This window comes from Lutra lutra, chromosome 3, assembly GCF_902655055.1.
Source record: "Lutra lutra chromosome 3, mLutLut1.2, whole genome shotgun sequence".
NCBI classification, from domain to species: domain Eukaryota; kingdom Metazoa; phylum Chordata; class Mammalia; order Carnivora; family Mustelidae; genus Lutra; species Lutra lutra.
The window spans coordinates 194,503,053-194,575,141 of record NC_062280.1 but is presented as its reverse complement, the minus strand read 5'-3'; the positions used below and the strand labels follow the sequence as shown (position 1 = coordinate 194,575,141).

Genomic DNA, 72,089 nt, shown 5'->3' with positions numbered 1-72,089 from the left:
TGGTGGTAATGTGTGTCCCCCAGCAGTGGAATCATCATTGGAAGAGCCATCACGTGGTTGACTACGCTTGTGGCGAGCATAGCATAACATACAGACTTTCGCATCACTATACTGTACACCTGAAACTAATGTAAACATGGTGCGTTAACTAGATGACAGTTAAAAAAACAGCTTAAAAAAAAATCACTGAAAGAGACCATCTAGGAATACAGTGGTTACAGTCCAAGGAGCTCCAGAGAGACATGGTTGGAAGATTTGCTGTCCTATATTTCTATCATGGAATGTGAAATGTTAACATGTAAATGTAATACTACCAGAAAAAAGAAATATTGATCACATGTGCTAAGTACTCTGGGAGCATTGTCAACGTTGAGTGAGTCACTGAACCACCATACCATACAGCTGAGGCTAACATAACACTGTATGTTAACTAAGTGGAATTAAAATAAAACCTTAAAAATTTTCTCATTTCTAATTCTCTTTTTATGATCTCTCCATTTGTCTAGGTGACCAGTTTTATAAGGTTTTGATATATCCTTCTGTTGTTTCTTTTTGAGAAAATAAACATGTATATAGTTGTATATTTCCCCTTTGTCATAAAGTTGTTTCATTTCAGTATGTTCTACTGGATTTTGTCTCCAACAGATTAGATAATCTAGGGATAGAGATAATTTCCTATCAGTTTATGCAGATTTTCTTCATTCCATCTCTAGATTTACACACTCTATGGCATGGATCGACCATGGTTTGTTCAACTAACTCTTCATTGCTGGACATTAGGTTATGCTTGGCCTTTTGCTGTTACAAATGATTGCACAACTACAGCTTTCTTCTGATACCATTTCTTCTTTTGTCAGCATATCTTGGGATAGAAAGACAATGTATAATTGACTTCTGGACCAGAAAGTGTGTGTGTGTGTGTGTGTGTGTGTGTGTGTGTGTGTGTGTGTGTGTGAGAGAGAGAGAGAGAAGAGAGAGAGAGAATGTGTGTAATATTACCATTTATAAGAGTTGTGCTGTGTCGAATTCCCCATTAACAAGGTATAAAGTACCTGTTTCATGACACATTGGCAACGAGAATAAGTTGTACTTTTGAATATTTGACAGTATATGTGAGAAATGGTAACTCAGTCTATTTTAAGTAAATTCTCTATGTATGAGTGAATTTGCGCATGTTTTTCTATGGCTAAGTGTCAGTCACATTTTATTCATAAACTATCCTATTGTGTCTATTGGCTTCCTACTGTTTTTCATCTCAGTGTTTAGAAGCTCTTTATAACTCTTTGTGGGTAAGTTGCAAAACATTTTTGTCACTATTGCACTTTAACTTATTTATGTTGATATTTCTTTAACCACGCAAAGTTTTAATTTATAATATTTATGTAATCCAATTTTTAAATTTGAGTCACAGCCAAAAATTGGATTTTTTTTTTTAGTCTTAGTGCAGGAAGTTCTCCTTACTCTTAGCTTTTATATAAGGAATTCATCCATTTTTGCCCCTAGGACTTATAGAGTTTTAGGTTTTACATTTTGGATATCTGATACATTCGGAATTTTATATTTATATTTAAATTGCATACTAAAAAGCAATTTGTTGCACTCTTATTTTTAAGAGTGACATGTTAAAATTTTCTGGTGCTTATTGTGGATTGATCAATATTTCCTAGTGTTCCTATTGATTCCTGTTTTGCTTATTTCGTGGTTGTTAGATACATACAGATCAAGAGTGTTTATACTACTTGTTTAAAAATGTGTTATGAGGGGCGCCAGGGTGGCTCAGTGGTTAAAGCCTCTGCCTTCGCTCAGGTCATGATCCCGGGGTCCTGAATCGAGCCCTGCATCGGGCTCTCTGCTCGGCAGGAAGCCTGCTTCCCCCCTCTCTCTCTGCCTGCCTCTCTGCCTACTTGTGATCTCTGTCTGTCGAATAAATAAATAAAATCTTTAAAAAAATGTGTTATGATTATGTGTGTTCCTCTTCATTACACTGAAGTCCTTCGGTATGTAGCAAAGACAAGCAAGAAGGAGAAGTGAGTGAATCACCGAAAGCTGGTATTCACAGGTAGCATGGTGGGCAAAGCAGCATTGTGAGGAGGGATCAAACCCAGCCAGGCACTGGCTTGTCCTTGACAGTAAGAACATTAAATGGTGGTTCAGACAGGGAAGATAATGTGGTTGGATAATAAGCAAATACATAATTCCCTCTTTTCTACCTGTTGCTATAAATGTCCATATTGAGCCACCATGTTTCATGTGGCCCACGCATTTTCAATTTTATTTTTTTAATTATGGCAAAGTGTATGTAGCATAAAATTTACCATTTTAACTTAATGGGTCATCAGGTCCATCTACACACTGGGGCTGCCACCACCACCATTCATCTTTAGAGATTTGTATATTTTCAACCAGAAACTCTGTTTCCATCAAATACTAAGTCTTGATTTTCCCCTCCCTCCGGCCCTGGCAGCCCCCGTTCTACTCTCTGCTTCTGTGAATTTGACAGTAATTGTGTACTCTTCCTCCTTTTGTGACTGGTTTATTTTACGTAGCATCCTGTCTTCAAGTTTTATGCATGTTGCCCCATGTTTCTGAATCCCCTTCCTTTTTGAGGATGAACACATTCCATTGTATCATAGATCACATTTTTCTTTATCTGTTCAGCTGTCAGGGGGGCATTCGGGCTGCTTTCACCTTTTGGCTGTTGTAAATGATGCTGCTGTGAACCGGAGCATACAAGTACCTATTCAAGTCTCTGCTTTCTCTTCTTTAGGACATTTACCTGAAAGTGGATCATTTGATGATTCTCATTTTAATTTTTTGAGGAACGCCCACACTGTGTTCTCTAGTGGCTGCAGTATTTTACCTCCCCAATAACTATGTAAAAGTTTGCCAATTTCTCCATATCCTCACCAACACTGGTTCTTTTCAGTTTTTGGTGTTTTTTTGTTTTCTTTTTATTTATTTATTTATTTATTTTCTTTTTATATTAGCCACCTTAATGGGTCAAAATGATATCTCATTGTGGTTTTTATTGTATTTCCCTAACAATTAGTGATGTTCAATATCTTTTCATTACACACACACACACACACACACACACACACACACATATATATATATATATATATATATTTTTTTTTTTTTTAAATCAGGTGTATATAGGCAGGGACTACAAAGAATATATTTGCCTCGAGACATATAGACCCACGGGGTGGTTCTGGTGCATTCTCATCTTCATTCTGCAGCCTCTTAACTGTATAGTGTTTGATATATTTCTCAACCTATCTGGATCTAGCATAATAGGTTGACTACATTTCCTTTGTTGATCAGTGATTGAAGAAGCAATACATTTTAATGCTTGTTTTCTTGAAATGTTGAGCTATGTTTTACCAGCTATAAATAGGACCAAGTATTGACCCATATCTGTTTTATCCACCCGTATTCTGAATCTCATAATATTTTCACATCTGTCTACTTCCTACAATATTGTAACTTGATGTTAATTTTAAGAAAGATTTCAAATTATCCATGTTGCCATGTCAATTTTCTATGTTAAGAAGAGCAAAAATCAGAAAAAAGTAAATGTTTTAGGGAAGGGAAGATGTTCCTTTTGTAAATCTGTAATTGAAGTGAAATTCAACTGGAACTATAAAGTGTTGACACTGATACTGCTATTTACCCAGTACTGGGCCTATTTTCTTTTAATTTTACTTTTCATGTATGTTCTTATTATAACTCCTTTTCAATTGCTTCTCAAGCATGCCTACTTTTAAGACTTTCCTCTGGATTCTGCAATGCATTCCCTTTTTACAGATAATCTATCTTGAATTTTTGGCATGGCCTTCTCATCTCTCTTTTTAAAAAGCTTCTTATTATAGACTCTATGTTTTATCATTGGTATTCTGGAAAAAAACGAGTACATATTCAGGTCCTTTGTTCACCAACTTACAGCATGTCTAGATCCTTAGACAAGTCTGATGATCTAAGTCCTTCTTGGCACGCATGAGCGAAGCCACAGTTCGGTATCCATAGTTCCTCTGCCAATTCCCAGAGTCTGCAGGCATCTACCTAGAGCTGTAGGAGATAGGAGCTTCTAAGATATCGGACATTTGAAACAAAGAAAGTTAAAGACCTAATATTTACCGTTAGAGGTTTCTCTCTCTCTAAATTTATTTCTGCATATACTGGCAGGAATTTCCCCTCCCTGGGTAAAATATAGTATGGTTTTTATTCATAGTCATTTCTCAGAGAATTACTTTTTTTTTTTTTTTTTTACTAAATGGGGCACTGGTAGGTTGGGTGGTAGAAAGATGTTACCACGTAGCTGCTCCACTTCATACTTCTGTTGGTTTCTGGATCCTGGAGGCTGGAACATAAAGTTTGCAGTTATAAACTCACTGGCAGTGAAATATTATTGTTGATCCTCAAATTGTGTTTTTATTTTATTTTTTTTTAATTTTTTTTTATTTGACAGACAGAGATCACAAGTAGGCAGAGAGGCAGGCAGAGAGAAAGGAGGAAGCGGGCTCCCTGCCAAGCAGAGAGCCCGATGCAAGGCTTGATCCCAGGACTCTGAGATCATGACCTGAGCCGAAGGCAGAGGCTTAACCCACTGAGCCACCCAGGTGCCCCCAAATTGTGTTTTTAAAATGTTATTCCATTACCTTTCAGTCAGCTGAAGCTTGTAGCATATTACGACACTTTCTGGGCTGGTCAACATCTCATCCTGACATGTATCAGATGGGACACGTTAATTGCAGATTTGAAGAAATTGCTGAGTATCTGCAGATCCAGGATCTATAATTTCAAATGTAAAATCTTCATTAACTGGTTATTTTTATTCTCACTCACTGTCACCACCCAGAACAGCCTCTGGGACTTAGACAACCACGGTGAAAACCTCTTCATCAGTTTCTGGTGAATTCCAGCATCTGAGTTTGACCTCTTGGCTGCTATGGAATTTTGGCTATCATATCACTTCCTCTTAAATCCTACCTCAACAGTGGTCTGCCACTCTGTAGAGAACCATCACTTGTGTTTTTTCTATGTTGCACCATCACATTTTCCACTTGGATGCAGGGAATATTTGTTTTATTTACCTATTTTCTGTCCACTTACATATAAGCTGCATTTTATTAGTAAAAACAAAAACAAAAACAAAAAAACTATTTTGAAAACTGCTAGTACACCTGCTCTTCATGCCTGATAAATAATAATAAGTAGAGGGCACTACTTTCAAATCTAGGAGCCTCAATTCTAACTCTGATTTAGTTCATGGAGAAATGATATTTTATGCATATTAAATATGAAGCAAATAAAAATACTTTAAAGAATAATCTTTTAGGTTTTTTTTTTTTTTCCATTAAGTTATATTCTGAAAGATACCTCAAAGGAATCTAAGTAAGTAACGTCTGCTTCATGCTATCTTACATTAGAAAATCAAGGGTAGGCGTGTCTGGGTGGCTCAGTCCGACTCCTGATTTCAACCATGATCTCAGGGTCATGATCTCAGGGTTGTGGGATCCAGCCCCACCTCGGGCTCCACACTCAGTGCATAGCCTGCTTATCCCTCCCTGCCCCCCTTCTTCCTCTCCTCCTGCATGTGTGCATGGTAATGTGTGCTCTCACTCTCTCTCAAATAAATAAATAAAATCTTTAAAAAATAGTTATGTAGAAAATCACGTGTAAAACATTAGGTTCAATTTATCTGTATTTCTGAAATGAATATAAAGTTAGATTTTCTTTTGTGCTCAAATCAAATAATGTCAAATTAAATCAGATATCTCTTCTCCATGCTAATGATATCTAGCATTCAGTAGGATGACATCATGCTTACAAGATATGTCTGATATATCCAAGAATTTTTCTATGGAATTCCTTTTTTTTTTTTCAGTTTTCTAGATAAAAAAGCCTCCAGTAATAATATGATTTCCACGGAATTTACAAATATTACTATATTCAATGATTTATGATAAGCAAAGGATTCCATTGGAGCTGATAATAAAATTCTATAATTTTTTTTTTTGTATTTATAGTGAGCAAAAAAGTCCTAGAAATGCCAAACTGCACAGACTGTCAAGTGTGGAATTCAGCAGGGCTTTCTGTGTGGTGAAAGACCCTACCTACCTATGAGTAAATCTACAGGGGTTGGCCTGGACTCCTCATTATCCTAGTGGTTTAGCATGATAGGTCAAATGACTTGTCAATGTTGTCCTGTAATTTGAGGTGGAAACACTTAAAAACAACAAAGTCATATTCTAACTTCCTAGGACTTTGTCCTTCCACTTACTAATGTTCTTGCAACTGTGTGAGCCAATAGCAGTGGTTGGTTGGCAAAGCATTCTGACTGCTGGGTCCCGAAACCATGACCATGGGTTCACTTCAGGCATGGACCAATAAGTTTCATGCTGATTCACAGATTTAGACTGTTCCTTAACCCCAAAAAGCTACAGGTTAAACACCATTGGTCATTAAGATGGCAGGGCAAGGGAATATGGTCTGATGAGGGGAAATCCATTTCATTTAGCAGGAAAGAAGTAAGTGTCTATCTTTTGATACTGATTCAGGCTCAGTAATTTTATCTGTATATTGAGAAGATCATTACATTGGAATCAAACCCAGACAAAGTTGTTCTGTTAATAGAGAATAGTATCTGGTTAAATCAGTTATAACTACTACTCTAGCACCCAGCCCTGTCCGGTCAACATGACGAAAGAGCACATGTCTGTAGTGAACCACGTAGAACCACTATGCTACAGCAGCTAGCTGTAGTGACTTCCAGAAGTAACGCTTTAGAAAGTTTGTTTCTTTAAAAAGAAATAATAATATAAATCTTGTGATTCCCTGTCAGTGACTGCAGTAGCCTGACTATAAGTTGTGTCTTCTATCTAAGAGAGCATCTGAAAATAAAATGCAAGTTTTAAAGAAATACATTACCACATTTTCTGCTGTTTTGAACATAATTTTAATCATTTAATTATCTCATGAGAAAATCAATACGATGAGAATTCAGGTATAATGTATAGTGTTTGTGCTTCCCTTCAGTGAAAACTTTTGCTTAACTTGCTGTTAATTAGTCAGAATTCATTGACATTCTGTATAACAGATGTGTTTATCATCATTCATATACCTATAATTGGATCATATATTGGAGAAAGTGAGGTTTTCTAGACTTCTATTATGATATTTTGGTTTTTTAAAAATCTTTTTACTTTAAATCCTTCCCAGAAGGACTACTTATAATTGGAAGGGAGACTTGATGAGTATGAAGTTGATGACAAGTGAAAAGTAGCTGATTAGCAAGGACTGGGGTGAAAATGGGCAAGGTCTGAATGACGTCATGGTGATAATTTTCTACCTCATTTCACCATGAAGAGCTTGTTTTTGATTGTGGACTGCTACTCAAAATATACTTTGAGAAGGATGTCAAAACACAGTGAAAATTGTCTACCCCATGTCAAGCAAAGTATTTGCTACAGAGAACATTTAAATTATTTCTTCAAACTTTTGATAAAAAACAGTGAGATAGAATGAGAAACAATGCTAAGTTAGGCATTATGCCAACTCAGTCTGACCATATCTGGTCATTCTCAGTCAAATCCTAGAAATCTTTCTTAGCTCAGTTAAAAAATTAGGCATATTGATCGCATGATACATTTGAGTTGCCTCTGTGTATGATATTTCAGCAAACTATAACTGGAGATGGTAAACTAGTCAAACCTGGCTGTCATTCAGTTCAAAAGAAAACAATGTCTACCATCTACTATATGTACCTAGTACCATCAAAAGTACCATATAGTTTTACCTCCAAGATGCCATGATCTAACATATATTACTTAACTCCAAGAAAAAGCATGCGGCTGAATCACTATGCCATCAGTTATATCCCAACCTTAGAGATACCGTAATAGGAAAAAAATGGTATGTTGTTAAATTAAATAACTTTTTCAAAATATGTTCATTTCTCTCCATCCCGATGCAAATGACCACAGTACAAACCACCAGACTGTCACATGAACTGTCTTTTAATAGAGCTCCCTCAAATTGACTCTTGTCTCCTCTCTGACTAATTGCACCAAAATTTATTCTTCTTCAGCAACCTTGGTGATCTTTTCAAATTGTATGTTTGAATATGGTAAAAATACTTCTGTAACTGCTCATTGCTCTCTTGATAAAAGCTTAAAAAGGCAGAATTCTCAAAATCAGATGATCTCATACTTCGAATCTTTCTAGAATTTCCTGATGCACAAGCTTTCATACCATTTAACAAAATAAACACTGAAAAAATATTTGATTTTTAGTGACTTTTCTCGAATTTAAGCTGTGGGAAAATGTTCTATGGTAAATTGGAATCTCAAAGTTGGCTGCAGCAATGCTTCCCATCCTAAAGGGCTTCTTCCAAGGTCACTTTGAAACTGTCGTGAATGGGGGCCTACGTCTTGTAATCTTGGCTGCACCTGTCACTTACTTTGCATGATAACTTGTAGCAGAAAAGAAATTATGTTTAGGGGCTGTGCAGCTTCCCCTCCCAGGCACTTGGAATACCCTTTCTTTCAGTGACCATTAAGATGCTGTGAGAAAGTCCAAGCAGCCACGTTGAGGACAGGTAAAGCCACTTCCCCTGTTGACAGCCCCAGCTGAACTCTCAGCAGGCAGCCATCGGCAGCTACCAAGCATGGAGTTAGGCCATTTTGAAACCTCCAGCCCCTGCCAGCCACCAGCTCAGTGCAGCTGTGTAAGGACCCCAGTGGGGATCACATGGAGATACAGGACTGCACAGCTGGGCCTTGCCTGAGTTCCTGAGCTCAAAATCAGGAGCAAACGAAATGCTTATTTTTTTTTTCCCCTCCAGCTCTATTGAGGCATAATTGACACACAACATTGTGCAAATGTAAGGTGTACAATGTATTAATTCGATAGCATGAATATTTCAATATGATTACCACCATTTAAGCCAGTAAATTTAGAGGTAATTTCTTATGCAGCAAAAGATAAGTAAAAGCTATTTCCTATTTGGGGATTTATCATACCATGTGAAGAACTAACAGCTGAGGGACAGATTTATCACAACAAATTCTAGAGGGAGAATTATGAAAACAATATGATGAAAATATGAAACCGCTAGAGAATAAATGGTACTTACTTTTTAAAACAAATCAGGCATTACGGCAACACATTTTATAACAATGTTTCAAAAAGAAATTATTTTGTATATATTTGATTTTGTGATGACTAATGTGAATATATACATATTCCACACACATACATAAAGATTCTCTTAGTGGTAACTATGAACTCTCAACCATTTTCCATGGGTGAAAATAAAGGATTTTGAGATTTGCCTCAACTGTGGTATTTTAGTACAAAGTTGTTTGTAGAAAACACATTATGAAAACCTTTCCAACAATTATATTTTGCTGTCACCAAAAATCTAGAGGTATTATTGTACATACTTCTATACCAGATGAGCAGACATGTGGGAAAAAATAATTTGGGTTTATTTGATAGTTGTTTTCATTTTTATTCAATTTCAAAGCAAGCTGGATTAACAATGGATTGGATTATGTTTCTGCTCTATTTGTTTTCATTTTTGCTTAAAAAACTTATGAATTTTGATTAAACAATTATTTTCTGAATGGAGAACTAACAAAGAGTATCCCACCATTGTCTCTGGCAATGGAACAAATAATAAATGTCAGCAGTAATTTAGGGATCAAGACCTAAAATGACCTATACTGGCTCAATGAATAGACCATCAAGAGTCAATACAATGGATGCCTGTGACTGAGGGGAGAAGGATTGGCTAGTGCCTGGGAACAGAAGAGAGAGGATGAAAGAGAAGGAGGGGGCTTGTTGGGCTATTGTCCCTGTTTCCTTTTCCCAGTTCATCTGCTGGGAGTCTCCTTCACCCATGCAAAAGAGAAAATGCTTTAAAAAAAAAATTATCCTTGCAAAATTAGACACCAAGTTTCCAGGTCCAAGAGATCAAAAGACAGTTTGATATTTAATTGGTGATTTTCAATTCTGGAAATTTATAGTATAACATCTGACTTTGGGCTTAATCTTGATGTGCTCTGTGATACCCTCCTCATTTGATAAACACAGGTCATGCTATTGTGAGGATTAAATAGAATACACACACACACACACTCACACACACACATTGCCACTGGCATGTCATCTGACACTTACTCAAGTGCAGAAATGGCAGTTTCGTTTGGTCCATCAGTGAGATCTGCTGAGATGACTGGGGGAATGCCCATTGCCTTGTAAACCCACATCTTCTTTGGCTTCTGGATCCTTAGAATCTCTACTCTCTTTTTCACTCATACTTTGTATTAATATGGCCTGTGGTTCTGAACTCAAAAGCTATGATTTCACAAAAACTGAAACCAAGCAGCAATCTACACTTTCACCCAAACAAGACACCCAAAGGATCTCTACTCTGAGATTTTCAAGTACCTTGCAGAGAGAAAGGGGGAGAGAGGGAGACGAGAGTACTCATGCTGCATTATCGGCTAATTTGTTTAAATTTTGATGAGGAAGTCTGATTTTTTTAGGAAATGTAAATTAAAGTACATTATTTAAAGAAAAGTTAAAAATAGAAATGAAATTGTTGATTTTTAGGAATTGCACTGTCAAGTCTTAACCTTTATTGAAGGAACCAAGCCAGCAATATAACATATTTTTAAAATATTGATATTAACTAATATCATTTTAGGTGCTGCTGGGAATGTATTAAAGATGAAGCTACAAATTATACAACACATCAGTGATCTTGGAAGGTTAGAGTGCCCTTGGAACTTGCTGAGATTAATACTGATTGGTAATTGAAGAGAAATTCTATACAGTCAGATTAATAGTTCACATTACATCTGTCATATGAGTATAACCATAGGTATTATGGTTCAGAAATTCATCTGATATAATCTTCATGCCATTTATCTCAGGAAAAATCCTGTTGCAAGGAATGACAGTTTTCCTTACTTAATGCTATTTAAATTACTACCATATTAGTTAATGCTTTAGGTGGCTAAAATATTATTAGTGGAAATAAATATTAAAAGGTATTGAATTAACAAAACAAACTGCCTTAAATATACTGTAAATTGTCCCATTGCTAATAGTGCTTATGAGGGAAAATACTTTTACACATAGAAATGTTGCCAGTAGCATACACTATTTTATATTCTATCTGTGAAATTTTAAAAAGTTGTAAAAATTCTCACATGAGAACGCCTAAAATATGATGCCACACTTGAAACAAAGAAAGATGGAAAGTGTCTACCAGAATGTTTATTTTCTAATAGTCATACCATGGCAAAAATTTGAAGAAGTCTACAGTATTCTTATATATCAAATGAATCACAAGTATTACATAAACAGCATAAAAAGCTATCTCATCATTATTGTCGTTTCATCTCTGTATCTGAAAATTTACCTTCAGCCTCTTTACATCATTGACCTACAAATCATCAGTGTTTTATGTGTTTACAACTTTTATTATAAAATACCTTTTGCTTTTATCTTTTCCTAAGGTAATGTAGTTCACATTTAAAAATGAATCAGTCACCCTGAGATTTGTTGATCAGCGTTAGGGTTATGAGTTCCATTCAGTGAAGCAATAATTGTGTACAGTTGCTGATACTTGTTGGTTATTATCCTCCTGGCGAAAAGGATCCTGGAGGCTTCCTGGAAGAGCCCTTACATCCCTCTTGTAAGATGGTAGTGGTTTGTCAGGCAGACATGTATGACATCACCCTAAGCAGAAGGGACAGTGTGTACAAAGGCCAGAGGCACAGAACATCGCAATTTCAGAAGCCAACAAATTATTTCATTAGGTAGGATATGGTCCATTCACCAAGACTGCATAGTCTATGCACCTTTCCCTGGCTTAGCTACTTGGGGAGTATGATTACAGTCCCCTCTGCTTATTTTCCTTTGCATATACAGACTGAAGGTAGTTAGGCCTTCCTGTCTATGATACCTATAAACCTTCTTGATCTTTTTAGTTGCCTTATCAGTATGCATAGTTGACTTATGAATAAAATAATGAGCCCATGCTAGAATGTGGTAACTCATTTAAAAAATCATCTTCTCTCTTCTTACCATATATCGTGTTTCTGCGTGGTTTTATTACGCAGGATATCATGTCTGAACAACGTGACTATCGTCATCTTTCATCAATGGCTTCATTCCTAATACAATCTAATTTTCTGACTTCTGTTAGGAGTTTTAACCAAAGAACAACTGCTCAGCATTTGAGTGGAGCTGAAAGACATGGTCTCCTTTTTTCTTCAAGTGCTATATCTGAACACAGTCTCACAAAAAACCAGGATCTAGCTCAGGTGTTCATCATTCCCTGGAACTCCTTAACTACCCAACAAAGGAAAGATATTTATACTCATAATATTTCTCTCAATTAGGAGAGTTATTTTGAGTAGAAAACTATGAGTTCTTGCATGCTTATTAATAGCAATAAGTTACGTTTGATACAGAGACAAGTCTTTTTCTGAATACAGCAGGGCAGATTTGAAACTTCAGCTCTCATAATGAATACTTTTGATCTGAGTCTAATAGAGGATTTTACATTAAAAAAAAATATATACATGTGTGACCAATCAGAATACCTTTTTACCAAAGCGTGAGTGTGAGTTCCCAGAGTATATGAATGACGTCTTGGTATGACACGTAAGGGATCTGTGGCATAAAATGAATGAAGACCTAGTTTTGCTCAAAATAAATGTTGTGTCCTGGGTGTAATTACAAAAACAAAAATGACACAGTACAAAAAGACAAGTACAATAAAGCGAGTTCCCAAAGGCAACAGTATTGAAATAGAAAATAAAGTGAGTGAATCACAAAAAGCATCAATGTGAGGAAATAATGTATCCCAACTAGGACTGCTATCACCAGTCCCTTGTGGTCAGTTCTGAGGTGTGGATGCTGTCATAACCAGATAACGGATGCTGATCAATATGTGTATTGGTATGAATGAAGGCGTATTAAGTAGTTTCTTACACTGAAAATTTGTATTAGCATCATTTTAAGTCACCTTTAGTACTTCCTTCTTTAAGGCTTCAAATACAAAGGATAGATTTTGATTTCGTGTTCCAGTTGTTTTGTTTTGTTTTGTTTTGTTTTTCCCCTACAGCAAATTTGGAATATCTTAATTTAAAAACTGGAATAAAAATATTAAAAAAATAAAAAATAAAAAGTAGAATATTCAATTCCAGTCTATAGAGTATGTGGAAGTAAATTTTATACAGGTACTAAAAGTAGTCATTTCATAACAAATGTGGAATCTGCAGGCCTCTGATCCTCTGGTCCCTCTCTGGGGGCCTTTCTACTGATAAAGAATTCTTGGAAGATTTGTTCATTTGTGCTGATACTAAATGCAACACCTTTCAGGGACATCTTTTATTATTTTCCCTGATGAAAAATGTCTCCACCATGATGAATCATCTGCGTATTTATTCTTCCTTTTCCTTCCCTTCTATTTTGTCTATGAAACTGATTCACATCTGAAGGGGGAACATATGGCTTATGTAACTGACCTTACACACGGAAATACATTTCAGACCTGTTACTCCAGGGTCTACTCCAAGGTGACTATCTCAGCCATTTGAACTATGTGCATTTTATGTACACACGGAGAATTTGTACTCCAATCCAGTTGTGTGTTAAAGTCATTATATTTTCTGTCAAATTTCAGTACCTATCTTTTGAAAAATTTTAACAGGGTGGGTTTCTCAATCCATCTCATGACTAAGTTGATTGGGAGAAACAGATATAGTTAATACTTACTGAATAGTTAATATGTGCTGGTTGGTCTTATAATCACTTTACATTAAATCATTTGCTAATAATAAATTAACAGCGATGAAAACCCAGTAAGACAGTAGCATCACCCCTATTTTAAACATGACACAATTGAGTTACAGAACTGTGAAATAATTTGCTAGAGCTCTGATAGCCGGCAGGGAGCGGCTATTAGTCTCAGACCTAGTCCCTTGTTCTTAACCACTCTTGAGTGTTAACCTTTCTGAGCTTCAGTAGTTTCCAACATAAAACAGAGAAAATTCTTTCACAGGGCCATTAGGGAGATCAAATCTTCTTGTCTCTGAACACATTTCAAAGAAGCATTCCCTTTACCCAAGGATTACAAAGAAAGTGTACTTTTCCCCTCAGGGTTGAGCAGCCTGCCACCCAAGTGCACAGATGGTGGGGCAGAATGAGGCCCGACTTCCGTCACCCCTCATCTGTGCCTGGCAAACTCGTCTCTGTGCCCAAAGCGTGGGACTCTCCCAATGGCTGTAGACACATCATGCCCCGTTGTAAAACTCAGCAGCAACTCTCTGTTCCTCAGAAGCTAAAATTAGGCTTATTTTTTTGTAGTATAGAAATGTCTTCATGATGTGGCCTCTGCCTCCTTGTCTCTCTTGCCAGTTCTCCTTCATCAGTCATTGCTCAGTCTATATGGGATTATTTGTGATTTCCAGATTGACTCCGTGATCCTTGGGAAGGCTGCACTGTTCGCCTAACCAAGTCTTTCTCCTGCACTAAATACCAGATCATTTTCACAAATGCTTTCTTTGACATCCTACCACCCACTCAAGGCTGCCTTCTGTCATATTTCCTAACACCCTATTCTTGTTTTTAGTAGAACACATCTCATGCCATATTAAAGTTATTTATTTATTTATTTATCAATTTATTTATTTATTTTATGTTTCTCCTTTCAATCTCTCAATTTGGGTGGCTCAGGATCTTTTTGGTTCATCCCCATATCGTTAGCAGAGCTTGCCACAGTTAGTAGGTGCTTAGTAAATGCCTATTTTGTTGACTTAAGGAAAATTCTGTAGCCAATTAAAAACATCACAATTCCATTTTAAGATTGAAATAACAATGAAAAAGAAATTAATAAAGTTAAGAAGGTGACTGCTATAAAGTTTTACCTTCTCCGTCTTATTTAGTCTAGTGACTTACACTTTGTTCAGTGCACTTCAATGAGAATATTTCAATTTGTTCTAACCATCATACTTTAGTTATCTGTATAGAGTTATTTCCTCAGTAACTAGGACCATAATAATTTAAGTTTCTGCCATTTCTCAGGCTGCTTAGAATTTCAATTCACAAAAGGAACAGCCCCATACAATGGAACAGGATGACAGAATTGAATTGGTGCTTTCAATTCCTATTGGATTTGATTGCCCAGGGTAGAGAAAGAAAGGTAATTATAAGACACAGAAAAGCATATCATGTCAATGACACTTAATAACTTGCCCAAAGACTTACTTTTCTTTGGATGATATCTACATTTCTTCATGGAGCAAGGTGGATAAAAATTCTCTAGAGAAAAATTATCTGGGCAAACGTAATGTTTCTTCTCTTTTTCCAACAAAGAAAGTACATTTGGCACTTTTTGTATGCTTTCTTGTGCAGTAGCTATGTCCTAATTTTATCCACAGATTTTTCTTCTACTACACTGCACCCTCCTTGTATAAAAAGGACCTAAATACTAATAATTGTCATTTATTATTTGTACATAAGATAATATTTGCTCCTAAAAATATCTGAAAAACAACAACAAGAACAACAAAACCAGAATGTATTGGTCACTTAATGTGTGTTTTATATTGTCCACTTAGATATAATAATCAATTGGTAAAACTTTACAGGGATGATATCCCTAATATTCTATTAATGATTTAAACATTTGAAAGTAATCATCAAAATTCTTACATTCATTCTCAGTCTTCATCTCTGCAGATTATCTCTATTTTCTAAGAGCTCACTTAAAGTCTTCAAATAATAAGGTTTGAAAAGTCAATCTCTCTTTATAACATACTCATATTAATAGGATTTCTTTAGTTGGAAAGTGTTTCCAACTTTCTTAGTACATTGGACAATGTGTGTGTTGAAGGAAATTTACCTGATAATACCAAAGGAAAAATATGGCAGTGAATTTAAGGAAAATCTTTCCAAAAGAATTTCCTTTCTGTGTAATTATATATATTTCTATATATAGAACACAGTAAATATGTGATAAGAAACTGTGTTTGAATTTGTATTAATATACCCTTTTTAATTATGTCATATACATTGAATTTTAACATCTTTTTTAATGGTTCTATGCTCAGCATAACAATTTCATAATAATATAACAGGAATTGTGAGTAAACAATATCAGCATTGATTACAGAGTTAGATAATTATAATTATATTCCTGTCCTTTCATGAATAAAAGAAAATAGATATAAAGAATATGATCCTTCTGAAAAGACGGAATGATTTTAAATTTTTTGTATTGCCTTAGTAGTACCCAATATGAAAATAACTAGTTAAAAAAGGAACTATGACTGAAATTTTCATTTCAGTTAACTTTCAAATGATTTTGCAGGGACCAAATGAATAATGTGATGTGATCAAAACTATATTTTAAAAGTACATTTGTGCACAGAGTTTAAAACTTGGAATATAAGAAAAATAACCAAAAATAGCCATTTAATAATGTCAAATTATTCTATTACATGTGACTATTATGTCGAATTTGTTTAATTTTATATTGATTCTAACCCTACAATCTCTGTGCTTTAACAGATATAGTTAGACCCTTAACATTTATTGAGATTATGGTTAGATTAAATTTTACCTTTTTGCTAGCTGTTTTCTATTTGTTCTTTACTTCCTTTTTCCCTCTTTATTCTGCCTTTCCTGGTCTGAATTGAGAATTTTTTTTTAAATAATTCCAGTTCAATCTTTTTAATTGACTTTTAAAAATATTACTTTTAAAGTCTAGTTTAGTATAAACTAGTTTAGTGTAAAAAGTCTAGTTTAATGTAAACCTTTGTCTTAAGGTTTACATTACACACTTCTTAATAATTTGAATTTAAATTTGAATAATGTTGTACAGAATTACATGTAGTATAAAAGCCTTATAACTGTATATTACCAATTCCTCTCTCTCATCCCTTATGCCGTGTTTGTCATGTATTTCCATTTTATATATAAAAGCAAAATACTTTGATACAAATTTTGCTTTAAAAAGTGGTTACTTTTGGGGAGCCTGGGTGGCTTAGTTAGTTGAGCATCCAGCTCTTGATTTCAGCTGAGGTCATGATCTGAGGGTTGTGAGATCATGCCCTCATTGGACTCCCTGCTCAGTGGGGAGTCTGCTTGAGATTCTTTCCCTCTGCCCTTATTCCCACTTGTGTGCTTTCTCTCTCAAGTAAATCTTCTTAGAAAAAGTGCTTACTTTTTGCAACAACAAAAAAGAAGAAAACTGTATTACACCATTATTCGTTCCCTTTTTGGTGTTCTATTATTGTTTTCAGTGGCTTAAACTTTTTGGCAATGTCACATTTCTGGGGCTTAAAGAATTTTCTCCAACTTTTTTTTTTTTTTTTTTTTTTTTTTTTTGTAGAGCCTGTCTTCTGCCAATGAATTTCCTATTTCTGTTTGTGAATGTATTTTCCTCCATTTTTGAAGTACATTTTCAATGTGTACGTAAACTTTTAGGTTAAGAGTTTTGTTTTTCTTTTAGCACTTCAACAACTTCATTCCTTTGACTTCTTGCTTGCATGGTTGCTGATAAAAAAATTTGCTCTTATTACATTTATTCTTCTCCTACCCCCTTAACCCCCCATGTTGCATCTCCTCTCCCTCATATCAGGGAGATCATATGATAGTTGTCTTTCTCCGATTGACTTATTTCGCTAAGCATGATACCCTCTAGTTCCATCCACGTCGTCGCAAATGGCAAGATTTCATTTCTTTTGATGGCTGCATAGTATTCCATTGTGTATATATACCACATCTTCTTTATCCATTTGTCTGTAGATGGACATCTAGGTTCTTTCCATAGTTTGGCTATTGTAGACATTGCTGCTATAAACATTCGGGTGCACGTGCCCCTTCGGATCACTACGTTTGTATCTTTAGGGTAAATACCCAGCAGTGCAATTGCTGGGTCATAGGGTAGTTCTATTTTCAACATTTTGAGGAACCTCCATGCTGTTTTCCAGAGTAGTTGCACCAGCTTGCATTCCCACCAACAGTATAGGAGGGTTCCCCTTTCTCCGCATCCTCACCAGCATCTGTCATTTCCTGACTTGTTAATTTTAGCCATTCTGACTGGTGTGAGGTGATATCTCATTGTGGTTTTGATTTGTATTTCCCTGATGCCGAGTGATATGGAGCACTTTTTCATGTGTCTGTTGGCCATCTGGATGGGATTGGGAGGGAGACAAACCATAAGTGACTCTTAATCTCACAAAACAAACTGAGGGTTGATGGGGGGAGGGGGGTTGGGAGAGGGGGGGTGGGGTTATGGATATTGGGGAGGGTATGTGCTATGGTGAGTGCTGTGAAGTGTGTAAACCTGGCGATTCACAGACCTGTACCCCTGGGGATAAAAATATATGTTTATAAAAAATAAAATTAAAAAAAAAAAAGTTTGCTCTGATATTGTCCTTATTCCTTTGTAGATAAAATGACTTTTTATTCCCTCTGGCTGCATTCAAAATTTTCTCTTGTCTTTGGTTTTCAGCACTTTAAATGGCTATGTGCGTTTGGCAATTTTGTTTGTTTTGTTATTTGTCAAATTTTGTATGCTCTGTGGTCCTTGGATCTCTGGTATGGTGTCTATCAGGACTATAAAGTTTACGGCCTTTATTTTGTGCAGTATGTCTCTTGTTCTGCACTCACATTCTTATACTTCTAAGGCTACTAATCTGTTAAAAATTGTTTGAAATTACTCCACAGCTCTTGAATTCTCTGTAAATTTTATTTTGCTATTTTTCTGTTTAGATATCTATTTGCATCATTCCCATTTTCCTATCTTCCAGCTCACTGACAATTTCCTAGGCTGTGTTGAATCTAACCATGAGCAAGTTGGAAACATTCTTCATCTTTGTTAACTGTTTCCTATTATAACATTTCCATTGTTTTCTTACTTAGATTTTCTGTTTCTTTACTGAAATTACCTCTCTGACCTTATATGTCATCTACCTTTCACCCTAAAGCCTTTTGCATATTATTATAGGTATTTTATATTTTCTGCTTGATGCTTCTAGTATCTGTGTCATATCTGAGTCTGAATGATTGTTTTGTATCTTCAGGCAGTATATGAAATAACTAAATAAATACATAAATAAATTTATATATGTATGTATATATGTGTGTGAATGTGTGTGTGTGTATGTGTGTGTGTGTGTAAAATGAGCAAATCTGAGCATACATATCCTTTTCCTGGGCCTTTGGTGTCCATTACATGTAACTCTAGTCAGAAGTTAGGCAGGTTTGAAGGTGGTTCGCATTGGAGTTTCCCTGCTCAGCTTTGGATCTTCCCTTGGCCTTACTCTCTAGAATTTGTCTTTTGCAGTATTACTAACTCTATTCCAATTTATGTTTCCCCAGTGCTTATTAGTGTAGTGATGAAAGGCAACATGTGGTGTGCATTTTCTGATGTTTTGATTGTCTATCTTAGGTGGGTATTGCAAACATGAGTCTTGAGGGTATGGCCCTCAGAAGTGCTCCTACTCCCTTGGGGGAAGGACAGAAATACTGCTAGATTCAGCGTTCTATGGATAACAAGAGCCCAATCTTAATCAGTTCTGATAGAATGCAGAACCCAGCAAATATTTCTTCCTGTCTCCAGGGGCTAGAGCTTTTTGTTTGCTTGTTCACTTCTTCCAACCACAATCAGTATCTGACTTCAGACTACAAGTGTCTTGCTCTTTTTTCCTCTGTTGATTAGGGCATTTTGTTGTTGTAGGGGAGGTAGGGAAGATGGGTTGGTGTGGGTTTTCAGAGGTGGCTAGAGCTTTCTTAGGATCCTCTTTAGCTCTGCATACTTGCTGGGGTTCTTGCTAAAAAGCTTGCAGATGTGATGGACCTCAAGTGCTTTAATTGTCATCCCAACCTGCACTTGCCTTTAGTAATTTGTCCAAAATTTCTAACTGAATCTTCTTACCAGCTTTGACAAAATTCTCTGGCCCTGCTTTCTTCCTGCATTCACCTCTCTCTCTCCAGACAAGGATTTGGATGTTTACTCTGCAACCCAGTTCTCTGATTTCTATGTATGTGTCATATTTCCAGTTTGTCTATATTTTCTCATGTTTTAAGGTGAGAATGATGTCCTTCCTTCCTTCTTTCTCTCCTTCCTTCCTTCCTCTGATTCTCTCTCTATTTTTTGTGAGATTATCAGTTAAAATTAGTGGTTAATATTTAATGAACAAACATTTGTATGTGTGTTGTCAAAAATAGAGTTTACTGTATAACATGATTTGTTCTTTAGGAAAAATTCCAATAATCTTATTTGCCAGAACACTTATAATTTCCCAGGACAATTGTGGCATCTTCTTAATTTATGTACAAATAATTTTATAAATATGAAATTGATTAGCTGACATGTCTTCTTACTTCATGTTACTTGATACGAAGCTAAGAGTAAAGTTATATTCCCACGTACATCACTGTAGTTTGCATTTGAATTGTTGTTTCTGGCATTACTTTCTCCCAACCCATGTTTTTACTTCTTTTGTTGCCTTATTTTCCACTCATTCTATTTTATTGCCCTACATAATCTCTCATGAGCCATCAGAAAATCTTTCTAGAATATCACTGGGTATAAATATAAAAAAGAGACAAATGTTCAAAAGGTAGTAATAAAGGTAAAAAGGGAGATGAAGGGAAGGAGAGAGGGGTAGCATAAATAAGAAAGACAGCATATGAGATATTGTAGGGCATAAATAAAATAAGCATAAAGTATTTGATTTATGAAAAGTATGTCAACAGTAATAGAAATTTTAGCAGAAAATTAAAAATTTCTAAAATGCCTGGAAGGGACAAAACATCATAAAAAATGGTACAAAATATGTACACTTTTATTGGTGACTTAAATGTAAAAAAATCAATATTGTTATCCTCAATAATTCAATGTTAAGTCCTGATTTCCTGTCAATAATGCAAAGTAAAGCATGAAGAAGTCCTATTTAGAAGACTTTGAGACAAAAACTAACGTAATATTTAGGCTAATAGAAAATAGTATTGGGAATTTGTAGGGGGACACACAGGGAATCAGACTACCTTTTTTCCTGCTTTACCTGTCACTAGCAGCATGACCTTGGTCAAGTTATTTAATCTTTCTGAGCTTTGTTTCCTTCCTATGAAATGAAGGATTTATAGCTGATTATGTTTAAGTTTTAAAAATCTGTATCTGTGACTTTGAATGAAGGTTAAGGCAGACTATGTTGGGCATTTAATGACAAGCTGAGGATTTGGGACTTGATCTGCCAATAAATGGAAGGCCATGGATGATGTCTCAGCAGGAGCTTATCTGAAGCATTGAAATAAATGGTTAGATTAGAAAAGGAATGATTAGCATGTGGGTAAAGTGTAGAGTAATAGCCTGGACTGGTAGTGTGGTGATGTAAAGGGCAGGTAATGGGAACAATGCCAATGTATGACACCAGTCTCTGTAATTACTTTAGAGCTAATACAAGAAGGATATGAGCAGTAATGGTTTAGGAGAAGGCTTAGGATTGCCAATAATACATGTGTCATAGAGATTCAAGAATTTGTTTCATCCTACCCCTTCCCTTTCAATATACACTTCCTAGTTTCTACTTATAGATTGATCATTTTTATGTAATTGAATACCAGAAGTGCTCTAACCATACCATCCAGTTAATACAATTACACACTGAATTTTATTAAGATCACTAGAGTGATTTTAGTGTTGATTTGTCTACTTTTCAGTGTCACGGAAAAATCACATGGGGAACTGGTATTTGAGAGTGATGGTCAAAGCTGTTTTCTAAACTGCCCCCTCCTCCTAACTATATCATGTTCCCAAATAATAACATTCACAAATGACAGAACATACCATCCATAACTATTCCTTACTAATGGAGGAGATAGGATGGACTTTATCAATGTGGTGAACATAACCCCTTAGTTTACTGGAGATAAACTAACCTGACTTATGCCTGCTAATAGCACCCACGTTTAGTTCTGAAATTGTTCATATTTTCATGATAAGTCCTATAGGCACCTTATTTTGGAGTAATTTAGTACTAGCTAGCCATAACTGTACATATTTCTCTTCCTCAGATTCACAGATTCATGACATTCTATAATATGTGCTCTGTGACCGAGAAATGCTAGTTGAGGGTATGTGCAAACTATCTTCAGGATACTCAATTTTTGTAAAGGTATATGAGAAAGAATATACTTTCCTTACATCAAACCCTCAACTCAGTCTTCGTTCCCCAGTGAACACAAGTAACTTGGGTTTTCCCAAATGGCTGATATCAAGATAGAGGGTGTGTTTGGCAGAATAATGCCCCACCTTCAAAGATATTCCTGTTCATCCACAGAACTTGGAAATACACTATGTCACATGGTAAAGGAAATTAAGGTTTCTAATAAACTAATCTTGAGATGGAGAGATGACCTTGATTGGGGGATTATCCAGGTGGTCCTTAGACGTGAAATAGTGAGAAACCACAGTCAGCTTAGGGGGATGCAGTTTAGGAATCTGGTTCTGAATGGCAGCTGTGAAGACGGAGGAAGGGGGCCACAAGCCAAAGAATGTGGGTGACTTCTAGAGATTAGGAAAGGGTAAGACAAACAGATTCCACCCTACTGCTTCCAGAAAGGAGTACAGTCAAGCTGACACCTTGATTGAATCCCACTCAGAGCCACTTTAAGCACCTGACAGCCAGAATTATAATACATTTCTGCTATTTTAAGCCACTAAATTCATGGCAATTTGTCACAGTGGCCATAGGAAAGTAACATAGAAGAGTATGTAAAGTTCATCAGGATTTTTAAGCAATGCGGATGACATGATCACTTATGCTGTACTTATTTATAAAATAAACATTCAGAACACTATCCTCTTTGAGCCTAGAGTCAGGCTTGTTTCTTTAATGAGTTTGTTTGCTTTCCATTGGTAGACAATAAGATCTACATTTTGTTTTTTTCCTATTTGCCCCAAAGTCTAAGAAAGTAAGAGTTAAGTTTTATGGCTAACTATAATGACTAAATAATAGTAAGTCAACTATTAGTTAATAATTATCTGTAGCCTGTCTTTCTTTCTATGAATTTTCTCTTCCCAATTTTTACATTAGAAATTAGTCTGATGAGTGAGTGGTTTTGATAATATCAACTTTGAATACAATTTTTTTAGATTTATTTATTTATTTGAGAGAGAGAGAGAGAGAGTGCATGAGCAGGAGGGGCAGAGGAGAGGGAGAGAGAGAATCTCAAGGAGACTCTGCACTGAGCACGGAGCCTGAGCTGGGCTCGATCTCAGGACTCTGGGATCACGCTTGAGCAGAAACCAAGAGTCAGACACTTAACCAGCTATACCATCCAGGTGCCCCAACTTTGAATACACTGTAAAAAGAAGGATAAGTTGCAATTTAATGGTAATGAATTAAAACTGATTAGATACTGATGATAAATTTCTATAGGATAAAGACCCAGAAATTTCAAACTTGCCCAACACACAGATTTAGAGTTGTTCATATATTTACATTAAGGTAATAATAAAAAAAGGATGAAGAAAATGAAAAAAATAATGAATGAAGTAATAATCCTTTCTTAATTCTCTTTTCCTTTGTCTATTCTTATAGATGAGGTCAGTAAGTTAAATTGGGAATCATGTAAAACTAGTTCAACTATAACTGTTGGTTAATTAATCAGTCACAGTTTATTATTTTATCTCAGGAGTGTAACTAGAATTGTACTCAGGGCAGGAAGAAAATATAACCCTGTTTTTCCCAACAACTTTCCTTAATCTCTTGTATCTAGGGAATATTGCATATATTACTATAATATATAATATTGCACATACTATAATATAATATACTATATATAGTATAATATATATTGCATAACATACTATATATGTATTTGTAGTATATATATGTGTATGTATATATAATATACTATAATATATTGCATATATCACTGGTTATTGGAGTTTATAAATATCTGGAATTTTGTCCCTCAAATCTGCATGGATTACTTTTTTACTGAGTACTAGCTATACAATTTTTACATTGCATATAATTTAACTTCAAAAGAATTTCTACTTTCTCATGATTAAGTGAGGGTGGTTGGCCAAGATCTATAGAAAGTTACAGAATTGGTGGGCATGGCATGGTGCAGACATCAAGGTCAATAGAAGCCAGAGAATGGAAAGGTCAAGTTTGCGTGGAGTCTTGCTGTTTCCTCGGAGAGTTGATATGTGACGGACTCTTTTCTTGGATAAGTACACTATTTAAACAAACATGATTCCACAGTATAAACAAGTATGTCATATGTGGGACAAGACATATACCAGAACTTTGGTTTCAGATTTAACATTGGAGAATATTAATGCATAAGAACAAATAGACAAATACTCAGAGTTTGTATACAAATAACCCCAAAAAGAGTCTTACTATTTGTGAATAGAACTAGCGTTTAGCTGCTCTCTCTTGGTTTTGGTCTATATTTATTTCCATATTTATTAAAAAATGAAATAAAAAAAATACTGAAAAGACTTGCAACTATATTGAATCATTCAGGGAAATATGCATAAATGTGTGTGTATTTAACTTGTAACTTTTGAGAAAAGGAATCAAGTTTACACATAGTAATGACCCCATGGACTAAATTATTACTGAATCCAGCTCCAATCTAACTCTTAGGTGAGTTGAAATAAATCTCAGTAACTACAATTGAATGTGAAGAGTAAAGCTTACATCAAGCACATTAAAAAATATATTCCTGAGTGCCTATTTGTTAATTAACTTTGTGTTAGATACCAGAAGAAAAAATATGCCTCTTTATCTGTAAAAGGGCATTATTACATTGGGCATAAATATTTCAAGTATAGATCTTTGCATGCACGCATACATACATTCATTAATTCTTGACATATATATGTATATACATATATATAATCATCTGTTTTTAATAAATAAAAATAATAATTAAGAACAAATCAAGCGTATTTCCTTGCCTTATCTTAATTGTGGGTATGTCAAATCAGAGACCATTATTCGTTTATTTAGCTCCAGACCATAACAAAATGGCTTGGCATATTGTAGGTGCTTAATAGATATTTTGTGAACTGATCTAGATTACTGTAATCCAGACTCTGCATAACGACATTGCTTTAAATATTTACAGCAGTTATGTCCAACCTCCACTTAAGTTCTATCATTGTTGTTTTTGCCTCCCAAGATAATCATCCCAGTTTTTTCAACCATGTGTCAGACAAGAAAGTTTTTGTCAGTCTCCTATGTGTTCATCTTAATCTTTAAGCTCTGGAAGACTTTTAAGAAACTGCATTCCACAATGAATCTTGGAACACTGCATCAAACTAATGATGTATTTTATGGTGACTAACATAACACAGTAAAAATTTTTAAAAAATAGAACAAAACCGTATTTCTTGCTATAGGAGACTATTGAAGGAAAACAAATTAGAAATTCTCCTAAGCTATTTCTAATAGGATGCATATTAGCTAAGATAATGAAGACTTACGGATTTGAGCATGGGCTGAAAATCATAAGATCATGTAAAGGAAGTCACATGGCAGATTATCAGGGTTTCAAATACGTTTGGGTCCTTATATACAATACAGTCTTGGTTAGCTGGTTATTTTAATATTTCAGCTTGTATTTCACTTATTTTCAACTGAGGATTGCTTTGTCAGTGTCAGATGGATTTCAACCCCGGGGACATTCGTCAGTGTCTGGAGACGTTTTTGAGTGTCCCAACTGAGTATGGAGGATACTGCCGTCATTTCGTAGGTAACAGCCAGGAACGCTGCTAAATGTTCTACAAGGCATAGAGCACGGCCAAGGTTGACACACTGATAAATTTGCATTGTAATGTGGCTTTGAAGCTACATTTTATAGCATTAACAAATAAAAAAGATCTAAAAGGAAATCTTCAAATAAATTTATTTAAATAAATTTATTATCACTCAATTTCCACAGTCACACAAAATGTGAGAGTAAGTGCTGGGATTCATCCAACATTGTAACTTTTTCAGCTTCTCAAGATCCTTGAATATTCATTCCCAAGGTGCCAAACTTAAAAACCAGTGACACTAGCATATCAGAATAGCTAGTGTTCTGTGTTTCCTGAGCAGAAGCTGCTTGCACTGTTAGCAAGGGTGGGACATGGTCTCAGCTTTGTTTCCAGGAGAAGCCTTGGGATCTCACCATAGTCAATCATTGCCTTTGGGCCAGGGGCAGCTGGTATGCTCCCCAGAGTCCTGAAAACAGAGCTACTGAGGCACCAGTAAATCGGGTTCATTTCATGTTTTCTGATTGTATGACCTTTCTTATGTGTAGATGAAGTTCAGTTACATGATCCCAGCTTGTATAATTTGTACTAGTCCTTTTTATCACAATGTCTTCTGCTGTCCAAAGGAACTAATAATAGTAACTCTATTAATTAAGAGAAACCCAGAATATTTATCAGTCTGCAAGGCAATCTTCTGCTTCCTTTTTGTTTTTCTTTGTAATATGCCATTGTGATTTTCCTGATCACCTCTACCATCTGAAAGCATTTCATGGCACTTCTCATGTATGTAATAGAATACAGTTTGAAGGGGACAGAAATAGTATATGCTTCTGCACTTAGGAAGATGAGAGGTAGAATGAGGAGCTCAGTTTCTTTGTCGAGATCATTTGATGTAGGCGTTAATTTGCCAAGGTGCTGCTCAATTACTGCTCAGACCCTGAGCATTGTATCTCTCCTAGTGGGTAAGTATTTATGAAGATATTTAAAGAAAATACATCACTGGTAAATGTTTACTCAGTGTTTCATGTTTGATCTTTTTGGTACAATCTTTCTACTAAAGCTGGAATCTATTTTCAATGACGACATATGAATGCAGCACACGTTCTGCGGCCTAACAGATGCCATCTGTAAAAGCATTTACTTTAAATTAGTGGAATAAGTAATCAAAAGGGCTTTGTACTTAATGCAAAACTTTTGGTGACTATTAAATGCTCATTAGAGGGTGTTTTTGCTGTATGACTGTCAAAATCAGCAGGACGTTTATGTTAGATTTCCTGAGTGGGTCAAGATTGAATATGATTTTACAACCGAAATAACATAAATGAATGCAGGTAATTTCAGCATCTCCAGATGTTTTTTAAACTCTTTGCCCCTAAACCCAAAACTTAGTGCCATTTCAAATTCTGCAATGGTATTTTAGTAAAGATTTTTTAAATTAAATATTTAACATCTTTAGATAAGTAAGCTACTTTTTCATACTCCCAACATTTATAAATGAAAAACAGATACTATCTCTAATGCTAAATATTACTCCAGCCCATCTTTTATGGAAATATATCCCCAGGGAATCTGATAATATTAAATCAGCTTAACTACGCACTTATTACAATAGCTAATTATCTAAAGTTTTCAATTATCTTATGATGGCTTATTTGGTAGATTGTGTATGTACTACAACTTGATTGAATCTCTGGAAATATGTCCTTATTATCACTTTGCTTTTAATTAAACATTCAATAGCTGTCTTGTTTAATTTAGAGAGCTGCATCTATGATTCTCGCTGCTGTTATTGATGTGGTACTATGTACAGAAATGGTACTGTATAACAAGAATAATGATTACTTCACCCAAACCATGGTTCTCACATTGAGGAAATGAAATCTCACATCTATTAACTGAAGTCTGTAAGCACTCTGATTGTAAAAGTTGATTTTGAAGACTCTTCCTGCATCTTGGAGGAGGAAAAAACCCAGAGTGCATGGGTCACACTCAACTTGCTTGCAGGCAGATAGTGCTTGAAGTAGTTAGATCAGCATTGACGATCAAGTTCAGAAAAGCAAAACAGAGTTAATCTGGAGTAATAAAAGCCTGACAATTTATAAAAAAAAAAAAATACTGTAAGATATGCTTGTTGCCTTTTCTTTGGGAAATCTATAAATTGGCAAATTAACCTGCTTCTTTACTTTTGAAAATCTTTACTGTGGGCCCTCATTGTATTGCCCCCTCTGGTCGTCCAGAATCAGAATTGTTTTCTGATTCTTAAAGCTCTAATTGCCCATCAACTTTATCTCTGGAGGTTCAAATATTCAGATAGTCTCAAGAGGAAAAGGGGAAAATCACCTTAATATTGTACCCATTGCAAAGATCTCTTTTCCCTAGGTCAGTTTTAGAAGGCCTTCTCTTCTCTTTTCTAACACAGATTTAAAAAGGGGGGTGGGGAGGACAAAACTGTTAATCCTCATCTGACCTTGAGTCATTTATAAACAGCTTCTAAAGGACAAAATGTTTTGGAGGACAGGGTAATAGAACTGCTGTTAGAAAGTACACTGAAGTGTCTATGCATATGTTGGCTGGAGGGGTTGATCCTACCCACGTAGGTTACACCAACAATGAGGGAGTTGAGCTAAATCCCATCCACAATGTGGTGGAAAGTATCCTCATTTTATTAGTAGCTATTATCTGTTGGAAATGGAACTAGATTCCTCATCATTCAATTATTTATTATTGATGCTTTTTTTTTGAATGTTTAATAAAGACTTCATTGGATACAAAACCTCAAAAGAAAAAAAAGCATATTCTTTACCTTAAGATCCTTACAGTCTATTGGGAAATGTATTAGAGTGCAAAGTGATAATGCAGTGATATAATGGACTGCTCTGATATTGTAGTTGAGAGTAAAATCTTGCAAAAAAGTGGGATTATTTACAGATAGCCTTCCCTGTTTAAAATACAAAGTTCTTCTAAAACACGATAAAAGTATTGTAGGAAGAGGCAACAGGTGAACTTATTCTTGGAAGAAGAGACATATTAGAGAAAGTTGTAGGTCAGGAGGAAAAAGATAAAATGCTGTATCCATGTCAGATGGAGAAGTATGCATAATGACATGAAAGTGAGTTCTTCTGCTTGTATTCTGTTTCCAATATTCAAGGGAATAGATCAATTTCTATGCCTATTTATTTATATAAGAATAAATTAACTATCAATTAGCCAGTCTGAAAAATTTCAGCCATATTAATCCCTAAGGTGGTTGATGTGGGAGAAATAAAATCAGATTACCCACAACTCATTCAGTAGAACTTACTGTAGAATATCTGAACAAAACTTTCTCAGTTGGCTCATATTTAAGTGAAGAAAACCATTTTATTGAATGAAAGAGAAAGTGTGCATGCACAAGTTGAGTTTGTGGTGAGTTGCAAGCTAAACTACCAGCTTGTGTTATAGGACACCATGTTTGCTTGAAAGAAAGTCTGACATACAAATTGTGTCCATCCACATTTGAATATGTGGTGACATGTTTTCAGATGGAGTCAAATGAGCCTATTACTTCAAGAACAACTAATAAATTATTAATTATGAACTATAAAATTTGAGTTTCCAAGCAAAATTAGAATTTTGGAAAAATTGTTTTGACCACCATGAGCCTCAAATTTTCAAAATATTTAAGGAATTTTTAGTTGAGAAGATTGACATTGGCAGGTGTGGTTTTCTTAATGTTGTATAACAAAATGTTTCAACATTTGGAAAATCTGCATAACTGAGCAAATGAATATTTTTCAAAGGATCATGAACCTACAAAATCATGTACATGTAGAAGGTTTATCCAAAGGGTGAGCTAGACCAATGGATTTAATAGAACAAACTATAGAAGGTTTATTGATAAAGTTTCAGATGCACATTGTAACTAACCCTAAGACACTACCACTTAATGAACTTGAGTGTAACGTCAACGAATATCTACAAATATCTGAAAAGATTATTAAGTAAACATTCCTCTCTTCCAATGATATATCTATATTTCAGTATGAGGCCATATTTCCTTCATTTACTTCACCCGGAACAACATATTGAAGCAGATTAAAAGCAGACCCTGATAGGAGAACCCAGCTGTCTTCCATCAAGCCAGACATTAAAGAGATTGGTAAAACTGTAAAACAGTACCACTCTAATTGAATTTTCCTTTAAAAAATGTAATTATTTTTAAACATATTATTTATATTAACACGTTCAAGTATATTATCACTTTGAATGAATTACTTAATATTTAAAAAATTTTCTAGACTTAATTGCTTAGATAGTAATTATTGGTAGATATAGGTGACATAAACAAAAGTTCTTTGAAATCCTCAATAATTTGGGGGAGGTTATGACATCAAAGTACTGAGAACCTCTGTGTAGTATTTTCCTAGGGCTGCCATAACAAAGTATCACAAATCGGGTGGTTTAAACAAAAGAAACATATTCTTTCACAGTTCTGAAATCTACAAGGTGCTGATTAAGCCATGTTCTCCATGTAAATTCTAGTCTGTTCCATGCCCATTACTTAGCCTTTGGTGTTGCTGGGAATTTTTAGCATTCCTTGGCTTGCATCTGCTCAACTCCAAACTCTGGTGTCTTCTCTCTGTGTTTCTACACCCTCACATGGCCTTTGTTCTCTGTGTGTGTCTGTGTCTGTGTTTCTTAGGACATCAGTCATATTGGATAAATGGTCCACCCTACTGCAGTATGACCTTATCTTAATTACATTTTAGTTACATCATAAAGACTATTTCCAAACAAGATCACATTCACAGGTACAAGGAATTAGGACTTCAGTATATCTTTTGGAGGATACAATTCAACTGACAATATTCTGTTTAATAGACACACTTAACATGAAGAGATATTGCCTTACAGCCTTCCGTTCCTGTTATTGCGCTTTCGTTGAGATGTTTTTGATTTAAATCTTCTTTAAGCTATGCTTGGTGTGTAGTTGATGCTCAATAAATAATTGCTGAATGAATTGACCACTGAATTAATTGACAAGTAGGACCTTGCAAGGGACCCTAGAGATTTAGAGACTATGGCTTATTTGTATTTCTTGAGACTTCTTTCAAAGATCCTTTATTTTTATGCATTGTCTGACATAGTTCCTTACTTGATTTTCTTCTGGAAAGGCAGTATAATATATGGAATGAATGTGGGATTATTTACAGACAGCCTTACTTGCTTAAAATACAAACCCCATCATTCTGGTAGGTGTACTATTTTGAGCCTATTTCTCTACATCCCTCAACCTCATTCTTTCCCTGTAAAGATAGGAGTAAAATTCTGCCTTTAGAAAATTTGTAAGAATTAAGTTCGACAATCTATATGAAAGCCTGATGTAGTGTTTCAAATTTGGTTGCTCAGAAGAATCCATTATGAATTCTGAAAGTCTGGGAACGAGCTTAGGGATGTGTTTTTTTTTTTTTTTAACAAGACCTCAGGTGATGGTGTATAGACAGGTTTGAGAAGTAGCAGTGCAATGTATGACCCGCACCAGGAAAATCAGACTGATTGTGTGTGGTGCTGGAATGGATGCCACTTCATTAACCTGTCTGGATACCAAAACCATTAGTAGGCATCTCAGGTAGGGCAGATGCAATTCTTATGACAAATTATATATAACAATACACTAGGGATTTCTTGATAAGAGACATTATAATTATTTATTTTTTGTTTCAGTTTTGCTTTTGTTTTTGAAAAGGGAGTTTGTTGAGAAAAACTACATCTGTTTCCTTTTCTTTCCAATGGAGGGCTGCTTTTTCATTGGAATAAGAACTGAAAATACATTTCACATTCAATAAAACCATGACAATATCCTGCGTGGAAGGACACAAAAGCCTCCTTGGTGGGGGTAGCACTGGTCTCAAACTTCAACTTTGAAGTATTGTGTACATTGTAAAACTCCCTGGCTCAGTGTTTGGTATAAATTAGAGGCTCAACAATTGTTAGATTCTCTTCACCTCAGTTGTGTTCAAACACACATTTTGGGTTATGGATATGCTTAGATCCAAGAAGGTGTTTTGTTTTATTTTTTTCTGGAGCTCCTGGGTAGGCTCCTGGGTGGAGACAAAGTGTGAGCCGTAATTTATACTTCCCTAAAGTGGTCTGTAGCATGCTGAAGCTATTTACTTAAAGCTAATTATTAACAACTTAAATAGCATTTCAAAAGAAAAGGGAATCGGAACTAGATGCTTATGTTCTAAAAACAATGAAGCAAAGTTATAATGTTGGCACTTTGTAGTACTGTTACCTTTTTGGCTATACATTTCAGGAAAATTTTTTTAGCACCCAAGGTCAAAATGAGCTAAAGCTTAGTTTTAAGGGGCAACACGGAGATTCTTTATACTTTTGTTTTAATGGTAGCACAACAGCATAGAACATCTGTGCTCATATCTTAAATGACATCCTCTGGTCTTTGCCAACAGACAATGTTGTCCAGTGTTCTTTTTAAATCCAAACAAAATATTTGTATGAGTTTCTCTGAGACAGCCACATGAGTTGGAGATCTTTCTGTAAGATGGAATCAAATTTGAAAGGTGGGAGGAAACCAAAAGGAAGAACCCCTCAGATTTTCCAGTCACTGCTGGGTGAGGCAAGGCAGCCTGACTTCGTGGGAATGTTGCTTGGTTCAGAACAAGTGACAGGAGGCTTATCTGCCTTCCTGAAAGAGCTCTGCTATTAACTTATTTATTCTATTTATTAGATGCATTCATCACTTCTTTGTCTCTGGCCACATTTTCAAGAGCAAAAAAGAAGGCTATCTGGTTCTCTCCCAGCAACTGGATAGAGTACCTTGAGTTCAAAGAAGGTGTGGGAGTGTGGAGTTCCATGGCTGCTTTCTTTAAAAGAATTCTTAACACCCTTCCTTCCTTCCTTCCTTCCTTTCTCTTCTTTTCTTTTCTTTTCTTTTCTTTTCTTTTCCTTTCTTTTTTTTCGTTTTTTAGGATTGCCATACAATAAAATTACAAAGGCAAAGTATGTACTTTTTTTTTTTTTAAGATTTTATTTATTTATTTGACAGAGATCACAAGTAGGCAGAGAGGCAGGTAGAGAGAGAGGGGGAAGCAGGCTCCCTGCCGAGCAGAGAGCCCCATGCGGGGCTCGATCCCAGGACCCTGGGATCATGACCTGAGCTGAAGGCAGAGGCTTTAACCCACTGAGCCACCCAGGTGCCCCCAAAGTATGTACTTTTAACTGGCACGTTAAAGAAAATAAAACTACAGAAAACCTTTCACATTCTCCTTCAAGAGAGTCTATGTTAAGGGGAGACTTCTTGGAATGGGGCAGTTTCCATAGCCCCAAAAGCATATCCCACGTGAAGACGTGTCCTTGGTCAGACATGCTTCTTGGATGCCCATCAGATTCATGAGCATGTCACAGCATCCAGCAGATCTGTAGTTGCTGCATTGTGCTGCATAGGAGGGTTTTCTATAGAGTTTTAAGTGGGTTAGGTGGCTCCTTTGAGCACAAAAATCATGCAATGATGATGAAGTCTGTGAGGTACGTATATATGTAGGCATGCTAACATTCATGGACAGAAGTGTGTCAAGTGCATCTCACTAATGGGACAGGTGAAGTGGTACAGTAGCCAAGTTAAAGGATGTAGATTTCACTCTCATCTGCTTATTAATTATTTCCTACATATATACAGGCTGCTAATGAATGCAATTAAGCTAGGACATGACAATCTGCTCACTTGCACTCAGAATTTCTAGTTCTTTGTCATTTTCATTTCACTGAAGTGGTAAGCCACAACTTGTGTCGAATTATATCAAAGGAAGATGGGGGGGAAACCCCAAAATAATTGGCCAAGGACCAAGGCAAATGAAGTATATACATTTTGAAATCTTTTCTAACATAATAAATTACCTGTGCTTCAAGTACTACAGAACCTTCAAAGGGCATGAAAGCAGACATCAGAATCTGTACAACAAATCTTCTTTATCCCCTTCTCATTGATTCCATTGTTCCACTGAAAACCAACAAACCAATAAACAAAACAATAAAAAATATACTGAATTTTTCTTTTCTTTTATTTAAATATTAATATTGCTAAGTTACTGTTTACTATACTTTGTTAAAAATTGCACAGCTAGGGACGCCTGGGTGGCTCAGTTGGTTAAGCAGCTGCCTTCGGCTCAGGTCATGATCCCGGCGTCCTGGGATCGAGTCCCACATCGGGCTCCTTGCTTGGCAGGGAGCCTGCTTCTCCCTCTGCCTCTGCCTGCCACTCTGTCTGCCTGTGCTCACTCTTGCTTCTCTCTCTATGACAAATAAATAAATAAAATCTTTAAAAAAAAATTGCACAGCTAGCATGTCACCAACAATGATGGCAGAGATTTTACACCTAACTCCATAAACCAATAACTACTTAAGTAGATTTCTGTCAGAAAAATCCCAAAGACATTTCCTTTAAAATGTTGTTTGTGTTTATTATTATATGAAATCATCTATTCTGGGTCTTTGGGGATAAAAAGATTACTCTTGCCAACTAGCACTATATCCTTGTAGAGGTAACACCAGTCCATAAGTCAATATAATCCAAAAGGAAAATATTAAATACAACAATAACAGTACACTTACATTTTAAAGTCAATTCAGAAGAAGAAATCATTTCAGAGGATTTAATTCTTTTTAATAAGTCTTTCTTGACTGAATAGGATATATGAAAAATATTGCTATGTTTGGGACTTCAAAAAAGATGAGTTTAGAATAATCTTTGGCCTCAAGGTGGATAATGCACTATGGAGAAGATGATTGTGAATCAGGGAATTGAAGAAAGAGAGGAATACAGAAATGTGTCGATGTAGAAAAGCTAATTCTGTTCTTGCTTGACAATATTATGAGGATGAGGGCCCAGCAATGAGCTCATCAAAGAGGAAAGCCTTACTATGTGAAGGTTGCTTGACAGGGACAGGTAGGAGATAAGACTGGAAAACCGAGCAGAACCAGGTTATCAGGAATCTCCGAGGGCTCCAGTTTTTTAGTTCAATATCTAAGAATTTGAACATGAGTCTAGATATATAAGCAATAGGATTGGAGAGCTCTGATCTAGAACAACAAAATTTGGGTTTAGAACAAAGGTGCTTGAAAAAAAAAAAAAAAACAAGCTAGAGGTAGGGACCTGCTTATAAGTTATACCATTGGGCGGGAGAGAGGACTTGAGGGAAGTCAGGAGGGGCTAAATGGTAGCATATCATCGTGGAATTACACAAAATGGATGCGAAAAGATGCTAGAGAGACAAGAATAATGTTCCATAAAAATTGATATGGGAGCAAAAAGGGGGTGGAATCAGAGCTAATGCTGAGAATTTAAACACGCGTAACATGCAGGCTGGTGCCATTAATGCAGACATAAAGGAATTAGAAGAAAGAATTTGGAAGAATGGGCAGACTGAACTTGAAGAGCTGGTGAGTTTCTATAGTGCACGCCCAGCAGGCAATCAGAGATCTAGGGCTGCATCTCAGGAAACAATCAGGGGTGGAATAAACATTTGTAAATCATTTGAGGAAAGCTATAATCCAAAGTCATGAGATTTAACAAGATTGCTGGGAGACACAGAGCCAGGGGTAGATCTCAGAACAGCCACAGTGGGAGTCGGGAAGTGGGACACAAAAGGAAGCAAGCAAAAGAAACCGAAGAGGGCCAAGGGTAAAAAGGGAGTTTACACAGGGCAGCATGGGGTCGGATTGCAGTGTATAAAACAATGTCTCCTTTGGAACACGCTCATGTTTTTTTGTTTTGTTTTGTTTTGTTTTGTTTTGTTTTTGGAAATAGCCAATATTTATGTTTTGCCCTCATCTTTACCCGGTATACAAGGAATGCTCACTGATTCTCAGATATTTCTATTTTGAAAATACGTTTGGTTTCCCCTAAGCTAAAAAAAATGGATGCCTTGAACTATGTTTACAACTAGTGTGTCGTGTGTGTTTACCAGATTCATGTCCAGCAAAGTCACTTTCCTAAATATGCATTTTCGACAGTTGGTGTTAGGTTAATGGTAATTAAAAAAAGTTGACCTCAGACCTTCACTGAAGGAGCTTCAACAGCCCTAGCTCTGCATACTCAGCACTCTGGTCACCTAGAAACACAATACCCAGGGAGTAGGCAGAAGGAGGGTTTCTGTTTGGCTGGGAGTCACTGATACCTCAATGCAGGGAGGAAGAGCTGAGGTAATAACTTGATGCTGGGGACCCACCTCCCTCGCTTTCTTCTCTCTCTTTTTATCTTTTCTCTCTTCCAAGTCTTCGGTGAGTCTAAGCAGAGGAAATTCACACTTACATAATGAACTAAAATGACTTCATGTGAGAGAGGATTGTTATAGTCTCAACATATTTTTTTTTCTTGCCACAGCACCTACAGGCATACAAATAGAGAAATATATTTAGGAGAGGGATTTTTGTTGATAGCAGTTTTCTTTCCATCTCAAATATCCTCCATTCCTGCTATACACTCCTTTGCTTCAGATGTAGGCCTAGGAAAATGTTAACATCTTAGTGTGTATATGTGGACTGCATCCATACTTGCACAAATTCTGTGTTTTATGTATCTATGTATTGGTTTTATATAACAGATTCATTTATTTTAAGTAGCACTCAATTATTTCTGGACTGTTGCAAATTGGTCTAGCTATTTCACCTACAGAAAAAATATGAAGTTGTCTATTTCTTAGTCTTTACTAAGATACAATATTTATTTGTTTTCTTAGACTTTGAATTGCAAAATAGCTGAACCTTTTAGAAATACTACTTGTTCCTGAAAGAAAAACAAAAAACAAAAAACAGAACAATAAAAACCACCAGGATCCCAATTACCATCTAATTGTGTGGTCACTGGTCACTGTCTTCAGAATCTCAAGCTGTTCTTCAAGTCCTTGTTTGTCTTTCAGGTGACCTTTCCTGTGAAAATAGGTTACCTTGTTACTCTGAATATCAATTACAATGTCCTTGACTCCCTCTTGCTAGTATGGAATTGAATTCCTCCTGCATTGAAAGTCCACAATAAAGGATTTATTCAGCAGGCTGAAGATGGTGTCATTTGAAATGGAGAAAGGAAGCCCTCATTTTCATTCCAATTAGCAAAGGAGAGAGCTGCTGTCTTTCCCCTACTTCTCTTTGCCTAGGAAAGGAGCAGGCTAGAGGCAGCTTGTGAATATGGAAGCCTGGCTTTCAGATTGTGTGGGGTTAGTTACCAAACTTTTCCCCAGAGGGAAACACTGTGCGATAATCCTTCCCTTAGTAATATGATTTTCCCATGAAAGCAAGTTAAGAGTGGAATAGAAAGAGCCTGATGATGAGCTAAGATTGTCTTGTGTAAACAAAAACTCCATGTTGCATGCTAGCTGTTCTTTACCTTTTATGACAGATACCAAGAAGATACCAATACTTGTAAATGAGGTCAATTGCTTATTTGCTCCAATATGTGGATGTGATTTTTTAGTACTGATACGATCTTACTTCTATCAACTCTCTTTCTCACCATCAATATATATTTATGTTGGGAAATTTTGTATTTCGTTTAGTTGCAAAGGATTAATTAAAAATAAACGATTATATTTTGAGCAATTTAAAAAATTCTATTTGCACCAAAATAAAAAGTACCATGTGCCCTAATTAAGTAGTTTTAGAGTCATACTAAATTCACTAGACTAAAAGAAATTATAAAATATTAGAGATGCAAAAAAGAGTAACATATACAATCTGAATTTTGTCTACTTCTGTCTTCATATTTGTTTCAGTGAAGAATAAAAGTTCATACTTCTTTCATTTCTCTGGTTCAGAGTGATTCAGGGAAAGGCAGAATTTGAGAAGTTGGAGAAAAGAAAGAAATACATGAGGATAGATTTTGGAAGTTACAGATAAGATAAAATAAGGCCAGATGGAAAAGGGCATTGAGGTTTTAGAGAAATTTTTGAAGAACAGTTACAAAGAAATGGCCACACAACAGTATTAAAGTGGATAAATAGAATGAGGGGAGGGCTGAGTGATTATTTTGTAAAGGACTCAGCAAAACTGCACCAGATAGACAAATAGTAAACAGTGTATCTTTAGTGATTAAACATTTTTTACTGGGTGTTATATGTAACTAATGAATCATTGGACCCTACATCAAAAACTAATGATGTGCTGTATGTTTGCTAATTGAACTTAATACATTTTTTTCCTAATCAAGGAGATATTACAATTGAAAATTTGTTATTCCAGAAAAATGATCTTTTGTACTATATCCAAGAAAAAAATGAGAAAGATTTGATGTGAATGTTACAATGTTATTTTGTCACAAAAAGATAATACACACCAATTCCATATTGTCTACCTTCTATGCCTGTTAATGTACTGAGGACCAATGGAGCCAATGAGTAAAGTTATTTATATAATATGCACTGGTCAATCATTGGGAGAGCATCAAGAAATCAACTGAGATTAATCATGTCAAAATCTGGTTAAGAGATCTTCACCACCTGCTCTTCCCTCTTTTGTGGACTGCTAACCTGGACTGGGTAGAAAGATGGTGTTTAAATCCACATCAAGGGGCGCCTGGGTGGCTCAGTGGGTTAAGCCGCTGCCTTCTGCTCAGGTCATGATCTCAGGGTCCTGGGATCGAGCCCCGCATCGGGCTCTCTGCTCGGCAGGGAGCCTGCTTCCTCCTCTCTCTCTACCTGCCTCTCTGCCTGCTTGTGATCTCTCTCTCTGTCAAATAAATAAATAAAATCTTAAAAAATAAATAAATAAATAAATGCACATCAAGGGCAGAACTTGAGACCCCTGTAGGTTTCATTCTGGATGAGACCCATAGAGTACCATAGAGGGTGAGGATATTTCCCATTAATCAGAAGTGGTGCTCATAATGAAGCTTTCCTCATTGCTACACAGAACTGTTTTGTGTTCTCTCTATACTTTTAATTATAACTGGAATGTTGAAATTATAACATAAATATCAGTTGGTCTATTCATTCTTTCAGTTATTCATTTAATCAACTCTAACTGATTTTCAATTTCAATACTGTATGTGTGGGTCTGGATGCTGGCATGAAACAGGAAATAAAACACGTGGAACTCACTTTCATAGATGTTGCCATATTCTAGAAATCAAACAAACATAACAGTAAAATCACCATAATTATTATCATGATGATTACAATGACAAGTTATGGCACATTGTATGAAGAGTTTATAGGACCAGCTTCATCAGGGCACAAACTGCATGGTCATTCAGGGACTCCTACTTGGAAGGGCCAACTCTTGGGTTAGTGCTCTGCTGGCATCTTCTGAAATTGTGCATACTTTTCTAACAAGGCGCTCCATATTCTCATTTTGTACTGGACCTTGCAAGTATGAAACTGGTCTTGAGAAGATGCTACGATAGTGAAAAACAAGGGGATACCTAGGCTATAGATTGTAATGAAGGAGGACAACCTCAGAGAAGGTCTTTCCAATCGGGTTTCTCCTAGGTCATAAGTGTAGGCTAAAAATAACCAGATCCAGCTCTTTCCCTGTTCTTAGTCTACCTGCAGCGCTAGCTAAAGGGATGGCAGTCCCAAGAAGGAACAAGTTAACTGGTAGGCGGCAGATAGGTAGGTAATACATTTCCAAACACTTTTTTCAAAACCTATGAAGAAATGCCTTTTAAGATGGACAAAGGAGGGGTGCCTGGGTGGCTCAGTCATTTAAACATCCTAACTCTTGATTTCAACTCAGGTCTTGATCTTAGGGTCTTGAGTTCAAGTCCTGTGTTGGGCTTCATGCTGGGTATAAGCTTACTTAAAAATAAAATAACAAAATAAAATAAATGACAAAACATACAAAATTCATAAAACAATAAATAAAATAGGCTCGTAAAATATTCAAAGATGGCTCTTTCAAGAATGAGAAGTGTAAAAAGTAATCTTATAGTACATAATGGACCTGTCAAATGGGTGATAAAAAAAATACAAAGTCCAGATTTGGTGTATTAAACAAAGTTCTTGTTACAAGAAATACAAGAATTATCTGTGTGACATCAGGATAGTTTATAAGAAAGAGATTAGATAGGTATTAGAGAATGAGGCCTGAAACCGAATGGACCACATAGAGCCCAAAACCACACTTAGGAAAATAGCTCCCACAAAAATGGGTAGCAAGAAGAAGGACCATTCTGCCATCAACAAGGTAGTGAGCGGAGAGTACACCATCAACATTCACAAGCTGATCCATGGAGTGAGTTTCAAGAAGTGTTTCCCTCCCACACTCAGAGAAATCTGGAAATGTGCCATGAAGAAGATGTGTGCATTGACACCAAGCTCAATAAAACTGTCTGGGCCAAAGGAGTAAGGAATGTTCCATATTGTATCCATGTGCAGTTGTCCAGAAAACATAATGAGAATGGAGATTCACCAAACAAGCCCTCTGCATTGGTTACCTATGTACCTGTCACTGCTTTAAAAAATCTGCAGTTACCATGGATGAGAACTAATCACTGATTGTCAAATAAAGGTATGAAACTGAAAAATAAATAAATAAATAAATAAAAATTGCCCTGAAAAGAAAACCCCACATATGCTACTGTGCTATATAACAAAAGTAACAACCATTGTCATTTTGTCTCCACTTACGGCACTTCCAAATCAAGAAACTTAAAACTACTTTACCCAGCATCCTGACATTCGTTCCATGACCACTTGAAACATGACGGATTTTGTAAAGGGCTTTCTTCCTCATACCACACATGTCACACATACAGCGTTACTCATGTTGAAGAAAAAATGATAAATTGAACTTTTTTAGAGTTCAAAGTTTGTATTTATCAAAAGACAGACTTAACCATGAGCTAGAAAATATATTTACAACTTATTTGATAAAGGCATAACTAAATATTTAAAGAACTCCAAAAATCCACAATTAAAAAGAAAACAACACATTAAAAAAAAAAGCTTAAACACAGAATTACCTTATAAGTCAGCAATTCCACTCCTAAATATCTACCCAAAAGGATAGAAAACAAGTACTCAAACAAGTAGATGCCCACACATGTTTATAGGAGCACTATTCACAATAACAGAAAGGTAGAAATAACCTCAATGTCCAAAAACAGATGAATGAATAAACTGTTTTATACCTACAGTGGACTATCATTTAGCCATGGAAAGAAATGAAATAGTGTCACATGCTACTCCATGGGAAAACCTCCAAAATACTGTTATTTATATTCTTAAATACTTCCAAGGGTATTTTAAGTGAAAAATGTCAGACATGAAAGGTCACATATTATATGATTTAATTTATGTGAAATATCTGGAACAGCTCAATCCATAGAGACAAGACACAGTCAGTGTTGGCAAGGGGTCAGGATGGGTGGAGAATGGGAAAATTGCTTAATGAGTATGGGGTTTGATTTGGATTGACGAAAGTACTTTGGAATTATGGAGAGGCGTTGGTTGAACAATACTGTGAAGGTACTAGATATCACTGAATTATTTACTTTAAGTGGTTAAATTTATGTTATATTAATTTCACCTTAAAAATTATTTTTAAAATATATGGTCAAAAGACTTATATACTTCACACACACAAAAAAAGATACATGAGGGCGCCTGGGTGGCTCAGTGGGTTAAGCCGCTGCCTTCGGCTCAGGTCATGATCTCAGGGTCCTGGGATCGAGTCCCACATCGGGCTCTCTGCTCAGCAAGAAGCCTGCTTCCCTCTCTCTCTCTCTCTGCCTGCCTCTCCGTCTACTTGTGATCTCTCTCTGTCAAATAAATAAATAAAATCTTTAAAAAAAAAAAAAGATACATGATATGATAGGCAATGCACATGTGGAAATATCATCACCATTATTAGTTATCAAGGAAATATAAATTAAAGCTTCTATGAGATACCATTTTATACCCACTGAAACATCTGAAATAAAAATGAAGTATGACTAAAAAACATCAAATGTTAGGGAAATGTGGAGGAAGTGACACTTTCACATTTTGCTGATGGGATTGTCAAATAGTTCAGCCACTTTGAAGGAGGGGTTCACACTTTCTTATAAAGGTAAGCATACAGCCAGTGTGGGACCCATCGGTTCCACTCCAATCATGTATCCAAGATACATGAAAACATATGTCCACAGAAGTGACTTTTTTGGAAAAATTCATAGCAGCTTAATTCATAAGAGCTCCAAACCAGAAAGAATGTAACTGTCCATCATTAGAAAGATAGATTAAAACTACTACAGCAACAACAATCCTCTGTGGTAGACCCATACAATAAATTACTGGTCCATAAGAAAAATGATCATGCTACAGATCCACCCAACAGTGTGGAAGGATCTCAACAAGAGCATCATAATTAAGAGAGTCTGGTTGGGCATACAAAAGAATATAGTGATTAATTGATTATACAGTGTCCATGAACTTCCACAGCGATACTCTCATATCAAAAACAGGGTTTTTGGGGGAGGGTGCATTAAAAGGGGAGGAAAGAATGATCTGAGGCAATAAAATGCTCGCTATCTTAGAGTGTTAGTTGTTTGAATATAAAGAATTTCCAAAATTCATAGGGCTGAACACTTAGGATTTGTACATATTTTACACTGATGATGATATTTATCCTTTGTTAATCAGTGTGTTTTTTTCACATATTTCCAACACAATTGATTTTATAACATGAAATAGCTCTGGACAATAACGTCCTAGCTATTTCCCATTCTGCAACCTGATTATATATATCCAGTTTGAATATATATTTTGTTGTTTTTCTTCCAGAGAGGAGTATCATACCTGTGCCCAGTCTCATTTGGCACACTAATAGTCATACACCTGCTGATTTGCTATCATATGACATAATTTCCTAAAGTGCCACCTGTGATCGAACATATTGTACAGCTTCAATGTAAAAACTTTATGAATATTAAAAGCAAATGCTACGGCTTCCTTGAATGTACTTGGCTTCATATTCTACTCGCCGTGCCTAACCCAGGTGTTGATTTAAAATTCAGTGGCACAAAACGATTATCTATCATTCTAAATTATCTCATATTCTTTTAATTCTTGATGCATCTAAGACCGAAGCCTAGAAAACACTTCCTTTCCAATTGACCATATAGCACATTTTGTCATTAAAGGCTGATGCTTCATCATTTGGAATTTCATTCTAAACAAAGATTCATAAGTAAGCCTTCCAGCAGCTGCCTTGTCAGGTTTGTGAAAGGGAAAAATTAAATCTACTACATTTATTCCAAGCTTCCTCTGTAATGCATCTCATATGAGAGCTTAATTTTATTTTCTGTTTATCAGAAATAAGGCCTATCAAAGACATGGTATACAGGTAATTATGTAAAGCCATCACACAGATGGTGGATAATAATAAGAAATTGTTGATGAAAATCTGTCCCTTTAACAAGCAAAGAGAAATGACATTTGACTCTCCTTCTTATAAATGATAATACCTAGTGCTTGGTTGTACTTCCACTTCACCAGAAGAAAAAAAAGATCTGGCATTGATAGGAATTCGAAGGGGTGAAAAATGCACAGCCCTTCATTTATTCATTTAGCATAGCTGGGAATGATTGCTAAATAATGGATAGATAATAAATAGATGATAGATGACAGATAGATAAATAGAAATGTAAGTACATATATGCATGCAAGCTTACATACATAGACAGATACATAGATAATTAAAACTGTCTAAAAGAATGCAGCTATACACTCATGAAGAATCTTCTAAGAACGACATTTACCCTTCATAAACAATGAAGCTCATGGATGCAGATTGTGGCATTGGCCAATGATTTAATTTTTTAGTCTCATTTATAATGTTACTGTTAAAATGGTAGACATATAAAAGCATTAGTCCAAATATTCACTAATTTCTTTATTCAGAAGTTCTTTTAAAGAGACTGACATGACCCAGGCACTATGCTAGGAGAGTGAATGGTGAGTAAGACCAACCAGAGTTCTACATGGAACTTGATGAGTACCACAGAAGACGAACAGAAGGTTGTAGTCTCTGAGATGAGATTAAATTCATCAAGCATGTATTCACTCCATCAGTATTTACTGAAGACTTACTATCTGCCACCCCGAGCAGGGGGAGTGGGACTGAAAGGAAAATGACCATGAGGAGATTCAGTCCAGGCAGATTAGAATCAACATTTGCAACCTCCCAAATTGAAATGTGTTCATGTAAGTAAAGTTCTCACCACTATGATAGTCACTTATGAGGTGTAAAATCAATGCTAGTTACGATAGTAGACGTGTAAATTGTCATCATAGTAGATAGTAGATGTGTAAATTGTCATCGTCTTCCTCATCTTCATCCTCATCATCATCATTGTACTTGCTAAATCCACAGTACCTATTAAGCATTTTTTCCTGGTTTACGTTTGTACTGTCACCATTCTGCCTTTAGGGAAAAAACCAAATGGTTGAAACAACCATAAAATGAACAAAATTTTCTATTATTATTTCTTCTGACACATTCTGAGATAATATCATTAATAATCAAGAGGAAATAGTCAAAAATAATGATCAGAGAAACAAGTGGCATTGACAGTGCAAAATGGGAATAAAATTTATTAGTTAAGATACATTTTAATATTAAATTTAGAATACTGATGTGCAAACAAATGTGTGTAGACAATTGTTTAGAGCGTTTTTTGGAATTACTGAGAGACCCACTCCCTATAAAAGGCCAATTTGAATCAATCACTTTGCAAGATAACTGGCATAAAGGTAGGAATGAGGGACCATTAAATCAATGCAATGTTATTATAATAATTTAAAATGTAATTTTAGAATGACTTATGATAGATTTTCTTAATCTTGACGCTGTTGGCCTTTAGGGTCAGATAACTATGTGGGGAGTTCTATCTTGTTCATTGTACACATTTACCATCATCCCTGACCTGTATCCATTAGGAGCCACTAGCATCCCCCGCTGTGGTTGTGACAGACAAAAATATCCCAGAGGGGCAATATTGCCACCTACTGAGGACCACTGACTCTGAAACAATGATCAAGAAGGGGTGTATAGGCCTCTGTAACTTAGAAAACCAAAAGTCTTTGATTAATGGTTCATGCATAAGAACCTCTGCCTAACCTGATAGAAACTATGGCTGAGCATGACTATGGGAAAAAATCAAAATGTTAATTATTTAGATTTGGTGTTCTAAAACCATTTGAGTATAACCTGATATAGATACACAAGCTGAAACAAATGAAAGCAGTCAGGAAATTCTCCAGAAAAAGTAGAAAGGTGAAAATTTCTAAAAAGGGAGCCATCCTATAATTTAGTGATAATAGAGAGCCTTAATTACAAATTTTGTTTCTTTCCACACATGTCTAAATGTTGTACTCTTGGATTACAAATATAAAGTGGAGTTATCAGATATAAATTTTGTCTATGAAATCATATTTTGATTTTCTATTAAAAGACCAAACATATGTATACAAAACAGGTTAGTGTCCCCTTTCTCAATTATCTGAATAGCATTCATCTCTACCAACTAAACTTAATGAAACACCTGGTTTCTTCAAGAGATTTAAACAATTTGCCAGGCCATTCTATCAGTAACTTCAACTCATTTCAAGTACAGAAATTTTTCAAATGGTATTTATTTATGTTGAATGTAACTTTCACTTAACGTATTTTTAAGGTGGGCAGAGGGGTCAGTGTGAAGCGAAGAATCCCACCAATTCTTTACTTTTAAGAAATAAATTAAAATGACAGACACATCAGTATTGTTAATATAAAGATGTTATAAAACAAATACTGAAAATCCAAACCATTTTCTTTGGTTATATATGATGAGCACATTTTTTAAAATCCCTTTTTATTGTAAAATGGGAAAATCCTTCCTAAAAATGTTTTCTCATTTGAGTTGGTAGTAGAGCAGTGACTAACACCAACTCATTTTGATATTGTGTTTATGTGGCAGAAGGTGGAAATAAGTGTGGGAATGAAACCTGTTCCTGTGTGTGGTTTAAAGTCAGTCCCTGGCCCCCTGCTATCTCTTCCCTGTGTGCAGATTTAGGCTCATTTTCCTGGAGACTTCTACACTGGTCTTAATCCATTTTGAACATTGACCGTGGACCTTCTCACTACAATTTCAACCAGATAGTCCCAAGTACGTTCTTAGGATTATTAATAACAGAAGATTCTTATAAGCCTTAAAGAGGGGAAAAAAAAAAACCCACAACTTTCCCTTTGTTGCATTTTGGGGGAGTGGAATACCAGATTATATTAAGAAAAAGGCATTTCTTTCAAGGAAAAGTAAATGTGAGCTCTTTTTCAGTGGGTATGAAACTGACAATCCGTGGTACAAAAACAATGATTCCAAATATGTAAAGAATTTAGACATAACATTTCCAAACATTGTGTCACAAGCATATGGAATGCATTGACCAAAATCGCCATCAAAGAAAACCTAAATGAGCTTACAAATCAGACACTTTTACATCAGGAAAAGGATTACGGCATACAACGGCAAGTCAGCAAACAGAATTATAATAAAAGTGGACAGACTCTTTGAGACACATGGCATTTTCAGTTCATCCATCTAAAATATAAATCTATACTTTTAATTAAAATATGCCTCCCAAAGCCAGTGCACATGGCTTAGTGTGCTTAGAATTATGCTGGGCTTGGCTGAGGGCATAATTTACATAGGTGGTTCGAGTCCTTGACTCACTAATGGAAAACATGTGATACTAGCAGGAAAATTGGGAGCAATTTCTATCATGCCACTTAAGCCCAGCAGTAATTTTACTGGGAAACTTGTGTCCTGTTAGCAAAATGAAGTTTGTAGTTTAGTAGATCAGAGTCAAAATATGCACACATCTACTGGAAGCACATGCATTAAGTATTTTAACAACCTCCTTTCATACTTTCAGATGGATACTGGCTTAGGCTTGGGCACAAGGATGCTTCTGTGCTGCCTGAATGGTGGTGTCTAAGCTCCTCCCATAGGGATGCTACAGGCAGAGGTCTTCATTGACTACTCCTTGCCTCCTGAAAATTTTCCTTCTCTTTCCACTTGTCACTGGCCCATACACAGATACTGTAAAAAAGCATTTTTTTTTTCCTTCTCACTAGACCACTATCAAAGCTACCATTTCTGGGAGCCAAAAATACTAGACACTATGAAGCTTTTCATAACACACTGATATACTAAATATTAATGAAAACACAAAAAAGTCAGTTTATTTGTGTTCATTTTACAGATAACTGTCCACATAGTGGCCCTTGTTTATTGACCTCTCTGCTTCTATGACCTTTTATGTTGAGGAGGCTCTGCCAAATACTTTCATCCTTACAAAATTCGGAGAGATGATGGTTCATATTACTGTTCTGGGTTGAATGAACTCTCATTCATGTGTTGAAGTTCTAACCACAGGACTTCAAAATGTGACTTTATTTGGAAATAGGGTCCTTGCAGATGTAACTAGTTAAGATAAGGAAAACCTGAGAGGGGTGGCCCCTTATCCAATAGGATTGCTGTTTTTCCCAAAAAAGGGAAACCTGAACATGGAAACACACAGGAAGAACATTATGTAAAGATGAAGGCAGAGATCAGGATGATTCATTTATAAGCCAAGGGACACCTAGCCTTGCTAAAAAATCATGGAAAACATGGAACCACACAGGAGAGGCATGGACCTGATTTGCTCTCAGGAGGAACTGACATCTTGATTTTAGACATCTAGCCTTCAGAACTCTGAGCCAACCATTTTTTTTATTCTAAATCATCCATTTTATGGTATATTGTTAGGGAAGCTACCGGAAAACTAATAAACTATAAAAAATAATACAACTGACACTATTTTATAATTGAAAAGATAGAGACCCTTGAAAGTCACACTGCCAATCCAGGCATAAAAGTCAGTCTATCCAGGCCGAGGTCCAGCAGCTTCAGAACTAATACAGTCTTCCTCCCTCACTTTCCTTCTCTGTAGCTTTCTTAAAAACAAACAATTTTTATTTGTTTGAAAGAGAGAGCGAACAAGAAGGGAGAGGGACAGAGGAAGAAGCTGAACAAGTAGCCTGATGGGAGACTCAGTCCTAGGATGGTGGGATCATGACCTGAGCTGAAGCAGATGTTTAACAGACAACCAGCGAGGCACCCGTGTAACTTTCTTTCTACCTGATTTCACCCACCATACGTATCTCAGGAATTGTCATATAGGTCATCCAGACCTATAACTAGGACAATTGATTTGTTGACAGAAGCTGAAGCATTTGAGTCAGTAGAGTTTTTCCCAAAGAAATCTGTTAAAAGCTATATAAAAACTAGTTAGTAGCAACATAGCTCTTAACCCACAGAAACCAAGAGCCTGGTTTCTTCCCTTCTCACAGCCCACACTGTCCCCACCCCAAACACCCTCTCTGGGTAGTATAGACCCATGTTTTACCAAGCTATGTTCCTGTGCCTGCTCCGAATGGCCTGGGATGGTTTACCACTTGGTGCTCCACGAGGGACTTGTGAGAGATGCAGTGGACAGATAGTGAGCAACATTATACTTTACTTTCTGTATAATCAAAGGAAAGGTCATGAAGAGGGTTAACCCAAGTCTTTTTGATAGTCCTTTATCCATATGTTGGTCTACAAAGAGCAGGGGAACAGTAGGGAACATCTCCCTGCAGATTACGTGCTTTAGCTAATTCTGCCCATCAAGCTTAGGTGGCTTCTTACATCCAGCCATTCCCAGAGACCTTCTGCCATTCCATGTGTCAATTTTATTCTCAGCAGTTAACTCTGCTTTCCTTTCCTTCCTTCTCCCTACCACCCTCCACTCCTATTATCTGTCTACACCCTCTTTCCCTTCTCTCCCTGGCATTGCTGCTGGATGAGATGTTGTTCAGTACTTTCTCCACACTACTGACCCTCCCCTCATTTTGTTGCCGGACTTTTTGTTTTGTTTTGTTTTCTTCTCATCACAGAGCTGGTTAGCCATCTTTTTTTTACACCACTATTCTTGAATCCTCTGCCTCTCTGATAACTGCATCTCCGTGATGCTCCCTTTCTCCTATACTTACTGCTAAGACTAGTTTATATTATCCTAAAAATAAAGATACTGACATTTTGAATCTGTCCTCAGTGGCAAATGGATCTTTGGAGAAAAACTACCTTTGCCCTTAGACATTTGGTTCAGTGGATTCATCCACTTGGGATTTGAAGACATTATGGGGCAAATTTCAAAAGCATAAGCTGTAGAAGCTGCAGCTCCTAGCAAGGTTACTGTGCCTGCATGACAATGTGGTCGCTGCCCTATTAAGCATTGCAGTGTTGGAGAAAGGACACAGCCTGGAACAATGGTGAAGTCAGAGTATGACTGACACGGGAGCAACCCCACCCCCAACCAGAGAAAAGAAAAGTCATTAGGAAAACATCCTGCATGAGAAGGTGGGGTCCCTCCCCACAGCAATGTGACAATGCCTTGTCACAGATATGTTACATGATCCCAATCATATTGCTACCCCAGCTCTGGTGTTTCCATCTGAAAAATAAAAGACCTTGGATTGCACAGTTGGTAAAGTCTTTCGGCATGTCTGATGGAAATCCATTTTAAATTGTCAAAACCTGTTTCTTATATGGTTTTTAAAAATCTACCAAGATATAATAGCATAAACATGATAAAGGAGAAAAGAGAGAATAATAAAGCTCCCCCCAAAGATGAGAGATAATACAGAATCACTTAAAAATATTCAATATTCCCACTTAGAGAAAGTGCGTCCAAATTCACATAGCAGGCATGCCAGGTAAGGATGCACAGGGCATCTGTGCCCCACTGCCAAGGCTGAGGCAGAAGGCAAGCAGCGGGAGTGAGCTGGCTGACCATGTGAGAAAGGATTGGATTGTATTTCATTCAGAGAAAAGCACAGTTGAAAAGGAAAAAGGTTTCATAAATTGTGAAATGAAAAACTATAGAAAAGTTATCAAATAGATTGGATTTTGAATGTGGGAATTATCACAGGACAAGGCATTGGTTTGTAGGATCAAGTTGATTAATATGGGAGGCTAAGAGACTCTCTCCTCTGTCTCTCCGAAAACTTGCCGCCTGTTCCGAGAGGCTGTGTGCACTGTCACAAAGTCTCCCCGTGACCTCAGGGACAACTAAGTTCCTCTTTTGTGAACTTCAGAAAGTTGTCTTCTCAATTTTGGAGGTTGGAACTCTTTACACTATCAAAACTCGGTGAGAAACATCCCCATGAATATTTACCTTATTACAAATTACAACTGACAAAATACAAATGTTTGTTTATAAATTAACAGAAAATAATGATAAAGCCATAAGGTGCTATTATCAATATAATATTTTTCATGAAAAATAACTGAAAATAGTGAGGAGGATAGGATTGGATTCCACATTTGCAAATCTCTTTAATGTTCGGCTTAATTGAAGCTAGCTGGACGCTCACATTTGTTTTGCATTCAATCTGAAGCAATATGTGTTTTGATTGAATTATATGATGAAAATCCAACTTCAAATAGATATATAGTATTTTAGCAGCTATTTCAAATCATGGGGGATATTTTTCTTTGATGCTACAAAATGGTGTTCTACTTTTTTATAAGATTAGCTGCAACTAAAACCATAATAAACACGCTTCATAGGATGACACATTAAAATCCATTGATCTGTCTCGCACTTTGAATGAATCTTTTATCCATGCATGTTTTACAAATTATGCATTGGTCATTTGGAAAGTATTAGTTTACTCAATTATTCACATCTTCCAAATGTTGACACATTTCATTATACAATTTTGAAAAGTCACATTTGTTACTATCACCACTGAGCAGAAGATTCCTTAAGTGCAAGGAACTTGCCAAGCACTTGATAGCAAAGACAAATTTTCCAAATTTTAATTTTTGCTTCTAAGTTCAAATTTTATCATTCATCAACCATACTGCAAATTATTTTTATTGAAGTATCAGGCTTGGTTTTTTCTCATTCCCCAGAAAATGGTTACTAAATTACCCTAGTAGAAATAATCATAGTTTGTCTTTAAGTGACTGAACCCAAAGCATTACTTTAAATATTTGCTAATAAGTTTAATAGGCTAGCAGGTATAAGACTCATAGCTGGGTTGATGGCTTCAAAGACCCAAGGATGGGCTTTCTTCTTTCCAAAAATGCTTTTCTGTAATCCTTTGGGCTGAAAATCCCATTTTATAGCTAGAATATGCTGAAGTGTTGATTCTGCTTTAATCCAAAGCCAACGCATGTACATTGGAGTCTGTTCTAGTGCATAAATCAATTACTTTGTCATGCACTTGGCCCACGTTTGGAGTTGTTGGGATTGGCTATGGTTTATGGGAAGGAAGGAAGGAAGGAAGGAAGGAAAGAAGGAAGGACAGGAGGAAGGAAAGGAAAGGATATAAGGAAGGAAGAAAAAGAGAGAATTAAGAGAGGAAGGAAGGAAGGAAAGGAGAAAATTAAGAAGGATGGAAAGAAGGAAGGGCAGGAGGAAGAGAGGGGAGAAGGAAAGATGGAAGAAAAGCTACAAACTAGGTTGAATCTGGAAGATAGATTTGGAGATGAGGGTTCAGATTCTGGAGTTAGACTTTTCCATGTCATATCCAGGCTGCAACATTCACTTGATTGTCTAAGAAGACAGACTATGGGCCTCTGTGTCTCGATTTCCTCGTTTGTTAACTGGGGTAAATAGTGGCACTTACCTCCTAAGACTGTTGTCAACATGAACTGAAATGGCACATGGAAAGCATCTGGCAGTTTGTAAGGTTCAATAAATGTTATCGGGCTTTATTATAAATGTCTGAAAAAGTGTTAGTGATCTTCAAGTTTTTATTGAGAAAGAAAGATTGCTGTCTGTCTCCCTCCAACAAACAGGACATTGTTTTCACTTATTCTAAGCACATATGGAGATCACCACGATGTGTCTGGCCTTCATAGAAGTTTCTGTGTGGGTCAAGTGCATTCCTGCACACCAGAATTTCTCATTACCACATGGGTCACTCACCCTGGAGAGCCAACTTGTTTTTGGATAAATAGGTTTAGGCAGACAGCACAGACAACTCTGAAGCAGAGAGTGTCTTAAAGAGGGAAAAACTGAGTGGAGATTGTGTTTAGGGGGTTTTTCTATTAGATCAGGGAAAGTTGAAGAGAGCCTAGCCAATTAAGCAGTAGGCCAGGTGGAAGACAGGTGCATTCAGGAAATAGTGAAGGACAACTTTCATTTTATTTATTCTCGTATTCCTCCTCAAACATATTATCCACTCATTATCCTCTCATTCTTGAGTTGCAGGTTAAATATCATGTGTCAAGAGGTTCTGAGGGTAGGAAGCACTGGCTGGAATTCTAACATAAATTAATACAGTGTCACTTCTTATATTCTTACCCTTCCTTTACAGGCCCTTCCACCTGTTTGTGGCAATTGTGTATGTTCTGTGATTAAAATGCCAGTCACCAGCATCACTCTTACACAGTGTCCTCGCTGTACTGTCAATCTCTCCTAAGCCTTTGTGCCTCCTCCAAATCCCTGCTTCAGGTGCTCAAAACTCACAGATTTCTAATCAGCTCAGTTAAGATCACCTGTATTTTCTCATTCCATTTCTTCTTTAGATACCATGTTTTCAGGCATTGATCTTTCATATTTTCAGCATTCAAAAGCCCATTTAATGTCACCTTCCTCCTGGAACCTTTCTATAGCCAGAAAAAAAAGAGTCTATCCAGCATAGGCCCTAACCTAAATCAAGCTACTCCTTTCCCTATTATGAATAAATACGCAGAGCGTTTCATGGCCATATTCATACAATATATAAAATAAAATGAATAAAATTTCTGCATTTGAATTTTTGGAGCTACCTTGTCAACCTCTCAAAATGAGTCAGCAGCTTGACTGCGCACTTCGAAGCCCTAAATAAGATATTTATATTTCCTACAGACAAGTGATGAAAAAAGAATATATAACCTTGAAGAAAATTAGTTGCCAAGAGTTCTTCATTCTATTCCAAGATTAATACTTCAAAATCTTTAAATACTTTCACTAAGAATATTGAATCATGAAAGTTTGATATTTATTAAAAGTTTTCATTTTCAGAAAGTGTAAAAAGGATGGCTTTTATGGTAAGGACATAGAAACCACTGCATTTATTATTCAGCAAAATCAAAGGACAGAAAGGAAGAACTGGGATAAAATTCATGTGCTCAAGTTCACAATTTGTCCCCCTAAAAATAGGTTTTAGAGAAAATCTTTATATTTTATTTTTTAAATTAAATTATTATAATTGCCATTTCTGTGCTATTATAGTAAATATGAAATCAAAAATGAGGAAAATAATTCCTGTCTCCTATAAAAACAATTTAAATCAAGGGTGTTCTACACTGATCTTACTCAGAAAATTGAGTGATTTCTACCTCCTCTTCCCAACCTATTGCCTCTGGTTTCTCACATAATTTTTTTATTTTTCTTTAGTAAAGCCAGAGAATGGAAGAAAATATGAAATTTATAGATATATCTAAGGTTACTCATTAGTCTTGTCAAAATAGTTTCCTTGAAAAGTTGAATGGGTTTACCCTTTCATGAGCAGTGGACAAGAAAACCCTCCTCACCAGTCTTAAAAAAAAAAAAATTAAGATTTTATTTATTTATTGACAGGGAGAGGTCACAAGTAGGCAGAGAGAGGAGGAAACGGGATCCCCACTGAACAGATAATCCGATTCAGGACTCGATCTCAGGACCCTGAGATCATGACCTGAGCCGAAGGCAGAGGCTTTAACCCACTGAGCCACCGAGGCGCCCCCTCACCAGTCTTTTTAACATTTGCACATTATGGGTTTTCTTTTAAAGTTATGACAAAGAATGTCCTTTTTTTTTTTTAAATAGTAAGTTATAAGGAAATAGAGATGGTAGACTTGATCCTTTTGTTCCTGTCCTGGGACCAGCCATCTTTTTGGGGGCTTGTGACCAAAGTATATGCTGCTAATTTACTTGACAATGTGGTGAGTTGATTTGAAAAGTAGAAGAAATCACCACCCAAAGCAGAGAATTCATGAGTTTTTTGCTAACAAGTTTGACTGACTGATTTGCATAGGGTCCTAATGGAGGTAATATTTGTTTAATCCATATGCATCCCATTACATCTGTTCTGATCCTCGGCTGCCAGCAATCTCTCTAACCCTAGTCCACAGTCAGCTCCAGACTGCCGCAAACTCATGGCAAAATAGTATAAAAATGTAATACTAAGTAAGAGTCTATTCTAGAAAAAATATTTTGAAAGAAATATATATTAAAGTTAGGTATAAGATACAAAGGAATGACTTGAAATCATTCAACACTCCTAATAGTTAATAATAGGGTATTTATTATATAAATGAGGAGTTTATATTATTCTAATCTCCATGCTGATGAGAGATTCAAAATATTCTCTCACTGAATTTGATTTATAACTCACTGAAATAATAAATGAAACTAAATATTTCACCAACATTATGGACATATATCTCTTTGAATTATTGATACAAAATTATGCTCTGAATAAAATCATATTATATTAACTCTTGTTTGAAGGAGAATATAAAACCCATGCTCACAAAGTCCTTTCACATATGGACTATACAACTGAAACATCATCAATTTTCTAAAGCTGAATGATATTCCTTAGCTATAAAAATTCTAAGATGACATGACACTACTTTTAAGATAATTGCTCATTATCCTCAAACTGAATATCTTGTTTCTTAAATTTTAATAACTTTTAAAATGCAATATGGATTGTTGTCTTTGGTTTCCAAAATCAAGACCAGTATTATGGGTAGTAAATGAGATGATCCTTTGTGTATAAAGGGATCATTTTCCTTCTTTTCAAAAGTCTGATATTCTATTACAGAATATTTTTATTGGTTCAAAATCTTCTTCTAAAAATAAAGATATTTATCTCTGTGTGTTCTTACTTTATAAATAAGGGAAATTTTTAATGTCTGAACTAATTTCTTTTGAAATAACTGTGACTGATATGAATATGACTAAAAATATGGCTGAATGTGAGTATGGAGAGAAAGAGAAAAGGAGGTATTGAGGAGAGAGATAGGATATGTGTATACTTAATTATTGTGCACTATAGGAGAACAAGATTGTGGGAATCAAAATACAGTTATTTCATGCTAATGATGTAGAAAATGGTGCTCAGAGAAATAAAGATTGAAACAATATAGAATTCTGTTAAATCATCCTAGAAAATTTTGGTCTAAGTGCCAAATATCATTTCTAATAAAACATAATTTTTATACTAGCTTAAATATATTAGATTTCAACACAATCTTATTAAATTCATTACCAAGAATGTATAAATGTAAAGTAGATTTAAAAAATATATCAATAAAGGTGTTAGTATGTATTCTGTTATAATTAAAATCAAATAGTCTCTAAAAACGGCTGCTTATTTATTATCAAGTATTTATTACTATGACTGTATTTTAGTATTAAAGTATGAAAATAAGTACATTCCTTCAGAAGAATTAACACTGCTCACTTACCCAAAGCTAGTGAAATAAGAATATATTCTATTGATAGGCTCTCTCAAAGCCTCTCTCTCTCAATTGCTCTTTCTGAGTGTGTGTGTGTCCTTTTATTCCTACCAACATTTTTCTCTTCTTTTAGTCTAAAATGAATTTACATTTACTGTTTGGACTAAAAATAGAAACCACAATTTCACTGACTTCCTTTTTTTATTATTTTTTGTTTGTTTGTTTGTTTGTTTTTTTAATTCCTGTATAGTTAGCATACAGTGTTATCTTAGTTTCAGGAGTACAACAATTCTATATGCCATTACTCAGTGCTCATCATGATAAGTGTACTCTTAATCCACTTCACCTATTTCACCCATCCCCCTACTTCCCCTCTGATATGCTTTATTTTAAATGAGTAACCTCAGTTAAAGTTATTATTACTTCTTCAGCAAGAACATTTTTTCCTTGAAGCACACTTCAGAATACATGGTTCTAAAGATATATGTAAAAATTCCATTAAGAAAAATGAACACACATTTCCTGTAAGTACACACAGAAGAATCACCTGGTTAAATCACTTCAAAAGAGACATAATTAATATTACAAATTTAAGAAGACTGAAATCATGTCAAGTATATTTTCCATCTGCAATGGTACAAAACTAAAGATCAACAATAACACAAAACTGGAAAATCTACAACGTAAATATTAACACATTCCTTCACAAGTAACAACCAAATAAGGAATTAAACAGCAAATCAAAATATGTCTCAAAACAAAAGAAAAAAAGAAACACAGAATTTCAAAACTTATGGGATATAACAAAAACAGATATTAGAGTGAAATGTAAATGCTTTTTATTAAGAAAAAAAGTTCAAATAAATAACTTAGCATCACACCACAAGGAACTACAAAAAGAAGAAACTCAGCTGAAATTTAGTAGAGGAAGGAAATAACAAAGAAAAATCAGAAATAAGTAAAATAGAGGCCAGAATAAACAATAACGTAACATTGAAAGTAATGACCAATTTAAAAAAATATATTGGCAATGATTTAATTACATTAAGAAAAAAAAAAGACTCAAAAAACAAAATGAGAAATGGGAGTGAAAACAATAATAGATAAGCACAGAAATACATGGTGTGATAACAGATCACCATAAACAATCATATATGAACAAATCAGATAACTCAGAGGGAAAAAAATCAGATCATTCCTTAAAACATATATAGTTATCATGATTGAATCATGAAACTTGAATCCAAGAAATAGGAAATCTACGTAGACCAATAACAAGAATGAAAGTTGAATTAGGAATCAAAAATCTCCCAGCACAGAAAAGTGCAAAACCACATGGTTTCACTGGTGAATTCTACCAAATATTTTTGTTTTAAAGTGGCTAACAACAATCTTTGTCAAAATCTTATAAATAATGGAATATACAGAACACATTCAAAATCATTCTATGAGGCTAGTACTACCCTCATACCAAAGTAGGACAAAGACAAATATGAGGACAAAAAAGTCTAGTTTGTCTTGATATATGTGTTGCTACTCCAACATTCTTTTGATATCCATTTGTATGATAAATATTTCCCCAGCCCTCACTCTCAGTCTGCTGATATTTTTAGGTCCAAAAGGGCTCTCTGGAGAAAATATATACATGAATCTTATTATTATTATTTTATTATTATTATTATTATTATTATTTTATCCTTCCTGAAACTCTATATCATTTGGTTGGATCATTTAGTCCATTAACATTCAAAATAATTACTGATAGATATCCACTTATTGACATTTATTACTTGTTTTGATGTTGTTTCTGGAGATATTCTCTGATCCTTTCTTGTCTTTGTCAATTTTGGTCTTTCCTTTGCACTCAAAGAGTCCCTGTTAATATTTCTTGCTGGGTCAGTTTAGTGGTCATGGAGTCTTCATTTTCTTTTGTCTGGAAAACTTTTTATCTCCCCCTCTATTCTGAATGATAGACTTGCTGGATAGAGTATTCTTGGCTGCAGATTTTTTCCCATTCAGCACTTTGAATACACCACGCCATTCTCTTTTGTCTTGGTAAGTTTCCGCTGTGGAATCTCTAACTAGCCTTATGAATTTTCCCTTTTAAGTTACTGACTTCTTTTGTCTTGCTGCTTTTAAGATTTTTCCTTTATCACTACATGATATTGCACATGTAACTACAATAGGTCTTGGTATTGGCTTGCTTTTGTTGATTTTGATAGGAATCTCTGCCTCCTGGACTTGGATGTTTCCTTCCTCAGATTAGGGAAGTTTTCAGCTATTATTTCTTAAAATAAATTACTGTCCCCTTTCTCTCTCTTCTTCTGGGACTTATAATATGAATGCTATTGTGTTTGATGGAGACACCTATTCTTTAAGTTTATTCTCATGTTGAATAATTCTTTTTCTCTTTCATTCAGCTTCATTATTTTCTATTATTTTGTCTTCTAGGTCATGAATTGATTCCTCTTCTTCTTCCAGCCTTCTGTTCATTACATCAAACCTGTTTCCAATCTCATTTATTGCATTCTTCACATTCTTCACCTCTGATTGGTTCTTTTTTTAAACTCCTTTATCTTTGATAAAGGCTTCACTGATGTCTTCTATTCTTTTCTCAAGTCCAGTGAGTATCTTTATACTTGTCACTTTAAATTCTCCATCAGGCATGTTACTTATATGTGTTTTACTTTTATCTCTGGCCTTGGCTTTATCTTGTTCTTTCGTTTGGGATAATTTTTTTCTTCTTGGAATTTTGTCTAAGTCTCTGTCTTCTTCTCTGTGTTAGATAAAGCCAGTTTGTCTTTGGATCCTGAAAGTAATGGCCTTATGAAGAAGAGGTCATGTAGTGCCCAGAGCCTGCTGCTATAGGGAGTGTCTCTGCTGTGTGCTACCTGCGCTCTGCTGTTGTGTTTTGGCTGCTCTATCCTTCAGGGCAATCATCTTCAGGGCAATCATCATTGCCTGTATTGGGCAGTGTTTGGTCCCTGGCCTGAATGTGGCAAGTTTTAACTAGGAGTGCTGTGGTCTGCTTGTGACATGAGACCTGACACCAACTCCACCAGAACTGAGGCTCTGCAGAACTCTCCAGTTGGGAAACACAGTGTGGAAAGGTGATTGTGCTGGTCTCCTTTGGGAAGGGCCAACCACAATGGGAATAAAACAAGCTTGATTGAGAAGAGTGCCTGCCAGAGTGCTGGACAGTGATGTTTGGTGTAAGCAAGTTAGGCAGTTAGTGTCCAAATGTCCAGATTCCCTCAGGTGGCTCTTACGTCAGGTGATTCTCTGTACTGAGGGGTGGGGGAGTGAAATGGCACCAACCAGCTCCTTTGTTCCTGGAGAGGTATCTCCCTGAATGCTGCTTCTCAGGAAGTGCTCCTAGAATAGTGAATAATCTTCCCCTGTGTGCCCCAGACATTTTCTGATCACTGTTTCCACAATGTGTGCCCCCAAGTTGTTTGCCTGCCTTCTCTCCAAGAGCAGTGTACTGCCCTCTTGGCTTCATTCTTGACAAGCCTGCAATGTTTGAAACCCAGGTTTTAGAGATATGGTGTGTGTGTGGGCAGGAGGGCCTGAACTGGTCTTCTGGGGGAGGGACCCACTGCACTGGGACTGAGGCAAGCTTGATTAAGAAGGGCAGTTCCATCAGAGTGCTGCACAATGGGGCTTGGTGTAAGCAAGTTAAATACCTAGTGTCCAAGCTGAGCTGATTCCCTCAGGTGGCTCTGTGTTTATGCTGAAGGAGATGGGGAAGGGAAATGCCAGCTCCCCTATTCCTAGAGAGATGTCTCTGTGAACAGTGCCTCTCAGGGACACTTGCTAGGATAGGCAAATAATCTCCCCATTGTGTGTCCCAAGCATTCTTCAAATCACTGTTTCTACACTGTCTGCCCCCAGGTTGTGCTTTCTCTCAGGGAGCAGCACAGTGCTCTCTAGGCTCTATTCCAGCCGAGACTGCTGACCTTTGAAACTATAGACTTTAAGCTCTGTCAGTTGTAAGAACTCAAGAAATTCAGCCCCTCTCATTTTCTAAGCTGATGGCTTTGGAGAAATGTTCTTGTACATTCCTCTATGTGCTCCTCTCTCACTTCCTTCCTCCATGACCACAGATCTCTCTCCTCTGCAGTACCCACAATCTGTTTCTCCCCTAAACTGCATATCTCTACTTCCTACCTTCTTCAATGCAGTCTCTTCTCTGCCTTTAGTTGTGGAGTGTTCTGTCAGTTTTCAGGCTGATTTCTGCTTTGCTTGGTTTTGTTTTGTTTTGTTTTGTTTAAGGATGATTTGATAGATATCTAGCTGTGTTTGTGGGATGATATGAGCCTGAGGTCCTCCTACTTTATTGCCATTTTTGATGTCTCTTCCCATTTCACTGACTTTCATGAAGAAAAGTTGCAACATCAAATGATGTGTTTGCAACTTATTTCCAGAGGCAGAATCCTGATCACTTTATTAATGAGAAACAATATGAACTGGTGGCACACTATTAGGAAAATATGACTACATAGAATTAAAATAAATTTAAACAGAATAACAGCTAAAGGCATACCTCACTGTTGAGGGATGTTGACATGCTGACTACAGTGCATCAATTGTCTGCATAGGTCAGCTAGGAGAGAGAAAGGACCTACACTGTCTGCTCTGGCAAGTGAGCCTAATACTTAATGGCTTCTCTACATCTGAACACTGAGGTGATGGATTGTTGGAAGTAGATTTTCAGACCTACAACTGCTAGGCTAGAAGATTATGATGTTTTTAGTCATGTCACCTTTGTCAAGAACTCATCTTACTATATGTTAATTGATACAGTTAGTGGGAATTAAAAATATGAATGTATTGATGGATCACAAATCACAGTAAGAATATACAGAGAGAGCATATTTGATATATGCAATATTTACATGGAACATATAGTTGATGCAGTTCAGTCGATGTGTTGTCCAGTGCTCAGGGGGAACATCAGCGGGTGCCATTTGGGGCCAGGACTCATAGACAGAATGAAAACTGATCCAGGAGATGCTGGTTCCTTGGCCTCCTCAGAAAAGTCACAGAAAGTCACATTCTGGTGTGGACGACCTGGTCAGTGGGCACACCAGCTTCTGCTGCAAGAAGCTATCTGTGTGGTGATTTGGCTCATGAACCCTCCTCCCCCTGCTCCTCTCTCTGTCCCCTATTCTCCTGCCTCTTAGACCCTGGGAACTGTCATTGGTTACATGACCTTAGTTTTCATGTAGCCATGACATGATGACACATTGTTTCTGAGTAACCTCAGTAAATGGGTTCTATTGATGTGTAGAATATTACTTTGCCAATATAGCTTTGCCAGGAAGCTTCTCAGCTCTATGGGGTTTGCATGTGAAGTCACAGGAGCCGATTCAGAAATAAAGCAGATATGACTGTCTGCTCCCAGTTACTGAATTTCAACATTTTAATCTGTGTTCAGTATTTTAAATGACATATCCTCTTCCCACCACCAGATTTTATTCTACTACATGAATGTGTCCATTTGATCTAGAGATTCCTCTTTTGCTTGGCACATCTGTGGGAGGTGGTCCTTAGCTCTCCACAAAGATTCTAAATGGTTTTTCCTTTTCATTCTCCTTAGGACTCAGAAGGACATCCACATTTGTGTGTAGGACCTGTGTGATGGAATTGTGGAGAGCCTTGTCATCAGAGGTGTCCCCTGAACTTAAGGATTTCTGAGTTACATATCCACTCAAGAATGCTGTAACCTTATGGTCCCCCACTGACCCATCCCATTGCCTTTCCTGCTATGTAACCTGCCTTATAGGTTTTAATGCCATGTGGATCCTGTGAATACCTGAGAAGTAGGTGGCTCACCTTTTTGAGCCATCTGGTATTCACAGTGACTCATCATCAACCGCTAAGGGATATTTGCTCCCATTATCTCAAAGACAGTTGTGGTTCCCAAATGGGCAGTGTGGCCCCTGATTATTGTTCATTCCTAAACTTACCCTCACATTACCCTCACTTACCCTCACTCTTAAACTCACATTCAAGGGAATGTCTCAAGCCCTTGGGGTGACCCAGCCTAAGCCCTCTGCTGTGGACCAGGACAACACTCTCCATACTAATTTGCAGGCATGACTTCCAACAAGTATCACTTAGCTCGGGAACAGTAGGCAAAGTTTAACTAGGTGTACAGTCTCATGCTCAGGAATCTCAAAGATGGTCTTTAAGGCACTGTGAGTGTAGGCTTTCAGAAAGAAGTCTCACTGCCCTGTTGCAGTCTTAGTGTACATTTCTAAGCCAGGAAAAAAAAAAAAAAAAGTACTGGTTTTAAGCTTTCTGCTTAGGGGAGTGCTAGCAAATATCAGTTCCTCATCATCTGGACACTTAATTGCTTGGAAATTGAACTTGGACAGGAACCCAAGCCTGGTGGAAGAGGAAGGCCCAGGACTCATCTTTGTAGGGACAACCCAGAGATGCCTCCTGGGATCATATACAGGAAAACCCTGTTTTCCTCTCTGCAGTCTTTGAAGTAGGAAATGCTGTTTGTAAGGCACTTGTTAAAAGTATGCTTAACACCCCACCATCAAAATTGACAACCTATGTGATTCTGAAATTATAATTTTTACCTTTGGTCTTCTTCTAAGGATAAAATGTCCCTGCTTATACCAGAGGCAAATTACTCTTCTCACGCTGTAGGTCCTAGTCCATAGTGCCTTCTCATGGAGGTTTCTTCATGATTATGCAGTTTCTCCTCTGCATCTCTAATTCCTATTTCTCTCTAAGAGTATCCTCATTCTCCCACAAACAAGACCAAATAATTCAGTCTTTAAAAAGTGAAATAAAATTAAAAATACCTTTACCTCACATTCTTTTCCAATTCCCAATGCAATTCTGGACACTTTTCCTCAATGAAAGTTCCTGAAATCAATGCTGGCTTACCCTCCCTGTTCCTTGGCCATGTCACTCTCTGACACTGCTCCTCCCCAGGTCTCCAGACGCATCCCTGTTGTCAACGCCAAGAACTCTGAGCTCTTCTTCAACAATATCTCAACAACATTAATCAGAAAAACCTCCCTTTCATCTCTTGGTCTCCAGAACACCACATTTTCTTCCTCTTATCCTACCTCATGTGGTTCTTTCTCATTCTTCCTCACTGGTGCCTCTAAATGAGGACATTACTCAAGGTCCCATTCTGAGTTTTCTACCCTCCTCTAAATATGTTCTCTTATTGGGTGTCTCCACTCACTTATCCTATATCTCCCCAAGGGTCATTGAGTCAGGCTGTTCCTAACCCATGCTCATTGGTACATGGCTAATTTTACAAAATCCAGTTACATCATAATTTTTGCTTACTAGATTAATGTCACTGCCATGTTCAGAATCTGAATAAAAGAATAGTGTGGGACAGAGTCAGAGCATGTAGCTGTTTAAGTACAAACTATAACTAGCCCTAACTTTTCTCTTGGACTAGATTCTATATCTAACTCAACATTTACAAGAAGATGTCTCTAACTAATATTCCCACATCCAAACTCCAGAATCATGCATCCAATTGCCTAATTGTTAATACAAATATCTAACTGGCATCTCAATTTTAACACAGTAGAAACAACTCTTTATTCCCTCACTTCCAAAATTGTTTCCACCCTCAGATTTCCACATTTCCATAAGTAGAACAAGTTGCTCAGGCTAAAGTCAAGACTTTTTGCATTGCTTCTTCTTTTTTGTTTACTTCCTGAAGTTATACATTCCCAGGTTAAGGATATTGGAAGGAAAAAAAAAAAAAAAGAAGAAGAAGTACCAACTAGCTCACTAACATACATCCCATCACATCATTTCCATTCTTACCACTATTACTTCATTCAGGCACTTCCATATCTTGCCTGCTCTATTAACATGACCCCTTAGCTGGCTCTGCTAAGCTGTTACCCCTTCTGTGTGCTCTCAACCTGGCAGCCAAGTGAACATTGAAAACTGCATAACACATGTCACGACATTCTCATGCTTAAATCTTCTAGCTGGCTTATCATCAGTTTTAGAAAAAAATTAAATTATTTGACTGGCTTATGAAGTGTTACATGTTCTCACCCTGTCTCAAGCCATTCTCTTATTCTTCTTCTGAGCTTGACAGTGAAAGTAATCTATTAAGCAAAATTATTGTATCACTGGATTTTCTAAAGCCAGCCAAGTAACAATGGGCATAGGTTAGGAACAGCCCGACTCATTAATCTTCTGAGGGACATATGATTACTGGCTATAGAAACCATTGTGTCCTCATAAAATAAGTACAGTTCCATTACCTACCCCTCACCCTGTTAGGTGTTCAGATTAGGAGAAATGTTTGGATGTTACTCTGACCTTCAAAACTAGGAGTTTATCCTCCTTCATTAAAGCACATAATCACTTTAGACAGAGTTGTGTATCAGAAGCCTCCCCAGACAGAAAGAAGACTTCTACCTCTGTTCTAGGCTTCATCCAGGAACAGACTCTGCCAGACTCTTAACAGGGTGTACAGGAAACTGAAATCTCCCACGGAACCACTACTGATGGAAAGTGTTTATCCTTTTAACTGCATGCTGACTCCTGTGATGTCAAAAGACATAAAATGTTATTGGCTGTTTTGTCAGACATGACTCTACACACTTCATGTCCCATCTAAGGGAAATCCACCTAAAACCATCCACACAATACTTGACTCATAATGTTCTGCCAATATCAGCTATTTTTGTAAAAAAACAAATCAACATGTTAAGATGGTGAGGTAAGTATTTTATCTCCCACGCTTTGCAGAAAGGAAATGGGGACTTACAGAGTACAGAAATTTATTTTTGCTCCTAAGTTTGGTAATTAGCAGATCTAGTACTTATTAAACCAAAGCAAACTGACTCCAGGGTTCTAGCTGTGGTCATGGCAGGATGGCCTGAGTTAGTACTCTCTACATCCTTTCACCATGCAAAGATGATTGCCTAATGCATTTGCCACCTTTTATTTTCAGGTGCATGAGATTCTTCCCTCTCTTTCTAGCTCTGAAGCTCAGGGATGCTGACTTCCTCAGACTTGGCCCTTGTTACAAATGCGGGGTCTGATGCCTCGTTGCTCAGTAAGCATTTGCTAGAGGAACAAATGGAAATGCTGGCATTTGGCATGCATATCACTGAAGTCCAAAGGAGAATGAGCTGTGTTAGCTATGACACACTACTGTCCCCAAAATAGAGACAAGTATGTGTTTGTCACTCTAAATGGTTCCTAGAATAATTCTCAATTTAACTCACATGGCAAGCATGTGTCAGAATTTGTGCTAAGTGGTCATATATTAACTCATTGCATTCTGTAAATAATCCTCTAGGTGTAGCAATTATTATCATCCTCATTTTGCATCTACAGAAGCTCTGAGACAGGAGCTCATACAGCAACTGGTCTAAGGCCATGATGGTCAACAGGAGAGGCAAGTGTCAAACCCAGGCAGCCAGGCTCTGTGTCTGCCTCTCACCCAGCTGGCTGGCTGCTTCTAGGGAGCTGGATGTCTCCTGTAAATGTAGGGAAATTCTACCCCCCATATTAGGTGAGAACAAAGAAATTATGACAATTGATGTCACAAGAAATTTTAAATAGTTCTTAAAAGAGAGAAAGAGGTGCTTATCTTCCTAAGTCTTGTAGTAAGCACAATGGATTTCCCACCTGGCAAGAGTTAAGTCTCTGCGAAGTTGTAACAGATTACATGATTAGTCTGCTCTCCTGGAGTAGACTCACCATTTCCCAAGAAATGAACCGACACTGGTGGTAGAATCTAAACCACGGAGCCACACAATACATGTTGCTTTAATACACAGGTATGGAGAAAGACAGGCTCAATTTGTAACATATTGAGAGCTGAAATTTTTGCTGGGAGGGCATTTTACATGGTGCCCAGAAAGGAAGGAACACACAGCACCTGGACATTTTCTTATCCATTCTTCCCACAGACGATCTCGAGATTCAGAAACGGCTACTGCAGGGACACCTGAATTGGGCTCAGTCAGTTAAACATATGCCTTGGGCTCAAGTCATGATCCAGGGTCCTGGGATTGAGTCCCGCATTGGGCTCCTTGCTCAGCAGGGACCCCCTGCTTCTCTCTCTGCCTGCCACCCGCCCTGCTTGTGCTCTCTGTCAAATAAATAAATAAAATCTTAAAAAAAAGAAACAGATACTGCAGAACTGCATATGTATAGGTACATTCCCCCCAAATATATATTCCTGAATGCACATGTAATGCTAAGTTGTAATGCACTAGTAACACTAAGATTTATTAAAAATAATTTCTTAGACATAAGATCACTTGAATTGTATTTTATTCACAATAAAATATATATGATTTTAATATTCAAAATATTCAAAGCATAAAGATTAGGAAGAAAGGAAAAGAATGTTCTAGATAGAAAAATCCCCATGTGAATATAATGTATTCATAGTTTTGACAATTATACACAGAGCCTCTGGAATATACCTACAGGACAGCTGTTATATGATGTTTTGCTTATTACAAGCATAACTGAGTACACTACAAAATGTATATAAGTAGATAGAAGATAGAAAAATAATAATGTGCTCCTTAACCGAAGCAACAGTATGTTTGAAATTATTTATATATTTACCTTTATATATCTAAACTCTTGTGATTGTCAGAGGCTGTGCTCTCTTTTATGTTTTAGATTCTTTTTTCCATTTATGAGTTTATACCATGAGACCTGAATAGCTGAAATAGGGAAGGTTCATGGTGAAATTGTAGTGATGTAATTCAATAAACCAAATAACAAAGTTCATCTGGCTCTAGTGTAATTGATGCAAAATTGTTACTGTTCATAAAAGGATCCTTGTTCATGTAGACATAAATAAATGTGATGAATATAATTTATAGTGCTTTGATAGCCCACATTTAGTATTTCAAAGTTCAAATGGAATAAAGAGAAAAGAGAGAGACAGAGACACAGAGAGAGATGTAAAAAAGGCACAGTGGTCCTTTGTTCCTTATGAACAATTATTTCAGGCTTGTTTCCTTCTTACTTGTCACTTCCATACCCACACTCAGGAGGAAAACTATGGGACTTGATGCAAACCTCATTCCAGCTAAGGCACTGTCTCCCTAGGTGTTTGAAGCTAGCCTTCTTGACTCTGTGAGGGGTGGCAGGAGGAAATAGGAGGAGGAAGGAGAATAAGAAATTGTGTTTTGGCAAATGTCAGGTGAACGTGAAAATAAAAATACTTGTTGGATTTTCAAAAAAAAGAAAAAAGAGAGAGAGAGAGAGAGAGATCCAAGCAATGTTTGGGCCAACAGGAATACATAAACATTAAATAAATTTTATACATAGGCATGTGCATATACATGCATAAAATCAATTATATTTATATACAAATTATATATAATACATAATATATATGCATTATATATAATGATACATAGTATATATATGATATAGTACACATTATTATTATTGTGATGAATGATATACAATTATAGTAATATATTTGTATAATAACATATTTAATAATTTTATTTATATTTCAAAGAGCAAATTGTACCTCTGTGTCAAAAATTATCAATATAGAGGTATTGATATCTTATACCATCATATTACATTAAAGAATGTTACATTAAGGAGAGAGAGCATGTAGGCTGGAGAGGGGGAGAAGGGCCAGAAAGAGAGGGAGAGAGAGAATCCCAGGTAGGCTCCATGTCTGGCATGGGGCCCTACATGCGGCTTGATCTCATGACCCTGAGATCATGACTCGAGCTGAAATCAAGAGTCAGACACTCAACTGACTGCACCACCCAGGCACCCCTATATTAAGGAATTTATTTTAAACTCTGCACTCCCATCATGGATATCAGTGAGCTCATAAAGTATGTGTCCTTTCCATGTGTTGCCCACCTGCTGCCCTTCCCAGCACATCTTTCCAACGTCCATCCAAGTTTGTGAGACGCACGACTTTGGGGATCCACGTATGATGCTGTTCCTGAAGATTTTATCTCAAGCCACAAGAACGGATCTATGTACCACTAAGACTATTGTCATTTTTGGGGGCACCTGGGTGGCTCAGTCGTTAAGTGTCTTCCCTCAGCTTGGGTCATGATCCCAGGGTCCTGGGATCGAGCCCCGCATCAGGCTCTCTGCTCAGTGGGAAGCCTGCTTCTCCCTCTCCCGCTTCCCCTGCTTGTGTTCCCTCTCTCACTGTGTCTCTCTCTGTCAAATAAATAAAATCTTAAAAAAAAAAAAAAAGACGATTGTCATTTTTGTTCTATAAATGGTTATTCATATGCTCCATAATGTGAGTATTGACTGTATTTTGGCACTCTGTACCTGTTGAAGATCTTCCAGGCCACTTATTTCTTAACTCAGGGCCTAGACATTGGCTTCCATCTCTGCATTTAATGGATTCCACCTATTTCCTTTGCCCCCATCCCCTAAAGATTACATAATGAGGGGACCAAAGGAAAGGGTTTTTTGATGAGTCTGCCCGAGATGGAGAGATTTGTTTTGGCAGAAAAAGGAGATCAAAGTAAATAAATAGGAAGAGATAGGAGAGAGACCTGATGGAGGGAGAAGAGACATCAGGAAGGAGCAGAGTGGGGCTGGAGGAGGAAAACGGCACACAGGAAGGACAGGCTCAGAGCCAACTAACTTTCTTCTAGAGACAAAAAAGAGCAGCTCTCTTCAGAACTGTTTTTGGCACAGGAACCATAGATAATAAGGCATTTTGGCTTGGTCATTGTTGGATTATTTTGTCCAATTCTTCATTTTCCCCTCTGCTCTCACTGAATGAGGTAAGACTTCTGATACCTTGTGGAGCCATTAGGCTGGGGATCCTCTTCCCCAAACCCTTCTCACCCTACTTCATGGCCAACAAAGATGGGGCGTCACCTCCAGAAATATGGCTTGTGAGTGTTCTTTGTCGATCTGCTACCTTCTCAGTATTTCCAGCACCTGGAAAGGTTTCTGGCGAAGGAAGCACTTCAGGAATATTGTTTGAATCATGAACTGCTAATAGGTCAGTAAACAAGATTCATTAAACACAGCTGTATTCAATCAAGGCCATGGGAAACTGCAGAATGCACTGCCTGATGTAAATTTTTATATTAAGAAGCTTTACGAAAGATTCAATTAAAGCATGATAAATAGAGACAACTTAATCAGATGAAAACAGTATATCCATGAGATTCAAATACTTGGGGAAATAGGGGAGTAAAATTTAAGTGAGACTTCTGAGCAAGGTTCTGGCAGATTCTAAAGGATAAAGTGAGATTTGTCTATATGCCTATGTGCCAACTGCCCACATGAATTCACACGAACAGACTTCAGTAAGTCCTGTACAATGTTTTAACTAGTTAGGGAAGGAACCCGAAGGGATGAGTTAAGGGAAACAAGGAGTATAAGATACTCATCTGTAGAATGTTGGCAGAGTAAAATCAGGTACCTCCCAATCTACAGACAGACTGATTTCTGGTCAACCAGATAGAATTTTATAACTGAGAGCAAGCTATTTAATTTTTCTTTTTAAGATTTATTTATTTACTTACTTATTTATTTATTTGAGAGAGAGAGAGAGAGAGCGAGGGAGAGAGAGAGCAAAGGGAGGGGCAGAGGGGGGAGAGAGAGAGAATCTCAAGCAGACTCCCTTACAAAGGGCTCAATCTTATGACTTGGAGCATCAGGACCTGAGCGGAAATCAAGTCAGACACTTGACTGAGTCACCCACTCGCCCCACAAGCTACCTAATCTTTATATACCTCAGCTTCTTAAATGTGGTTGGTAATTAGCTCATGGGTGATTATTAAGTAGGATAATGTTTTTAAAGAGAGATTGGAATAATGCTTGCCATATTACATATGCTCAATAAATAGTGTTATTATTATTATTATTATTATTATTAATTATCTCCAACTTTTCTATTCTATTTGGGAGCTTCCACTTACATTCTCACCCACATTTAATTAATATAAAACATCACATCGGAATGACCATTCCAAAACAAGACTTTTAATCTCATTCCATAGCATAGAATTCTTCCATGGCTTCCTATCACTGTCATCTTAGCATTTTAATCCAAAAAGCCTTTACAATTCGACTCTTTATAAAATTTCCATTTTTGTCATGCAATATTTGTCTTTTTATTCCCCGAACTGCTGGCATTCCAAATTACTCATATACAGGAAAAACAAGTTCTTTCTTATCTTCCTTCCTTTTCACACTTAGAGAACTCTGTTTATAATCTCAATTTACCCTCACTTCCTCCTTGTGTCAAGTGCCTACTCATTACTTGGAGTTTGGTTCAAATCTGTCTTCTTTAGCAAAGCTCCTTTCACTGCCAGGTAAAGGTAAACACACTGTTCTCTGTACCCTGAGTTCCCCTTCTAGACAAATGTACACATGTACTTAAGCCGTTGGAAAAAGTGTTTGCTTATTCATTAGTGCACACCACCCTCCCTTTTGATAACATTGTATTGAAAATTCAGACACTCATTTTATTCCTATTATCTTCAAAAGAGAGAACTATGTTAAAATGCAATAGATGTCTAGTGAAAATTTTTAAACGATTAGACCCCTAAGTAACACAGTAACAAATGCTTGAAGTCTTTATATATTGGAGTTTCTTCATGTCTCACTCTATTGCTGGAACACCCTCGACAACATCATGCAGATCCTGAGCATTTCCTGGATGATGGAATAAAGTGAACAGCGAGATACACAAAACCCCTGCCCTTTGGGACATCTCATTCTAGTTGTGCTGCTGTATACTCAGGCAAAAATAATCTATAAATATTTAATCTAATGTCAGCCACTGAAAAGAGCTATGAAAAGAAGGTGAATCAAATGATTGGGATAAAGTCTTATGGAGATAGGGGCTGCTATCTAGGGTATTTGTTTAGGTCGGCTTCTCAAGAATCATTATGGAATGGGTATTGGCATATGAGAAGATTGTGAGGGAAGTCTTTGAGAAACAATGTTTTTGAGGGCGTGAGTGAAGCAGGACTGGGCAGAAAGGGGGTCGAACACACTGCAGTAACAGCAAAAGCCTTTGTGGATTCCATGTGGAACTCAAGGGCTGTAATGGCCATTCAAGGAATTTTCTGAACTGAAGCAAAGGAGCCGGACACCTCTAGCCCTACATTCACCAGTACTGGCTACTCCCTGGGAGTGAGTATAACTTGAATGAGGCAATTCTCTTCCCAGGAAGGACTGAGCAGAGTGCTTTGGTCCAAAAGGAGAATCTGGGTGGCTCAATACAGTGTCCACTTTGCAAGGGCACAAGGTTGCCTCCCTGAGATAATGGTTCAGCAGAAATTTAAGTAAAATAAGAAAACAAAAGCAGGGAAGAGAATTTTCCAGACAGAGAAATGTGCGAATGTAAAAGTCCTGAGGAAGAAAAGCAAGCTGCTGAGATTGAAGTGAAGGAAGGAGACATGTTGTCAGTGTGGGGAGCAAGACCAGGGATGGTAGGGAATGTCTGAGAGGGAGGGAAGGTTTATACCATAAAGGGTCTTCCAGGCTATGGTATGGAAGTGGGATTATATTTTGAAAGTAATGGAAGGCCACAAAGTGATTTTATATGATTTAGCTATTCCAAACAATTGCTCTGGTTGCCTTGCAGAAAATTATTCTCAGAAGACCAAGCATTAAATCAGAGAAACCAGTTGGTAGGTTGAATTCCTAGTCTGATTGAGAGGAGCGTGTCATCCAGATTAGCATCACAGCTATGGTGGTGGCAATAAGACATCACAGAAGAGTTCAAGGTAAATGGAACTTTTTCATGAATTGTACACAACTTACGAAGAAAGTGTGAAGCAAAAGACCGCCGCCAGGCTTTGGCTTTGATGTGAGCGTTTGGGTAAGTGGTGGTGTCGTGTTTTGATCTGGGCAAGATGGATATGGACACGTTAATTAGGAGATATGTTTTAGGACTATAAACGTGAAATTACTATTAGATTTTTAACCAGAGATTTGAGTACGCAGTTTCATATACAAGCCTTGGACGTAGAAAGAATTTGAGGCAAAATGATAAATTTAGAAGTGATTAACATATAGAAGAAAGTATAGTTCTGCCACTGGATGGAATCACCTCAGAGTTTTATTTAAAAGAAGAAATGAGTCTAAGATTGAGTTCTGAGAGGCACTCAGTACGCGGTTGATCAAGAGCTGTAATGGAAGATATATATGTATTTCTCTATGAGACAGAGAGAAATCGAGAGATCAGAAGAGTGCAGCACTTGAAAGAACCACAAAACATTTAATGTGGTTTTAGGGGGATGTGTGCAGGGAATAGTAAGTTATGCTTTGTGACAGTTGTCTGGTATGGACAAATAATAAGTAAATAAGCATATTATGCTGATTAGTTCATATTTTGTTCCAAAGACAATGGATAAAATGATTGCTTTAGAATACATTTATAGATAATGGTGAGGGGAGGAAAGGACTGGATAGACATTAGATAGGTTTAGAGTTTAGAAAGGAAAGACTTTGTTGCTCATGAGACATTTGTGGCATGGGTATGAGGGATTCTCAGGTTTCTGACTGCAATTACTAGGTGAAAGGTGGATTCCGTGTATCAAAACTCACTGGCTCTACAAATGTTAATTGAGCTCTTATTATATGTCAGGTACTCTTTTAGGTGAAGATATACTTCTAGGTGAGGATGTAACAGTGCACAAAACAGATAGATAATTATTCCAGTTATGTTAAAGGACACAGACAATTAAGATAAGACGAGAGTAAGGCACTAGGGGGGCTCAGTGGGTTATAGGTCTGCCTTTGGCTCAGGTCATGTTCCCAGGGTCCTGGGATGGAATCCCA

The 72,089-nt window shown here is 36.7% G+C and overlaps 1 pseudogene; it reads left to right on the top strand.

Moving 5' to 3' along the window:
• Nucleotides 1-39,898: 39,898 nt before the first annotated feature.
• LOC125095672 (60S ribosomal protein L31-like) lies at nucleotides 39,899-40,299 on the top strand (annotated as a pseudogene).
• The last annotated feature ends 31,790 nt before the right edge of the window (nucleotides 40,300-72,089 follow it).